Raw genomic sequence first — 72,089 nt, 5'->3', positions numbered from 1 at the left:
AAACCAACAATCCCCCAGCCCTTCCTCCGGAAAGCAGAATGTTATTCACAGGTGCTGAGTGCTTTCCTGCTTAGTGGCACAAAATGTGCTGAAGCCTCAGATCTCAACTTGGCTCCCTGTTCTGCCCCAGGTTTCATTTCTCCCTTTCCAATGAAGACTTACACCTTCCAGTTTCAGTTCCCTGCTTTTTTTCTCCTGATTTTATTCCCTTTTCTTCCAAATGCATTTCCAGATTTGAGATACCCATTGCAACATTTTAAAGCTTCCACCACTACTTCAAACTTTTTTATCTTGCCTGAAATCTGAAACACAACTATATTTTGCTAATGCTCACCCTTAAATCCACAATGCATCATAATTATATCTAGTTTATGTAGGAAAGTACAAAAATACTGCTCATAACTATTTTACAGTTAAGTATAAAGATACTGTTACAGAAAGATTTGTTTCTATATTACAAAACATCTGTAGGCAGAAATAATTCCCACTGAGTGTATAGAAGTAAGCACAGAAAACAACTAAATATAAAAAAGTACAAGTCCTCATATTTTTAAGCCATTTTTCCTGCAACTTAAAAACAGTGGATACCATTTGTGGGGTTTTTTTTCTTTTTCTTTTCTTATTTTTTCCATTCTAAAGCAGATAAATTATTTCAGCCCAGCAATAACAAACCAATCATTTCTGAAGACTGTGTGTTGCATTGGCATGAAGCTCTGAGCGAGAGTAAGAAAAGATTAGGTGGCTTAAGGTTAGGGAGGGATTAGATGGAATTTGGGCCTCTGGAACACAATCTCTGCAGTCTATCAAGAGAATTTACTGCCATCTTTGAAGATCAGCAGGCTGTAAACTGAAATAAACTAAGTTAATAGGCTAAGTTTCTGGCTGGAGAGCAAACACTCTGCAATGAGGGCAGGAGCTGTCACATAAGCAGTGGATAAACAGCACAAATTCTGAGGAATTGTCACTGGCATAGCTAATCATCACACATCCTATGACAGCCCCCTGCAATCAGATGCAGAGAATGACCAACCTATTCCTCTTGACTTTCGTGCTTCCCAGGGTGTTCTTAGATTCACAGATAAATCACACATCCATCTCAAATTAATGGTGCCAGTTCAAGCCTTTCCACACAAGATACTCAACCACCAGCAATGATCATTACCTGACATGAAACCAACAGTGAAGAGTTAAAAAATCTCACTGACCAAACAAAAGGTATCCAGTTCTCAGCTTTGACTGTAACACTGAGAGAAGCAGCAAAAGCATGATAACACAACAATTAGCAAAAAACATTACTTAACAACCAAGTCCAATCATAACCAGCAGTCTGTACACAAGCCAAAGCCTCAGCTACAGACAAGGTACACAAATGTCCCAGTTCAGTGTGTGGTTTCAAACAAGGGGCCCAGACACAGCTACCATGAGGGACAAATCCCTAGGAAAGGCATCCCTAGGGGAGGTGAGTCTTTTTTCTGCAGGTATCTTACAGCTCTGAAAGTTAATTAAATAAAAAATTATCTTCCAATTTTAATAGTATTACCTTTATCACAAAATAGCCTAGTCTTAAAAAGAAGTATTAAATTAGTTTATACTCATTGACCACTTGACTTGAAAACACATTTCTACTGCTTTTGGGATCTCTGCTTGGGTGCATAACAAAGCACAGCCTAGCCTAGCACACACCTGCAGAACTAAAACAGACATGTGGAACTTGTGTCAATGAAAGTTCTGTTAATGCAACTTAGCAAAAGAGACAATTGAGACAACATGTGCCAGGCATACCCAAAGAAAGAAAATCCAAACTATGGCTCTGAATTCCTGAACAGAATGTCTGCAGTCATCATTAAGTGGCCTCTGTATTTCTGAAGGAGAGAAGATGGAGACCACCACCTGCAAAAGTTCTTGATTTATAATGCACTACTGTTAACAGCTTTACACAAAGGAGATGTTTTCTATTTCAGACAAACATCACTTCCATATCCTCCTTTGGTCTGGAGCATTAGAGTGGTACACTCTTTTTATCAGAGTCTTTTACAAATTGATGGTAGTAACTCTGCCTGTAAATACTGAATTCCAGGAACTTATGACTGGCTATGTACTACCCTTTGCTAACCTGACCTTGAGGCAAATTTTCAAAGTCAAAAAAGGAAGAGAGTAATAACAAAAAAAAGTCATAATTTACATGTATGAACTGCTAGTTTACATTTAGATTTCAAAATGTTGCTCTTAGGACTCTTACACAAGAATTCTGTTTAAGAGATATGTTTCTGAAATACAATTAGTGTCTTAAATGCTACCACAAAGATTATTTTTTTTCCATTTTAGCTGATAACTGCTTAAGAGATTAAATAAATATTTCATACTTGTGGGCTGCTCAGCAATGGAAAAATTAGATATGTTTACAGTCACATGAAAATCTCACTTTCCCTGCAGCATCTTTGTGAGATTTCATAAGGGAATAATTTTTTGTATTTAGAGCCTTTAATTTTTGGTAAGAGAAGTCAATTTTTTCTAAAACTTATGAAAGCAGAAGCTTCAGTTCTGAAATGTGTCTGTGCAAGTGGAGAGAAGGGAAGGGAGATAAATTGTAAACTTCTGGTGAATTCCTGTCCTCTGAATTAAGAGAACAGAGAGAGTATTACTATACTTATTCTCTTCAAGCAAAGAGCAAAATAAAATGTAAACAAACAAGTGAGAAGGAAAAAGGGCAAACATGTTCCATGCACTTTTGCACAGAAGTAGAAGACTTGATCCTGAAAAGGCAAAGAGTACCCTACCTGCCATTAAAGAAAGATGAGAGGTGGACAGAGTAGAAACAGTGACCAGTCACAGCCCATTGCAGGACACTCACATCAAGCTTGTTTTGCTGCAGCTGTGACTCACTGCACTTCTTTAATAACTCCCTACATGCTTAAACTTGAATGACAAAAAAGGATTTCAAACAGCAGAGCATAAAAATTCATGCTAATATCTGAGTTTTTTTTTTTTATATCATCTACAGTTTTCTGTAACTATTTCTATTTCTAGATTTCATTTTTACAGTGATTCCACATCTTTTAAGTTTCGCACCTCTGAATGTCAAGCCTTCTGCTCCCCAGCTGTGGAAAAGCAGGTCCTTGCTCTGCTGGGCTGTGCTGCCAGGCAGCAGCAAGTTCCCATGCATCAGCTGCCTCCCACCCAAAACTCAACCCAGAGGCCACAGCAATGAGCACATTAGGTGCCCTGCACAGACACTGCAGAGTGTGTCTGCCCTTCCCTAGGCTCTGTAGAATGTGGTCACCACAGCAGAGCTAACAGGGGCAGGAAGGGCCTGTGGAGACGCCCAGAAGCTGGAGTTCCAAGCACTCACTGACACCTCCGAAGATGCAAAGTGAGTATTTCAAATTGATTTGACTGGTCCCATAGTTCTTGGGTTATTGAAAAGGAAAATATTAAATCAGTTTATCTCAGAGTTTGAAAGGTTAGGTCCAATAAGTAAAACAGAACACAGACAATGAATAGCAAAGCATATACAAGATACCAGAGATATTTTTTATAATAAATAGGTTTATCAACCTCTTTTATAATAGCCTCTGTCCTAAATCAAATTTAGACAAAGGAATGCAAATCAAAGAATATTCTTAATCAGTGTTTTAACTACAAGATTAATGATTCATTTAAAACAAATGTCTACTCTGATAAAAGAAAATCTCATTATTTTAAGAAGCTGCCTTAGTCGACTTGATTACTCCATCTAATAGGAATGTAAATTAAATAACAAAACATGAAACCCATTTATCTTATAACTTTTATATTAAAAATAATCTTGCTGTAAGCTGCTGCTGAGTAAACCAGTAATGAAACAGCTACACAATAGTTCCAGTTAAAAATCAGCAGCAGCTTGGTTTGCAGCACAAAAGATAACAAAAATACAGCTTGCATATCAATAGCATCTTTCAGTAAAATACACAAGTACTAAAATGCAGGCCAGGATTACAACACTGGATTAAAACCTTTCTAGTCATAAGAGACAGGCCAGTAGATTATTTAATGCAGAGACCATGTCATTCTCTCTCTGCATCACATCTAATGAACACCCTATTGCAAGGAGGTGCAGTGCTTTCCCAGGAACAGCAGCTTCTGCACACGTGAATGTGCTCATAGGACTGCTTTTGCCAATGTAGCTATTCTTTCAGAAGGAAAGGAAATTGCATTCTTAATGATGTTACCATTGCAGAAATTTCAGTTCAGCGCAAAGCAGGCTGGGGAGTCAATTGAAGGTCAAGCCAGTTAGAAGTCAAGTTCCTTGAAAGAACAGGGCTCTGAAGTTTAATTCTTTTCAGGGAGAAGTCTGCTGATAGGTCAATAGCTTGAGTTTTATAGCCGACAACATTCATGGAAAAAAAAATAACTTCCAAGGCCAAAATGGCTATGGGACACTGAACAACAAGATTGGAAAAAAAAAATAGCTCTACAAGTCACAATGTATTTAAGCTCACCATTTACCAACTATTTAAAAAATGCTACCTGCACTGGTAAGTGCAAGCAGGGTAACTGATACTTCACTGATAAGTAAAGCAGGGTAATGTACCTCTCAAAAGCTGCTGAAATACAAAACAAAATTACAATGTTTTACCAGAGAATATGGAAATCTTAAGAGCATATAAAAGTGGCTTGATGTTCTAATAGATCACAAAATGTCTTAAATTGGAAAGACGTTAAAGACCATCGAACACCAACTCCTTTGCCGTGGGCAGGGACATCTTTCAGTTGCAATTTACCAGTCGAACTACTAACACAGAATTAAAAACTAGGAGAAAGGAAAATAGCAAGTGGAATCTTCAGATTTCGGATTCATCCATACAGATTCTTTAACTGCTAAAAAAACTTAGAGCAATAAGGACGCAAGAATCAATTACAGGGTTATAATTATAATCTCAGTGATCTTCTCTGGAATATGCAAGCCCATGTGGGCACTTTCACATAGCCTCCACAGAAATTCTTCTTATCCCTATGGAAGGGAAAGACAGAAATGGAAAATCTTTGAAAGTAGTCTGAAAGTATTGAAAGTACTCATTGCATTCACTTGCTCCTCAGTAAGTGATAAGACTTAGAGCACTCTTGCAGATAAAGTTTAAAAATAAAAATTGGGAAGCAGAGTTGGAGTCAGTCCACAGCCAATTTTTACTTTCTCAACTGTCTTCCATATACGAATAAATTAGCAAGTCCTTTCAAAGTACTAATGAAAAAACCCTTGTTTCCTCCACTTTCATAATCACAGGAGATATATTAATAACTTTTCACTCCAACTGAGTAGAGCTCCCCATCTGCAGCTTCACAGTCCTTGATTGAATTCACAAGGTACTATTTGTGTATTCAGATCAGAAATCTGATTGCCATCTGTAGGCAATGATTAGTTAGTGATCAAATAAGGCGCAAAATATATTCAAGTATGTAAATCAACTCTTTGCCCAAATAGCAAAGGCTCAGTTATGCATGACCACCTGAAATGCGTCCTTTATGTTCCACAATTTGCACAGCTTTAGTCTTAGTTTTCCTCATCATCATCTCAGGGAATCAACTGCGCCACTATTACAAAGTTAGCACATTGATGTTGGACAAACGCTGCACTAGTTTTGTTGGAACCCAAGAACGACTGTAATTAGCACAATAAGACATTTCATTTGTTTTAGGTTTCTTATAAGTTAGTTTGCATGCAACAGTCTGGATAGAGACAGGACTGTGTTAAATTACATCCTTTTCACAGAGACAGAAAACCGCAGCAGAGAAACCAGGAAAGAAATGAATACTGAAGTCAACAATATTGCACCAGTTGTAGCCTCTACTTGATTTCTATACCGGATTCTACAAAATCAGGAAAAACTCACTGCTGAAACCACAGAATGGTTTAGCGATATGGGAAAATGTGTTTGTGGGAACCGAGAGGGACTAAGAACAGTCTAAAAGTCTCTTCTCTGCATTATGGCCTTTACATCACCAAGATGTCAACTTTTTTCCAGGTCTTTCTAAAAACATCTGACTTAGCCTCATTTTTGAGCGCACAAAATATCCACAAGCATGAGAAGTGACTGTGCATCAACAGAAGTCATGCATGGCAACCTCCTGCCAGGACTTAAGTGCAGTTAGCTCAGAAAGCATTCTAAGTCAAACCTATATACACCCTTGAACTTTCCTGCTTCTCCAAACCAAGCTAAATTCATTCTACCAGAAAGTGGATGTTCAAATAAAAACAAAACTTTATGCACAGAAACACAGCATTTGAGCTATTATTTTCTCCCTTCTCCTCCCCTTTGCTGCTAGTGCTAGTGTTGAAAGCCAGAAATTCCTCAGTAGGTTAGTTTTAGGAAAACATTGGTTAATCAATTTTTTCTTTTTTTTCTTTTTAACTTCCATCTGTTATTTTGAGAAATTCTATACAAATCAATGTAATATTAGATATAATCACAAAGGAAATTACCTGAAGGCAATTCAGAATGTGAAATGTATGTTTATAAAATACACTAATTAAACATTGACAACTAATATTGATTTTGATGTAAAAAGTGAAAAACAGCAAGGCTGAAAATGGTCTAAGTTCCTTAATGGTGGCACAGTCACAGAGCTCAAGACAATCAATCAATTTCTTATTTTTTTTTAAAGGTACATATAAGTTTGTACAGTTCCCTTCTTTCTAGTCTAACATATCTTAAGCAAAAAAGGAGTTTTAGGCAGACGTTATTTATAAGTTATATACCTTCCTATTTTTTCTCACTAATAATTTTACTACAGGGAGAGAAAGCAAAATATTGCTCTGAATAAATGCTGCCTTTGCTGGTGTACTGGGTCTGGCTGGGATGGAGCTAATCCTGTACAGCCCATATCATGGTGTATTTTGGACTTGTTATTAACACACACATGTTCTGACTTTCACAGCATCATGGTTTTCTTTTCACTACTCTGCCCAGCTCAACAAGAGGGCCAGAGGTGTGACAAGTTTGGAAAGGGATACAGTTGGGACAGCAGACCCAAACCAACCAAAGGGACCCTTCCTACAATATGCTGTTATGCTCTGCAATAAAAGCTCAGGGAAAGGAGGACGGCTGTTTTGGTTATGGCTTCCACTTTTCCAAGCAACCATTAAGCGTGCTGAGGCCTTGCTTTTCAGCAATTGGATGGACATTGGCCTGCCAACAACAAACAGTGAATATATTTCTGATTTGCTGTTCTGCCTGCACATGCAGCAGCTTTGCTGCTTCATCTCAGACCAGGGGTTGCCAGCCTCTGCTCTTCTAACTCTCTCCTCAGTCCCAGTGTGGGGTGAGTGGCTGGGTTGGTGCTTAGCTGCTGGCTAGTCAACCCATTACACCTGGGCACACCCAAAGACACTGTTCTCACCACTACACTCCCTGTGTTTCTTTTCACATTTGGGAATTCCGAATAAAGAAGACAGATTGTGACATTTCTATTACTTTTAATCTAACATATTCATTGCAGTTTAAAGGGCATGGATGAAGACACAATTTAGAATCTGCAAAAAAAAGATAAATATCTCTAAAAACCATGAAACATTGATAACGCCTACTCTCAGCTACCTAATGGCAACACTGTGAAGTCATCGTGCCCAACAACTGATTAAGATAGCTGATGAAAATTATCTAGTGCAGATAGTATGAATACCTTTGAGGCGTATAGTCCTTTATACAGTATGAAGCTTTTAGAATTTAACTGAATTATTAACAAACAACTGAGAAAAAATAAATTTAGAGAAGGGCAGAGTTACAAAACTGGGCCTAAGACTGTGAAGCTGTGATCTAAAGCTTCCTACATGTATTTGATAAATATTGTAGAAAATACTAAAATAAAAGTAAAATATATATAAACAAATTTTTTGCCATCCCTTCTTAAACCAGGGGTTATCTGTTAGTTACACAGACTCATAATTTGGCACAGAGGAAGCACCCAAGTACAAAATAGGCTCTGAGTTTCCATGCAAAAAATAAATAAAATGGGAGGGTGAAGTCACTAGAACAACACACACTTCATATATAACAATTCTACAGCTCTTCAAATAACTCAAATTGAAAAGTTTCCCTTTAATCAAAATTGCCTTCTCTTTTTCTGTCAAAACAAAAAGAACAAACAAAATAAAGTATCATCTTGGTTACAAATTGCTCATTACATCAGCTAATACAGGGATAACTTGTTCACTAACACAGGTTTAATTATTTTGCTAAGGCAAGTTAATGAATTTTTTCCCTTTCCACATTTAGTTTTCTTCATCTTTATTGGATCTCCCATGTACAAATGATGTGGATATGACTCTCATCTCTATCACAAATACCACTACCTTAAATTTTCCTCAGAAAATTATGTAAGCAAATAATTAGGTAAAAAACACCCATTCTCTGATTTTTACTGGCGTAAAATATAAGCAATACAGATGATCTAATCTCTACAGCCTTAAACAAAAAATTTAAATAATCCTGTTATTGTCAAAATTACATGGATTATTATTCAGATGAGCATTAAAGAGTATCACATTGGCTTTATATGCAAGAAATTCATTACTTTAAGATAGGAACTGGGTATTTTTTCGTTGAGACTGGGATCTTCACCAAAAGTGACACCAGCACAAAAGCTCTCCTTTTCTTTGAGAAGCAGCAGCAATCAGGAGGAAAAGCTTCAGATGGGCTCAAGCACATTATCAATTTACATGACAGTTTTCACCATCAGCCTATGTGTATTACACACCTCTTGGTGATTTAATTCACAGAAAGTGTGGTTTTCTTCTGTCCTTGGCAGTCTGAAAAGAACAAATAACCCACATATTTCAATTCAAACCCCATATTTAAATATACATAATGGAAAAAGCTTTAAAGATTTCAACAATGTTTTTAAGTGCTTTTAATACCTCTTTACCTAAAAATACCTCCCCAAAAAACCCAACAAAGCATTAAAAAATAGAACATCTTGTTTAATGGAAGACACTATCATAAGTTTTAGGGCAAAACATAGCAATAAAGTTCAATTGCTCTGTCATACTCCAGCATAAAATGTCAGCTTCAACACAAGGGCAAGTGAACCCACTGAGTTTCCGGTGAAAGCTGAAGAAGTTTGAAGACATTCACTGAGATATACAGCAGACCTCTCTAATACATCCATTGTTGGAAAGTCATTTTCTCTGTCAGCTATCTGGAGAGAAGCAGAGCTGTTGGCTCAAACAACAGTGACTGAACATTTTTTCAGTCTAGTGCACTCTGGTAAATAAAGGCTACATTCAACTGAGTCAGGAATGAGCTTCCACAATCAGTACCTCAGGTTGCTTTGAAATATCCCCTCAAGGCAAACCAAACCTTTTGCTGAATAGTATCTATAAGTGAAATTTTCTACCATTTCTGGCAGACTACAAAACAAGAATCAGAATAATACAGATTGAAAAGCTCTCATGAGATCAAATTTTCCTAGCTGAGGTTCTCTGCTCAAGTTCTGAATATCTTTGAAGGTGGAGATTGCGTAATCACTCTAAATCACTCTCAGATTTAACATCTGACCACCCTCAATGTAAAAGAGTTTTTCTACTATTAGACTGGATTTACATCATTGCAACTTCTCTCTGATGCCTCTTGGTCTGTCACTGTGCACCTACCAGAAGAGTTTGGCTTCATTTTCCCTGTGACTACCCACCAGACAGTTTAGGACAGCAAAGACCTCTTTCCTTCTTCATACTAAATAAACCCAGCCCTCTCAGCCTCTCCTTGTATAAGATCTGTTCCAGCATCCCAGTGGCTTTTCTCTGGACTCACTCCAGCGTATCTATGTATTTCTTGTACTAGGGAGCCCTGAGCTGAACACAGTATTTCAGATGCAGTCTCACAAGCACCAGAGGGAAATAATCGCTTCCCTCCACCTGCTCTCTATGCCCTTGCTTTAGTCTAGTATGCAGTTGGCCTTCTTTATTGAGAGAATACATCACTTTCACATGTTCAGCTTGCCTTCAGGGACACTGAAATTATTTTCTGCAGTTCCAAGTCTCCAGACTGATTGATTCCTGTAGATAGTAAACTCATCTTCATTGCTTATGTTGTTAAGAGCATCTGGGCTACAGTATCTCATACTTGAGCACTTCACACTGTCATAACTCTTGACAGCAAACCAGGCGAGCTCTGTTTATTGCTCTACTCTAGCATAGCATGTAAGCACAAAAGGCAAACGAAACCTTTTCATTAGCCAAGAAATAACTTGGATTTTCAACTAAGGCCAAAAGAGTGCTGGCAGAAAGCAAAGTTACTGTGTATCACCTCATAAATCCTGGACTCTGTTCACATTGATATGGAGCTAGGAAAAGGCTGCTATGAGTCATCTCTCAAATGCCGTAAGTTTACACCAACCTGAGTGTCCCCATAACATCCATTTACAGCCACAAAATAAGCATTATTGACTTCTGTTTATGAACATACAGTCATTTACTTCCTCTTCATTGTCCTGGTCCTTTGAGAAGTGATGTATAGAAAGTAGTATTTCTTAGTCTTCATTTGGCTCAGAAAAACAATCTCTGTCATGCCATTGGGTGTCTGACCGCTAAATTATGTAATTTATCCTGTGGAGGAGGGGATTGGAAGTAGTACTTCATTATGAGCAGACACCAAATCTCAGTCTCATTTTCTTTGCACTTTTCACCTCAATATAAAGATCAATGTTTCTGTAAGCAGAAGTTAGAATGATATACAACATCATACACTGAAAATTTTGCTTTGGGAAAATAAATTTAAGCCGCAAAGCATTTGATATTGTCATTTCCTGTTGTAGTTTACCAGGAGCAGAATGATATTACCAGCCCAGTATCAAAACTGAATGCCTAATTCTTTAGTCCTTTACAGCCTGTGTTCCTATACATCTATAAACAATGGGAGTAAAATGCTACCATTTTAGCAAGATATGTTTCCCACTTTTAGCACACTGAAATCTGCCAAATATCCCAAAGATATTTTGACAAGATCTTGATCTCTATTCCTTGCAGCCATTACACCTGAAATTGATTTTTACTGCTAAAAAACAAATTTCTGAGACCATAGTTGGGCTTCCATGAAGACTCAGTAAAATAATCCTAAGGCAGCACTGAGGAATAATTGCAACAATTAAGTATGGACACATCAGATATCAAAAAATAGTGGAATGGTCACACAGTGCTGACTCCTACTTCTTCCTCTTCTACTAATGCATTTAAAAAGGGGGAAAAAAGTTACTCTCTTTCTTGCCATCTTATATACAAGTATATGAGTTAATAAAAGTTATGCATTAGCTTTGATATGTCAGAGCCACAAATAGGACAGCAGAAAACTCCAGCACTGAATACTTTGAAATTTATTAAACACTCATGATAAAGGATTTGAGAAGACAAGAGATTCAGAAGAAAATTCAACCATGTGCACATGCAGAACTACAGAATATCCTGAGTTGGATGGGACCCAATAGGATCATCAACTCTGACTCCTGAATCCACTCATGATAACCTAGAAGTTCAACCTGATATCTAAGAGCAAATTCCTCTTTAACACCAACAGACTTGGATCCATGATCACTACCTGGAAGATCTTCTTCTACTGCTTGACTATTCCCTCAGTAAAGAACTTTTTCCTAATAGCCCATCTAAGCTTACCCTTTTACAGCTTCAAGTCATTTCCTCACCTATAGCTTTCATGATCAGACACACTGTTTTATAAATTATGTAACATCTACCTAATGTCAGCTGTTCCTATTTCAATATCTGCTTTAGCTAACAGGATTCTACATATTTCAAAGAAGTAAAATACTAATAGCCTCCATGGTTTTCTTGTTATTTTCATCTTTTGTTATTTTCTTAACTTGCTTATCTATTTCAGAACAATGTAAATATATGTTTCTATACCAACAGCAAGAAAAGTTAATGAGGTTATGGCAGTGGTTAAGGCACTCATTACTATGGTGTTGACTTAGTAAAAGGAATCCATTTTAATAACTGCAGCACTGTAAAGATAATGTAAAACATATTTTTTCTTTTGCAGACACTTGAGTACTGCCAGCCTGAGACAGTTGACTCAGGAATGCTATTCACAGCCTCATTAGAACAAGACTGAGTGAAACAGGAATACAGAAAGGGAAAACAGAGCAGCATGTGAGATGTAGTACCACAGCCTGTGGAGCCAGGAAAGTCTTTAGAGTCCTAACCCACACAGAACTCTGTGCATCAGCAGGGGGCACAGGGAATAGCAACAGCAGAGGTCACAGCTGATAGCTCCTGGGACATGGCAGACTAGGAGGCCACAAAGTTAGAGGTATCTCTGAAGTAATCATGCTTACCTGCACAAGGAAGTGAAACTGGAAATAATACCTTCTGGACATTCTTAGTCTGTACATCTTTGCAGGTGCAGCACTCTCTTTGAAATCCATACCTACTTCACAGGCAGGAAACTGTAGATGAAAATTTTGTGTTGCTGCTCTCAAGGTTTTTCTTCTTGAAATAGGTGTAATATGGACATAGGCTAGAAAAGAACAAGTCAATTTTAGTTAAATCTGAAGTTCAGATATGAAGCATGGCACAATAGAAGACACAACAGAAGAAACACTGTCACAAAGCTCACTTGCTGATCACAAGAACTGGATAAAATCAGCTTTTGAAGCATTGAGGGGAGAAAAGCTAACTGCACAGCTTCAAAATAAAATAAAAATCAAAACTTGGGTGTTTAGTATGTTTAGGGGTTTTTTTGTTGCTTTTTCTTTTTTTCTGATTGACCAATCAAAGCTTTCAAATCCAAGACATTTCCAGTATGTAAAAGGAGCATACAAGAAAGCTAGAGAGGGACTTTTTACATGGATATGTAGGGATAGGACAAGGAAGAATAGTGTTTAAACTGAAAAGAGGGTTGGTTTAGACTAAAAATAAGGCCAGAAGCCCTGACTGCTTCAGCTTTCTAGTTAGGCAGCTGTTTTTTCAGGAAAGCTAGCATGTCACAGCATAAGAATAACAAAACCCTTTTGTTGATGTTTTCACAGCAACACACTGTAACATCCTTTTTAATGGCTACATTCTTACACGGTGCTACAGATTATGATTGAAGAAAAATCAGCGGAAAATAAGAATTAGATACTATGTATAATATCACTAGTACCTGATATTAAGTAGTATTTGAGTGCAATTGATTTCTGTCACAACAGTTGCACAGAGATCTATTTCAACAGCACCTCTATCCTATACACAGTATTCTACAACACCAGAATACTATTTTCATCCCTACTGCCTGAGTAGGGCATACATCAGACCAGACAAAGTTTAAAATGGTAATATAGTATAAGATTGAGGTTTAAATTAACCCTGAAACAGTAAGAGCCTACACATGTCACTGTGGTACACTTTATTCAATATCTTCTATTGATGCATTCATTTTCTGCCTAACTTCCTGTTCTCTACAAAAAGGTCACTTGACTCTTGCTGTGAGATACACTTAAACATAGTTACCAGACAATCAGATCTCAAAACATTTGATCACCTCTATGCCTATTAATTTTGATGAACTTTATTGTGTTTTTATATTTCAGCTACAGATTTTAAAAAACATGCTCACATTTAGCATATTGCTCGCCTAAGCTGTACTGAGATATTTTTAAGCATTCATTCTTTTTCCCACAGGCTGACAGGGCTTGACAGATAAAAATATGATGCAACAAAAAGCCATATACCCTTGTAACTACTTTTACATCAAGCGGTTCTTCTGCTGTTAAAATAATGGGTACTCAGTAAAGATTGAGTATGACCCTCTCTATCTTGGTAAATGCAACCTGGAAATTGTAGGTCTTTACCACCACCACCCAGAATCTCTTGGGAAAAAAACCTGTCATCTGTTGAAAGACACTCTGAATAATATTTAACTAAAATACCTCCTTTTATAAATAACTGTGAAAAAGTATTGTAAAATACTGTTTAAAAACATTTCAATTGCTACATTTCATAAAGGCCTTTTTTTATAATTAATATACACTTTAAACTTACTGTACTTCAAGGTTATAACTTTAGACAATATAGTTATGGATATAAAGTAGGTTTATATTCTATAATAAAAAAATTATCATGTGTTTTTAAGACTGCACTGTATTAATTACATACATGCATACATTTCTTCTAATACTAGATTATCATTATCATCATAATCATCAAGTTCTCTGTAATTAGTTTACATTTTAGATTGGGAATGGACAACCATGAAGCCGTTATAAGCTGGCTGAAGGTGGTATGACAACATATCCACCATGCCTTCTCCTCTGTCTCTGGCTTTCCTGGAGGGCTTCTTTCCTTGCTCACAGCAGGAATACACCTGAATGTCTCCACAATACCCCAAAGACTATGCTGGTAACTGGGGCACCTCAGTTTTTCTTGTTAATGAGAATTAGCTGAGAGTTGATGAAATGTTCAAGACCTTTTGCAGAACCCTACTTTTGATCCTTCTGGTTTATAGTTAATTAATAGTAAACTCCACAGTAAACCATTAGTTGGATTTTGAGTTTAGAAAAGATGCAAGAGGCCTTAGGACTAGAAACTGGTCATAGAGGTTTTCCACAGGCTTTAAACCATTAAAGGACAAATTGAAAACAAAACAACAAAAAATAACTCTTTAACACAAGGAAATTTGTGCTTTAAATTCCTGACTATTGCTAAGTACCTGCAGCACAGAAAAGTAAAACAGTTTATACTATTTTCAAAGGTGGTAACCAAAATTCCATATATGGTTCCTTAAATATCTTTTATTCAGGTTAAAACTATTCAGCAAATGAATGTCTTTTGTCCATAACTCATTGACTCACATGCATTAATTGTTTGTCTTCCTGAAATAATAGCAGGTAAAAGTTAAACTTAAGTCTTGAACAGACATCAAAGAGTGAGGTGAAAATAATTCACTTACAAATAGCATTTATACCACTAGTACCAGTGAGGCTTCTTTGTTTATTGAAAGACTGTTAGAAAATGTATTAATAGCTTTTAATTTGATAGACTGTACTTGCCCAAAATAAATCTAAGCCATTTCTAGACCATCACAATTCATCAATTTAACTTATTACATGGGAAGAAATTCTTAATTGCCTCCAGACTAATTTATTTTAAATGAAAGTGAAAATAATTCATAAATTAATCATCCTTTTCAATTATTCTTTCCCAAAGCAGTGGGACCATTTATTTTCAAGATGTTATTTCCTACTCACACAACATAAGACTGTTCAAAACAGTCTGTAAAACTCACTGAGCACCCAATTTAGGGCTGCAATTTGGATAGTGACACAGCTGCTGCCCTGACATTTTCAGTCTTCAGAGTGGTTGCAAGAATCAAAGGGAAGTGGGAAAGGACTAAGTTGTGAAGTCAAAACTGGAGTCACCTCCGATGACTAATCAGTATTTAAGAGCTAAACTTGTATTCAAACCAGTTTATTTTCTGTACAATTACTGAACACTACTTCAATAATCTGGAGTTTGATACTTCAGTGAACCAAGTGCATTTGTAGGGATATTTCATTTGGCAAACCATGGAGAAAATTATTTAGAGTTTTATCATGTTATAACACTCTCTTCCTAGCCCCCAGAGGTGGTAACTCAATAACTGCAGGATAAGTCCAGAAAAAAAAGCAGTCAGCAGCTAAAATTCACTTGAGAGCTTTTCAATAAATTTAAGGAAGGCTAACCAGGCGTGCCAGAGGAGTGTGCAACTTACCAGTCACATATCAAGTTCTCATGGTGAAGCACTTCTTGCAATTCTAGTTAGGCATCTAAACTTTGGAAGAGAACTATGCTTGGATTTATAGCAGACAGAACAGCTGGTCTTTTTCTTCTTTCTTATTTTGATTCACAAGAGGTTGGAAAACAATCTTCATTTTCCAAGATGATTGGAATAAAGGGGTGATCAGAACAACACAGTCTGATGGGATAGCCTTCTACTTAACAAGGACAAGACAATGCAAACTTAGCTTTCAAATGAGATGTGACTGTCTCAAGTCTCGACTTTGTGATCCTTAAAATGGTCAACACCTTTATCAAAAAGAAAATCCAAACATCCAAATGAGCATCTCCATTTTTGTCTGCATGTCACCTGGTATCTCTTGAGCATGGGATGGCTGCATCAGCTTCTCACCAAGGACATGGGTGGCTGCCAAGTCTGCAGGCAGCCTGGCTGCTACAGGATATGACTGGGAATCTTGAAGGGGACACATCCTCACTGTGAAGGCAGAAGTCACTTTCTCTCCAATTATATTTGACTCCAACAAGAATGTATTTTTTAATGCTATAAAAGGGTAAATTCATCCCACACTAGTGGGTTTACTTCCTTTCCTGAAACACACTGAAAACAGTGGCCAGGCCAGGCCCACGTGGAAATCTCTGGTCATTTCCCTGGTGATGCTTTCCAGTAATGCTTCCCCACCCTTGCCCAGCTGGCTACCTGTGCTGCTCCCCATCTGCTGCATGACCCAGAGGATACCTTCGACTCTGAAAAATAACACTCAATTGAACAGAAGAATGAGAAATATTAAATTCCCTTTAATAAAGTTCAAACAAAGGAGCAAAATTAACCCATGTCTATTTAGATTCAAAACAAGGGATCTCTGAGTAGAGTTCTCCAAAAGTTATAAGACCAATCTTAGGGAAAAGTGTGCTCCCAGTGCTTGCTTCCCTGATAAGCACATTCTCTCTGCTTCATAGGTTGCCTACTGCATGGCAAAGATGAGTTCACAGGGTGCAACTAATGCAGGGTGGTTGCAGACTCCAAAGAAATATACTCTTTATATAAAAGAAAAAGTCCTGTGGCAATCCAAAATCAGCACTGTTAAAGGCAGCCTGCCCATGTAATTAGCAAGGGTAGACTGTAATATGGCAGGCCTGCTGGGGAAAATGAGTTCCTGAAAGCTCTGGAAGCTGGGCTTAGGTAAGCACCCCTTGCCACAGCATTTAGTGTCTGTTTTAATTGCACATATTTCCTTGGCTCCAAATTACAATAAATTGTTAAGGCAAATAACATCTCAGTTATTTAACTGTTAAGGCCAGCTAGTCTGTGCTTTAAACGGATGACATCTCAGGTAATGCATATTCTTCCCAAAACTGGACCACAAAGGTATATAATAAAAGTCTCCTAAGCACTCATTAGTGCTCATTTCCTTCTGCAGGCTACAAATGTGAAATGTAATTTTGTAGGTCTTTATACTCTCTTTGCATTCATTTTGGCTGGAAATGAATGGTGGTGTCAACTAAAAATATCCTCTCTTCTTAACATTGAAATGAAGTACATTGAGTTAAAAAACATTGTCCAAACATCTGCAGTTCTTCTCAGCTCAAATTATACATTATTTACTTTCACTAAGTTCTCAGTCATTTCAAAATACTTAAGCATGACTAACTTAATGGGAAAAGCTGTTTTGACCACAAAAAATACTAACCTCTTTGTATATTCATGGTCAACCAAAAGAAGCAGCACATCTGATGTTGACCCCAGGTAGACTGGTAGAGGTTTCCACAACTTCTTTAACCACCCCAAAGAGTTAAGTTCAAAAGAAGGATAACCATCTTAGCCTCAAAAAGAAAAAAAAAAGAAAAAAAAGAAAAAATAAAAAAAAATCTGTCTGTATAGAAACAAACATGGTAACCTGTCAATAAGGAGCACTGCTCTACTCAGAGCAACTGGCAACACACCCTGAACAACTAGAAGAGATAATTGTTCTCTTAGAGAAGCCAGAGCATGTACCAATCTCAGCCACACATCCACATCTGGCCACAAATATTATGTTTACATTCCCCAAAAATGACCACACAAAGACAAAAAAAACCCATAGTCTGACACAATGTTTCTCCAGCAGTATTAAAACCCAGTGACACACTGGTAACTCCACACAGACATCTTGGTGGGGCTGACAGGCTCAAAGAATAAACAGCTTCCACAGAGTTTTAGCATGAACATATGAATATATATCCTACATATATCTTTAATTCTTCAGACAAAATGTTCCCTCAAGAATTACCTCAATTTATTTAAATAATGTTTTTAAAAAAATATTACTGTAATGCTGTTAATTTTAAGTGAAACTTAAATGTAGGTGTTAAATTAGGTATTAAATTATTTTCATGTAATATTAAATATGTATTACTTTCCCTGAAATTCTACCGTGTTGTGTGTTCAAAGCCTTTGGATGCTGAGCTACCACTGTAATGAAACTTTTTGCAACAGTTCCTGACATCATCTATTTTTTTCAAAACAATTTAACTTAATCATCTGGGAAACTCTAAGTGCACTGCCATTTATGGTCTTACACAGGAGGCCAACTGTAGTGGTTTGTAAGAAGAAAACTAGAAGCTTTAATAGGATTTCTCCCTTCCCCCTGGAAAGCTGTAGACAAGTTCAAAGTCTGTAACTAAGACAAATATACAAGGCTCAGTTGTGCCCACCATAACATAAATTTCATATCACTATAGTGACACACTCACACAAAACTCCTTCTGGTTTACATCATCTAAAACTACCACTAGGACCACAGAATAGTGAAACTAAACTTTTGTTTTGTTTGTCATAAAAAAGCATCAGCTCACTTGAAAAGTCAACATTTATTTGAAATTATGTTAAAATACCAATTTAAGTCCAAAATTTACATAAAGTATAAACAACTACAAGCCCAGAATTTTCTTGACCATTGCTTTACATATGCATAAGAAATTATCCTATGACCCTCTAATTTCAAAATACGCTCAAATTCCAATTTAAAAGATGATTACATTAAGCCAAGCAAAAAGATAACTTTATGAATCCTGAAGCATTCTTCCTTTCTGCAAAAGAAAAGCATTTTTACCTTTGTCTCCAAACTTTTATTAGTGCAAGTATATACGACACAGTCCTACTGCACTATTTTCTTTCTAAAAAGAAGAATCGGTTCTTGCAACTGAACAAGAGGAGCTGTCCAAAATTTAACAAAGGCAAATGTGGGGTCCTGCATTTGGGATGGAACTACCCCACATTCCAGGACAGGCTGGGGGTGACCTGCTGGAAAGCAACTCGGCAGAAAGCAACTCAAGGACCTGGTGGACAATAACCTGTCCATGAACCAGCAGGACCCTTGTGGCCAGAAAGGCTGATGGTGTCCTTGGGTGCATCAAGAAGAGCATTCCAGCAGGATGAGGGAGCTGATCCTGCTCCTCTGCTCAGCCGTGGTAAGGCACATCTGGAGTGCTGTGTTCAGTCCTGGGCTCTTCAGGATAAGAGAGACATGGAGCACCTATAGTAGGTCTGGTGGAGGGCTATAAAAATGATGAGGGGTCTGGATCTCCCCTCTTATGAGAAAAGGAAGAGGGAACTGGGCCTGTTCAGACTTGAGAAGAGACAACTGACAATCATCAATCAATCTCTATCTGAAGGCAGGGTGACAGAAGGACAGAGCCAGGCTCTGCTCAGTGGTGCCAAGCAGCAGGACAAGATGCAGTGGGCAGAACCTGATGCGCAGGAAGCTCCACCTGAACATGAGTAAAAAACTTTACTGTGCAGGTGAGTGAGCACTTGTACAGATTGCCTGGAGAGGTCATGGAGTCTCCTTCCATGGAGATATTCAAAGTCACCTGGAAACAAACCTCAGTAAACATGGTCTAGGGGACCCTGCTTGAGCAGTGAGGCTGGACTAGATGACTGCCAGTGGCTCCTTCCAATCCCATCCATTCTGTGATTAAAATACCAGGATAATGACATGGCACCCCTCCACTGGCCATAGATGCAGACTGAAGATGACAACCATGGCAGGTTGTGTGCTTCCTATAGCAACAAAAGAGGTAAACAAGGGCATAGTCCTATACATCTTTCTCTAAATCTATTTTCCTGCATACTAATCCTCCCATTTTCAACATGCAGCTGGGTCCTAATACCCTCCTAGTGTGTCACAGCTGTAAGACTTCAGAAAAGCTCATCCTCTTTAGCAGCATGTATGGAAACAGTGGCAATATGGAGGTGCATTTCACACAAGCAGCAGCAGGGAAGGCAGGACTGTCACTCCTCTTGCATGAAAGCCTTTTAGACCAATGTCTAAAGGAACAAAACAACCTTCTAGCAAAACTTTATACAATAAAAAACTCAACCATTGATGTAAAACAGACCCTCTATTTCTGTGCACAGGTTAGTCATGGACACAGACCTCATGCCTGAGGTGCAAATTTGACATTAGTTTTACATTGTTGACCTTCCCACAAAGGGCATTGGAGCTCTATGGATAAAGAGCACTACAGGGACAAAGTATAATTCCGATAGTATTATAATCACAGCAGTAAGTCACAACTGATTCACATCAATGTGACTGTAAAATCCATTCTTTTAAGTTCCACAGTAAAATAAGAGAGGAACATATTGAATATGAAACAGAAAGAATATAAGATTGGGATGATTCAATAGCATTTTTGAGTTATAATCACCCATGGAGAAAGTCAGCAAGCAGATCCTCCAAAAAGGAGCACAAGAATCTGTGTAGGATAGAAATACCTTGATTCGTAAATGGTGCTTCTTTCTTTAATTTTGTTTCCTCTTTCAGATGAATTTTGAAAGCCCTCCTAATCTCTTGCTGGATTCTTCTAGCAACAAAGTCACTGATAAGGAATTCATGAAGGATATACAAACAAATTAACTTGAGTATTTACAGAAATCTGAAAAACAGACTCCGTAAAACAGCATTACTTCTACATATATGTCCTTTGTCCATATCCCATGGTCAAACAGTTTGGCGGAAGAAATCAGAACAACTACAATGAAAAAATGTTTATCAATACTTGTGCCCATAGGCCAAGCTTCACCAAATATCACCTGAAATTCCTCCTGAAAAGCTGACCAGTTAACCCTCTTTCTGTAGATAATTAAATTTTAAAAAGACTGAAAAAAAAACCCAAAAAGCCAACAAGAAAATAAGGCTTGAATGACCTGGATATGAGAAATTTTCTCAGCTGAGAATATTAAATGTGAATTTTTAGTGGCAAGTGTGACTGACAATGAAGGCAGAAAATCAGAGTATCAGCAAATCAGATTTCTCAGAGAAAAGCCAATTCTCAGATCCCTAAAACTGACAAAACTTTTTTATTTCATTCTCACTCAGAATAGGTGCTGTTCCTTTCTGCATTTTTTTTTTTTATTCACTGTTTGATTTTGAATTATTAGCTCCACTGTGAGCCTTTTTCATTCATAATTCATCCCTTACTGACAAGATTGAAGAAAAACCTCTTTAAAGGAGCTAGATACTTACTGGTGTTTAAGATATTTAGAGATTTATTTATCTGAGATACAGATAAGTCAGGTTTGAGAAGCAGATCCTACAGTTAGTTCATTATTTGGGAAGGAAGATAATTCCACCAGGAGAGATTTCATAGTCAGCACAGATGTTTGTCATGATCTACCTAAAACAGCCCCTGGCACAGTTTGGTTATTCCTGCAAACAAACCCAAGTGCTCCCATGTGTAAATTTCTTTGCCTCTCACGAATTTTAAAAAGTCCACCTCGAGGCTCAGAAAAGACAACTTCTGAACATTGGCTATATCAACACCACACATTTACCCTCACAGGAATAGATTTCATCCCAAGATTGCAATTCTCACTTGCTTTGCTTACATTTAATAATAGTTACCAGTGAAACTGTATTGGCAAACAACACCTCTGCAAGGTCTTAAAATAAGCAAATCCTCAGACATAATTTTTCCCCACAAGCCTTTTTAAGAAAGGGCACTTAGCTCCATCTGCTGGATTTAGACATTTTCTCTCTGAGGCTGAAGACCACACAATAGAAATGGATTTATTTTCCATTTGTTATACATCTTGTACACCTAAAACAGAAGTCCAAACTGCTGCTAAGGTAATACCTCCCAAAGTGCCAAAATGGCAGCACTCTTACCTGAAGGTTCACTAATACATCTCATTAATGTCCTTAGGAGCAACAACACCCATCCTTGGCATACCTGTCTCCAATTTAGAAGTAATTTCCTATATTTTTCCCCATTTGCTATGCTAATTATAAACACAGAGGTAGGGGACACTGAAGCTAGGCTGTCCAACCAGACTTAATTAACTATTTCAAACAGCTAAGCAAAAATCACTGGAGGAAAAAAAATAGTCTAACAAGTAAATATTAACATGAACTTTCAATCTGAACCTGTAATACTATAAAAACCCACCCACTAATAACACTGCTGTGTCATGAGAAATTTTAGAAATGGGTGTTTTGCAGCTGATGGGAAGCAAATTCTCTTAATAAAGGAATATTCTCATTTAAAGAAAACATCTTACAATGACTTTAGAGGTTCTTAAAGATATATTCCTCATTGCTTTTTCCCTTAGAATGCATTGTTTCAGCTTATCTAATACTAAATAGATAGAACAGGGATAGAGATGTGTAAAATTTCATTAAAAAGTATTTTTAAAAAAATATTTACAATTATAAAATTCTAAATCGGAGCTCCTCGGGGGGGGGGGGGGGAAGCATAAAAATATTTTCATCATCTGTCTGTGCTGACTAGTGTAACTAATATATGGCTGCTTACCTGAGTCAATGAACCAATAAGAATTGTATCAATGAAGCCTTTAAAAAACTCAACCAAACAGAAAACCCAAAACAACATACCCACCAAACACTTCTATAGCCTATTCATTTTATAGGCCTTATTCTGATAATATTTTTACAAGTGTATTTTCTTATTATTTTAATGAAGCACGGCTAAATTTATCTGAGTAATTCAAAGCAGAGCAGGGACTGCATGCCTGTAGACTGAGCTCTCTGTGTACTTTGGTGTATTTTGTTCATCTGAGCACAGGCACAAAATGGTTTTATGGCACAGTAGGTAGTTCAGTGGAAAAATAAAACCTTCTGAAACACTTTAGCTGTCAGTTGCCTACCTCTATTTGTTACACCTTCTTCCCCCTAAGCCAGTCATCAGAGGAGACACTGACTTTTCTTACAATCTCTCCTCCTGAACAAGATGAATTTAAATATCTGTTTAGTACACAGAGGGCAAATCCAGGGGAAACAAACTTTTTCCTCTTCCTATACAATACAGAATTTCTAATGCAAATCAATCCGAGATACATCTATTTTCCCAAAACAGGAGGGGATTTTTTTGCTTGTTTGTTTGGGGGTTATTTATTTTAATTAAAATAAAAATGAAAGCTGTGTGGTTTGCAACTACATTTCAGAAGTCCTTTGCTGCCCTCATGTGTTTCACGGGAAAAATAACCCTTGAAGTCTACATACAAAACAAAACGGCTTCTCCAATCAACATTACTTCTGTCTGAAAACCACATAGACTGTAAAAATAATAATCGAAAAATAGCTGAAAGTTTATTTCTTTGTTCTATTAAAGCTAGGCTGGCTGGTTTAAAGTTTAACGACTATATATTAAAAACAAGAAAAAGTATTCAGCTTGAGATAATCATAATCCTGGAACAACAGATTTCAAGGGCAACAGGCCAATTACGAGAAATTGATCATGTTAGATTGAAAATCTTAAATTTTTAATGAAAAGTATGTTTTTAAATAAAGTATAATTTCAGCATCTTTCTGTTGCTTACACTAACTGGCAAAGTAACTTCTTTCCTGTTCCATGAGACTGTACCACAGAGAATAAAACCATGTGACTGTTGCATTAAGGCTTCTGTTCCTCCCACCACCAGTACACCCAAAACTGTGGTGACCATAGCAAGCTGTCCTTTGTCACTCCTGCCGGACACTACACCCTGCACTTCTCAGGGGGGCCTCAGTGCTCTGTCACAGTCCGATGAAATTTGCCTCAGAATTTGGCTGCTGAGGTTCAAACCATACTTTAAAAGGCTTCACCATTCACTTCTTATGTCATCCTATTCAGTCCCTATGCTGATCCCAGACCTCAATCTGTCAATATGAGTTTGTAATAAATTGTAATAACATCTCCAACGCAATCCTGGGTTTACAGTGACAAACCGTATCAGAATAACCAATAAGATCTGCCCTGCTAACAAGCATACACTGGCTATAAGCCATAAATAGCCTTCCCTGTAACAAAACCAGTGGCATTTCAGCCAATCCCCCAAAAACCATTCCATGGGAGGAGGGCGAAGGCAAAGCTGGACCATGACCCCACAGGTTTGTTCCCCACGCTCAGCGCTACCAGGTGTGCTACTGGCACCGCAGCACAGGGCACCAATGCCTTCAAACTGTGTTAACAAGAGGGTGCAGAGAACTGAAACATACAGCACGTTTAAAACATACAAATATCCTATTTACAGGCACTGCGTAAAAATGCCTGCTGGTGGAAATTAACTAAGAGGGCTCTGTCACCTCGTAGCGGCCTAATATAGATTTAAACGCTGAACACTGACCTGCTTACTCAAGTATGACCATCATGACCAGTTTCTGAGGATAGTCACGGTTTCTCTCCGTGTGCTCTTGCAAGCACAGTCTCTCTCACAGGTTCGCAGGGCCAGCGGGCACCGCTGTGCAGCCCCGGGCAGCTCTGCTCTCCCCACCCGTGCCTTCCCCTGCTAAAGCCTGTAACCTGCCTTCCTTGCTGCTTCCCTCTCCTACTGGCAGCCCAGCTTGAAGGTACCAACTAACTTTCCTCTCGGAGAAGGGCTTGGAGGATTTTTTAACCTCGCAGACACTTGAATTCTCAGCACCCCTTCGCCCCTCCTTTGCAGCCCTGCTCGCCTGCTGCGAGCTTCCCGTTCGGAAAAACACCTCTGGGAGCACGGCTTTGCCCAGGCACCGCCGGGCGCTCTCAAACACAGCTCGGACAGAACCACATGCCCTAGAGGAAGAAACCTCAGGAGCTCGCCCAGCCCCGTGCGGCGCTGCGGGAGCTTCGGGGCCGGGCGGGCGCTCCTTGATGCCCCTCCCGGCCCGGCCCCGCCCGCCGGCCCCGAGGGAAGCGGCAGCGGGCGCAGCCTCGGCCGCGGAGGACAGAAAGCTTTCCCTTTCCCGCTCGGAATCTGAGGGGCCTCAGCTCCGCGGCGGGGGCTGCGTGCCCGCCCCGCCATGAGGCGCTGGCCCACGGCGGTGCTGGCCCTGCTCCTGTGCCTGCCGCGGCCCGGCAGTGCGGCCCTCCCGGCGCCCACAGACGCCCGGCCGCGGGAGCGGGGCGGCGGCGGCCGGGAGCAAGAAGAAGCGGCGGCTGTGCGGGTAGGTGTCCCGAACCGCGCTTCCCTCGCCATCCGTGCTGCGGGGCTGCTGCGGGAGAAGGAGGCGGGGGCAGGCGGAGCTCCCCTCCCGCAGCCCGGGGCCAGCCCCGCGGGTCGGCCACAGCGGCTGCCCAGAGACATGGAGAGGCGGGGAGGCCTCTAGGTCAGCACGCTGTTCTTTCGCTTCCTAAACACATGAAGTGGTGGGGTTAACTCGTATCTGAAGGCGTTTTTGCATATCTCTCAACCACAAGGTTTGTTGTGCTGTCAAAGAAGGACATCGGATGAGTTTCACATAACTTGTTCTCAGCGTGCCTGTTTTGTCTGTTTCGTGTCAATTTTTTGCATTTAAATGCTTTTTTGGTATCTGTTGGAGTTGAAATTAGTGTGATGGCTTTCCTGTTACTTCAGATACTGGATGAATTTGAAGTGAACAGCTCTTTTTATCTAATGTTTACTGTTGCTTACCTTTTCTTTTTCTGCTCCTTTTTCTGCAGGTTTTGTCCCTGCTGCTAACTTAATAATGCCCACAATTATTTATTTTTTTTATTCCTTTAGGAAAGCGCTAAAAGAATTAGATTATTGAATTCATTATCAAAAGATAATATGACTGCTGTCTATGGAATAAATCAGTTTTCTCACCTGTTTCCTGAAGAGTTTAAAGGTACATTTTCTGGTTTCTTCTAATGCCTTTTCTGTTATTTTTTTTATTCTTTCCCAGAACCTCGTGTCTTTCACATTTACAGATTCTTCCCGTGCTGATAGTCAGCTAATTTACAATGGCTGGTACCACACTGTAAGTACGTCTAGAGCATACAACAATCCCCTTCATGTTCTATAGTCTTATGAGGTTGAATTGCCCACAGCCTGAATATGTTTTAGTATTCAGGCAGTTCTGGTTTTTCTTCTTTCTTCTCACTGTGCTTTAAAGCTTTCTTCAGTTGCAACAGAAGAGAGGAAGATAAACAAGGTTCTTCCTTTTTGAAAAAGGAAGATACACAAACTTCTCCAGTAAGTTCATATTCCCTACCTCAGCACAAAATTGACTACAGTCCAAATAATGCTTGGAGGTCTATGGCTGCACAACAACAGCTATGGCTTTCTGGAGCAATATAGCATACTTAATTTTTTTTTCTAGAAAGTTTGTCTGATACCTTCCCTTCTTGCTGTTCAAGTCTGTTGTTATATATTCTATTCATCACAGAATTTAACATCTTGCTTTAATTTTAAATAATTACACAACATTTTTTAGTGAAAACCCAGCAACTTGAAGATGTTTCAGAACCTTTACTTTATTCTCCTATTATTTGTAGCCACTTGTATGTGGCTAAAACAAAGTATTTTTTATGTAAATAAAATGTTTTGAAAATGTTCAATTAAAATTTGCTTTATGGAGTATCTATGGTTATTGTTCAACTTCAGAAAATCACATTTTGTACCCACATGCTCTACATAGAGTATTTCTGTTCCTTTTGAAACAGTAGAAGGACTTATATTCATTCTGGAGCGTAATGATTATTTTAAAATACATGAATTTTCTATGGATTTTAAAATGAGATACAGTCTCGTGGTTGTAATTGTAGATCAAAGTTACCTCTGAATCCTAGTAAAGTTGTTCATGGGATTTGTTTCATTCATAGATTTATAGATGTTTGTGTTCTGTGTTTAGCTATTTACTTGAGAAGCATACCTCACAAACTTCCAAGATACAGAAAAGTGCCAAAGGGGAAGGAAAAACCCCTGCCAAAGAAGTTTGACTGGAGGGACAAGAAAGTCATTGCAGAAGTGAGAAATCAGCAGACTGTAAGTCCTGGTGTTTTCCTTTCCTGGTTCTCAGCAGGTAGGCTGTAGAGCACAGGGAAGGTTTTTTAGGGAGCAGCTCTGCCTGAAGGCTCCTTGGAGCACTGGCACAAGAGTGGCCAGTTGAACATGAACATGCATGAAGTCATGTAGCATTTTATGCAAAGCAGTATTAGATTTAAAAGAGCGAGGTGTAGAAGTTGTGGATTGAGAAACTGTAATATATTTTTTGATCTGTTTAACTGAATCTCTAAACATTTTGCACCATGTGTGTTATGTATTTTTCTGAAGGAACCACGGTAAGTTCAACTTGACCTTATCCCACCTGGAGAGGTGTAGGTTCTTTCCTGTTGTTTTTCTCCCATGACTGAATCCCCTTGGCTGGTCAACACCCACATCTTTACCAGTGAATTCTTCAGGTTCTAGAAAGTCTAGGAAACCTTACTAATGTGGTTAAAAACTAATTTTACCCTGAGGCCACTTTTTTTTTTTTTTTTTTTTTTTTTGGAAAATATATATCTCACAGTAAAAAGCATCCTTAGACCTATTGTCAAGAGCAAAAATTCATCAGGAAGGAGTCCTTAAAATAAGACACCTGTAACACATTTCTAGCATTCAGAGAGCAATATAGGGGGAAAAATAGTTCAGCATTTTAAATGGATCATAACATTTCTTCATTATTGCCTTAAAAACAGAGTTCAAGGATGATGTATTAAATGAAAAACATTGGAAGACTCTTTTGCCTCTTTTTTCACCTCAGGCTTCAAAAACTGACTTAGCTTTCTCTGCCATTTCCCTTTTCTCTCTATCAGTGTGGAGGCTGCTGGGCTTTCAGTGTTGTAGGTGGCATAGAGTCTGCCTATGCAATTAAAAGAAACATCCTGGAAGAGCTCAGTGTGCAGCAAGTTATTGACTGCTCATACAACAACTACGGCTGCAACGGGGGATCCATCGTTAGTGCTTTGAGCTGGCTGAACCAGGTTTGAAACTTTCTAAAACTCCAAAATTACTTTATCAGCTTCTCTGTTAGCATTCTTATTTATTGGAAAAAGTGATGGGGAAGGTGAAATGTTTTTTTAATCATGTGTGTGTGCATCTGTGCATGCACATATGTGCCTGTGTATATCTATGTATGCTTATTCATTTTGTTTGGAACCAAGAGTGAATTAGTTCAAGCAGAATTGAAATTTGATTGGAACTTTATGGTCCATAGATATTCTTGTGAGTGTAACAAATCAGTCCACAGGGGGCTGAAAATAATGTTCCTGGATTCATCTGCAGGTATACGGTACCAGGGTAGACAGAGCCACCTATGCATATGGCATTTTGTGGATTTAAAGCACCCACATCCAGGGAAAAGGAAGGATCTTGACATTTTCTCTTTTCAAATTTCAGTAGTTTCTGTTGCAAGCACTTATGTACAAGTGTGTGTGGAAAAACCTCAGAATAAAATGAACTGCATTTACCTTTGTTTCCCTTGCAGCCCAAAACATTGAAAATGCATTCAAAGTTTCTACTTCTAGTTGTTCCTAACACATTTCATTTCATTAAAAATTCAAAATGTGTGTTAATAACTTAGATAAACAGAAACATTTTAATATCTTTGAAATAAAAAGTACTCTCTCAAATTGCATTACAAAAATATTAAAGAATTCTTTAGATTTTTGAATTAAAAAAAAAACCCAGAATTTAAGAAAGTGTAATTCTACCCCTGAAGAGTAATATACCCATGGCTAATAACAGTCTAGATAACTTGTTTAAGTTTGAATATCAAGAACAACAGAGGATACTCACCTTTATTCCTCTGAAGTAAAATTCCCTCTTGCTTGGCAACAGAAGAACCACAAATTAATTAGGCTGAAGAAGTCACTGTCATAAACATACTGTACTGAAGAAGACATTAAAATATAAAAGGCTGATGCATACATTAAGTACTAGCATGAGAATTACATGCTAAAAACAGAATTGGACTTTACTGTATTTTATATAACTTTTTGGGATACTTGTGCTTCTTGAACTGTCCCAAGGAGAGCATAATTTTGTGTGTGGAAGGCATTTGAAGAGAATTACTAGTTCATGAATGAACCAAATATCTGTGTCTTGAAATTGACAGGATTGCTTATGAGGATACTTTAAACCTGAGATGCCTTTTAAATGTTTCTTGTTTAAAGACTTCTGATTCTCTTCTTAAGCTCAGTGAACAAGGAAACTAGAGATAGTAAATACTTACTTCACAATGTGACATTCTTACTTGTAATCTTGCCCAGTGCACACTGAATATTGATTGGGTTATGTGGTCATTCCCTGTATGTTTTGAGCTGCATAGTAGTAAAGTCAAATGCATTAAATTCTTACTCAATTACCTTCTTACAGACAAAAGTAAAACTCGTGAGAGATTCAGAATACACTTTCAAAGCTCAGACAGGACTATGCCATTATTTTGAGCGCTCAGATTTTGGAGTTTCAATAACAGGATTTGCTGCATATGACTTCAGGTAGCTATTATTCATTCTTTCCTTTTGCTGTACTTTTCCTTCTGTGTTCAGCAGTCATGGGGTAAGGTGGAGTGAATATGCATTGACCAGGCAAAGGTTGTGAGGCTGATAGCATAGTTCTGCAGCTGTGTGCTGGAGAAGGATTAATGCAGAAAAATCTTTGGGAGTTAAGGGTTGCCACAATGAATCCACTCAACACTGCCATCACTAAGCCTGTTAAAATGAGAAAGCTTGTGTCTTGAAACTAGGTCTTCTAAATTGGCTGTAAACTGGAACATAGAGTCAGTTACAGTTTTTAATATATGAACATTACACTGCTTTTGTCAGAAAGAGTAAATCCTACCAAAAGTAACTGGAATTTATTGAAAAAATTAGGACGCATTCAATTACTTCACTATTCACACATTATGTATCTACCCACATCCTCTCTCCTCCATTACTTTAGAAAGAGCGTTGTCAACTGAACTCTGTAAAAATTCAGCTTTTTAGGTTTGTCCGTGAAGAAACTTCATTTCTAATTTTTATCAGTACAGTACAGCTACTGAATAAAGACAAGTATTATTCTGACTAGGAACTGTGTTACTTCTAGATATAAGTAACTAAAATAAATCATATCTTCGCCAGTCCTTATTTGCCAAATTTAGTTAATGAACATACCATGCAGTGATGAAAATTTCTTGCTCCAGTATATTAGATAAATAAAGCTGTATGAGGATGCTAATGATAAATGTCTGATAATGGAAATGTCCTGTGTTTTGATATGTTTGAGACACATACTTTAGGGTGTTATTATATTAAGAGGTACTTCTGTAGGTTTAAAAAACAGTAGGAAGTTCTAATACAGACTAATGGTTTGTTCAAAGCTGGATTTGATGTACAAAAAGTATGTGGAGCTAGAAACCTGCTGCTTTTCTATAGCATTATGTGTTTGGATCTACACTAGTACCATAGTTTGTGTGTCTTATATTTGTATCACTGTGTTGTATATTAAGTACATAATTACTGATGTATGTTACGGGATATGTAGAACTTGGAGGACAGAGTTTAATTATTTGATTTTTAAACTGTTCCTAACAAGTAGATTATAATCACTCTAATCACTTCAGTGTGCTAACTTAACTTGGTATTTTTACTTCTTTTGCAGTGGTCAAGAAGAGGAAATGATGAGGATGCTTGTCAGTTGGGGCCCTTTGGCAGTGACAGTTGATGCCGTGAGCTGGCAGGATTATCTCGGTGGAATCATACAATATCACTGCTCCAGTGGAAGAGCAAACCATGCTGTTCTTATCACTGGTTTTGACAGAACAGGTGCGTTTCCACCAGCTGAACTTCAGCACAGTAGGCTTCTTTTACTTGCAACTTGCCTTTTAGGGGACAAGTGATTAAAACCCAGAACTCAGGTTTGGCACCACATCAGTTCTGGAAGTTCTGTGAAGATCACATCATCTTCACATCAGCCAGAAGTAAAACTCTTTTTGTCATTACTTCTTCAGTTCTGTGGGACTTCATCCTTGTGAAGTCAAGACCATGGCTCTGTCTTTATTCTAGAAGAGCCCAAATCCAGTCTTCCCATGCCAGAATATTAGCTCTGTTATCCATGTGAACAACAGTAGGTTTCACTGGCCTGTATCATCAATCCATCAGAAACTGTGGGTACTGAAATGCTAATTAAATCTGTGGAATGTTAGGAGGCTAAAACTTCCCAAGTCTCATGTTGTCTCTTGTTCATGAAATGTCTCTTCCAGGTAGCATCCCTTACTGGATTGTACAGAACTCTTGGGGACCGACATGGGGAATAGATGGCTACGTTCGTGTAAAGATAGGCAGCAATGTCTGTGGTAAGTCTGGCAAAAAGTAAGTGGTAAAGGCCATGGGCTGGGATATGTTTCTCAATGGCTATAACAAATTAATATAATAATAATAATAATATAATATATATAATAACATTATAAAGATATAATGAGATCCTCAAAGAGGCAGTGAAATCATTGCTGTGCTTTAAAGGAGGTTAAACGAGTCTAGATGGAAAATGAATGAAGTGGTTGCTAGCTCAACCGAGCCACGTTGAATGATTGAAAAGCACCATGTAAAGGCAAATCTGTATAACACAAAACAAATAATCGAAGTATTGTTGTCCCTTACCATGCAGAGGTAATGGCATTGTAAAATACCCAGCCATGTGTGATAGTTCTAGGTGGGTGCCATTGCTGTACTCCCTGTAGGTAAAACAGTTGCTGTCCTTGTCTGATGGGGTGCCATTATCTCTGGGCTCAGTTTAGCAAACAAATATGGAAAGCAAATCTACCTGGGAATTGTGTTCCCTGCTCTTGTGGCTTTTCTTGAAGGACAGAGATTCATCCTTTTAGTGTTAGTTCGACCTCCTGCCTTATTGTTGTTTGCACAGTTTTTTTCCTTTGTGTTTGAGGGATTTCTGTAGAATTAAATACCCAGTTTCTGCTGGATATGGAGGTAAGGCAAGTCAGGCTCCCATTTATCATCAGATTGCTGAACCAAATTGGTGGGATATTTCCACTAGATAGGAAGTGTTGTGTATCTGTTATAATTTTGTGTGTTAAGAGTATAACCCCCTGGGTTTCCCTTCCCCCTGGGTTTCACTGCAGCTCTCAGTCATTGCACGAGGTGTTAGATTACCTAAGTCTTCTGCACATTAAGAACAGACAATATTCAGTTTGCCTGCACTTAGTAAAGATCCAAGCAATGTGTCCAATCATAGGTTTCTCATGTTACTGTATCTTTGTTCTTACTGTTGTTGTTGTATAAACAGTTTGGAAAGAGAAATTTAGAAGTAGTGATAAAGCAAGTCAATTATAGAGATGGCAGAGAGAACAGAAGAGTTATTTTCAAAACCTATTCTTTCAAAAAGCAAGGATCTTTCACATTTTTGGTAGTGTATCACGCAAGAACAATCCAGCAAAGGACAGTAGTTGCTCATTTTCCCACAGAGATGTTGTCTTCTGATTTAGAGGTGCTCTGAGACCACCAGGAAATAAAATTTTGAACATAAAAGCAGAGGAAGGAGGAGATCAGGTTTCAACTATACACAGTGCCAGGCGAGGAAGAAATAAAAGGGTTGCAGATTATTCCCTGGTTTCCTACAGTCATGGCATGGAGGGGAGAGGGCATTACATGAATACGAAGTCTGGGAAGTCTCCAGTATTTATTAAAACCAAATTTTACTTGACAAATTTTTCCTTTCTAGGTATAGCAGATACAGTTTCAGCAGTATTTGTTTGACATTTCCCTGGGCCTCTACAACTGGTCAAAGACCACAAGTATCATGAGGACAGACACTGTATATGAAGATGAAATTCAAAACACCAATTTCAAATATCAGAGATGGCTGTAAGGGCAATTCCTGCAACTCCTGGCTGAAGTTTTTTAAAATGGTTTTATTTGGAATTTGTGTTGAATGCCAAATTTCTCATGGAGCAAGAAGACTCAACTGCAGAGTCCACAGATAGAAGTTACAAAGATGGACTGAAGCCATGTAAGCTTTATCCAGGTATTGAATACTACTCCACGGAAAAATCGTAAAAGGCAAAAAAATTATGAAAAATTAGAAGAAATTTGGATCAAAAAATCAATAGTATAAGAGTATATTTGAAATTCTTTGAATATAAGAATCATGAGTAACAGTTTAGAAAGAATTACAGAATATATCCAATAGAGTGAGTGTTAAATTTTCCTCCTTAATTGAGTTCAGAGGTGGGACTTGCTGGTAGTAAAAAGGTGTTCCAGCTTTGCTGAGCTGTGAAACTGCAACTGTGGCCAAATGTAACTATAACTCACAATAAAACATGTAATTCTAAAATGCTGTGAATTTTTCACCTGGAATGCTTTACCTGTGTCTTCTAAGAAGGCCTACTATGAAAAGTATTGAACCAATTCTGTAATTTTTGCATTCAATTACTGTACCATGTTTTTAGATTAGTTTTTTATAACCTCTCTATGACCAATGCAATGAATATTTATAATTGTTTATTGTTAAATGTTGCTGGTTTAGTCCTTCTAATTGTTAATATTTTAAATTAAAGGAAGATCAAGTATGATGTTTCTTTACTTCAGGTTTTTACTACTTAATTTACTTGGCTGAAAACTTCAGTTCTAAAAAATGTGAAGTCTTCTGTACTCTGAGTGTTGTGTAGTCTGGTCTTCCCTGAGTGGCTTACAAACCTAACAGCACACTTCCATAACTGGAAAACAAAGGCCCTAGTGGGCATGGATAAGAGTAATGTAGTCATAGCAATATGAAACACAGATGTGCCTCAAGTATTTTTGAGGTGCTACTGCCAGGAATAAGTACCTGAAGTGCTGTGGTAGAGAACTTACCAGAAATTCCAGCCTACAGTGCTTGTGTCTTTCCAAAGGAAGCACTTAAAAAGACAAAAGTCAATTTAATGAGAAGATGACACTCTTTTATTGATATTCTATAGCCAAAGTTGCCTTTTATTGTATACCAATCTGAATAAAAATCACTTTAAATGCCTGTCATACTCTTGTTTGAACTTTATAGTTTGCTTCAGAAGACTTGACAAAAGATGAGCTTTAATACTGCTTTATTTGAAATGAAAAGTAAGTACTTATAGCTGCTGTTTTTAACAGTATTTCTACATAAGGGATTTACATTCACATGTAAAGAGAAAGCAACACGATTCTTGATGCATTATAAGTTCAGGATGGTTTGGTTGCTATAGATTCAGGACTTACTTTTTTTGATCTATCTTTTGAAATTTTTAACCCAAAATTCCTTTTGAAATTGCACTAGAGCTCAGAAACAAATAATCTTCTGAAGGTGATGAGACTGATTATATCCTCAACTAGGCATAAATTAGTAACAGCCATTAGGCAAACAAGAAAATACAAAAATATGTACAAATAAGTCATCATCATAATAACTGTGTGTAATTTTCTCCCCTTCCCTAGGTGTAGGCTTTAAGAAGCCAACTAAGAGTTAAATTGGTCATGGGTTGAATTGGGGGTATCATTTTACTCTTAACATTGGCTAACTCAATACAGATTTATTTTTTCTACAGGCAATTAATTTCTTCCGCAAGGTAATTGTACTATTCACAAAGCTGACATACATAAATACATATTTACACACCCACACTCCTTGTGAGAATGGCTGGGAGCACCACTCAAGGTGAAAGTCAGGAAGTTCTTTACAGCAACCAGCCTAGAAAGGCAGGCTAGTCAGAGTCATCACTGCTGAAGTAGGAGCTGTCACAGTATTCTGCTGTGTAAAGGAATTTGTGAATGCTTGGGTTCATCTTTGGTATCCAGTGTCTTGGCACTAGAAATGTTGAAAGATTGAACAAATCCACAAACACCTTGTACCTGTCACTGAAAAAGACAATTGGAACAATAATTCCATCAGCATAGAAGGCCATAATTCCTAAATCCTCAGTAATCATTCTGTCTTGTGCAAATAATAAGAGTCCTTTCACAAACCCTCCTGCATATTGCAGAGCAAGAATCCTGTCCTAACTTTCTAGGGTACAGCAGATCAGGCTTAATGGGGATCTATAGTAACATCTTTCTTCTGAAAATGCAGAGTCCATAGAGTGTGATTTCTAATACAATTTGTCTAGGAATAATAATGCTAACCTGACACTAAGGAAGAGTGGGAGAGCATTCTAAAAAAGACATGAACCTCTCAAATCCTCAGCATCAGCCTAAGCATCTGCTTTCTACTCTACCCTCTGTTCACTGGCTGTGATAGTAGTTGCTCACAGCACTACAGGGTCGTTCACAGCTCTTTGAGAACTGACCTCCCAGAAGATCCTCTTTTAAGGAGGTTGTGCAATTAGAGGTCATGCCAGGGAATAAAGAAGCTCAGTTAATAACACAGTAGCTGGGGCTCACTTCCAGCCTGTGCTTGGGCTAGCTGGCAGGCAAACTGAACAATGCAGGGTTGATATTATTGCTATCACTGTAACGTCTGGACCCCTCGACTGGGAATTACAGATGGCACTTTCTGTGAGTGAACAAAAGGAGTTCTTTTTGCCCTAGAAGGCTTGGAATTTATGTGTCATTGATAAATAAATGTGCAACAACCAAGGGGAGATGCCAGAGTCCCAGAAGTCAGTATCCCTTTGGCCTCCAGTGAGCCATCTGAAATACGTCTCCCAGCATTAGAGTATTTATGAACTGCATTCTAGAAGGTAACAGGGGAAACACATCATTTCTACCTCACTGTTGAGCGCAAGTAGTGGTAGCCTGATGAGCCTCCAGTGCCAGCCTTGCTGCCAATCATTCTGTGCACCAAACAGACATGGTTATCTAAATGATACAACGGGAGAAAATGGCACATATTCAGTATTTAGATATAACTAACGAGTCACACTTACTAAAGGTCTTTATCTTTAGGGATACAGAACTATTGGATCTCCAGCAATGCAGGAGTTAATTCTGCTATTCTTCAGTCAATTAATACAAACTTATTGTTAATTCAGAATGAACACACTAATGATTACACATTACTATGCTCTGTTAATACAGAATTATACATTCACTCATGTATGTCTAGATAGGGAAGGAGGCAGAAAGTTTGTGCATATTTGTGTGACATTAGGACTTTTTGGGATAAAATGAATAATAGATACCTGTCCCTTAAATAAGATAGTGCACTTAAAGCAGGTCATTGAAGTGGTAGCTATGTCTGTGTCTCTAATGATCACAGAAGCAGCTCTTTATCTTTCTTCTTGGCTGAAGTACAAACAAAAATGTCATTCCTAAAGCATGAACTCCAAAGCTCAGTTCTAAGACTGGGTGGAACTCAGAACAATTTATTTGCATCTATGAGAGGGAGTGTTACAGTCCAAAATGTCAAACTTACATCTCCACTTAGTCATGAGCACATCAAGATCCATAAGGGAGGTAAGAAGCTGAAAGGGAACCTGGAAACGAGGCTCCTCCCTTGGAAAATGAAAGAGATGACAGTGAGACCTCTCATAAACGGTATTTTTCAAATATTGCATTTCACCAGTGCTTAGTGACTTAAAGTATACTTTTCCTAAACTGGTACTGAAATATCAGTAGTTATTTTAACAAATGCTTCTGCTATGTAAGTCTTGATCTGCCGCTTTATTTCTGAACTTGGAAAAGGACTCCAGATCTTTCTAGGACAGGCAGAACAAGGCATTTATTAGTTACAATCTGAGAAGCAGCATCTGGTCAAGCAAGGACCAGCTGCCCATAGGGGATGTGGAACCTCGATCCTTGAAGATACTCAGAACTCAGCTGGACATGACGTTGAGGAGCCTGGTGTGACCATCGAGCTGTATCTGAGTGATCAGGGTTCCTGTGGAGGGCTGAAGTAGATTGCTTCCCACAGCCCATTCCAGCCTGAACCTGCTGCTGTTCTTAACCTTCACCTGTCCTCCTGCCTCAAAGACACATCTTACAACATTACCTGTAGAAGTAGATCATCAAGGCCCCCTTCAGTGCTTTGTAGGACAGCCGTCTCTCTCCTGCAAAACAGAGGTGTCCTTAGTTTGTTGCTCATTCTCCTGCAACTTTAATACTATAACAAACATTTATAAATAACATGTATAAAACATACAAAGTGCATATTGACATACAGTAATATAATCTACCTTTACTGAGCAGATGTTCATGGCGTTTTTCATCAAATAATGAAAGCAATACATCTCTCTGTTTTTGAAATTCAGACAATAAGTCATCTTTCTCCTCTGATTCTGCTTTGGCCTTTGGTATTTAAAACAAAGACACATTTTAGAATTCAACAGGGAAAATTAAGCACTTGTATGATTCATCATGCAACTTTTATTTAAATAAACACTCTGAAATTTGCATCTTAGATGTAAGAACTGTATTTCAAATACGATATATGAGTCACTGTCCTTTGAAAAGTACAATTACCAATAATAGGTACAATTAAATAGATTCCAACACAACTCAGATAAATGAATATTTAAACAAACTGGCAATTTATCACATTTTTTTGTCTAGAGGTCTTAAACAATTTAATAGTAATTTTTTTGAAGACTGATTTATTTGTTTTCAAGGCAAAAAGATTGCATCCTTGCTGAACTGTGGGCAAGAAAACTGTAAATAAAAGACTTTAGATAAGTTAGAAAGTCATGAACAGATATTCTCAGGAAGTTGATAAATTCTTATTATTTTTTTCATTAAAAATGAAAAAATTAAATATTATTTAAAGCTGCAGGTTTTACAGTAGTCAGGGATTTTCTGGTGCTTATCTGCCAGTGCAATTCAAATGATCACAGCAGCAAATTGCCATATACTGTTAAACAGAAATGGGCTGTTAATAGTGATGTTCCATATCCACAGCTCAGGGGCTCAAACCTCATATTTACTCTAGACTGTAGATGCAAGTACTAACTAAAGCTGAAGTTGTAGTTTCAGTAAAATCAACTTCAGCCCTTCCATGGATACTAATCCATCCTTTTTGCAATCCAAATAACCCATGTATCTCATGCTTCAAATTGTCTTAGATGTCAAATTTTTAAAAAATATTCCTATTTCCTGAAGGATTTGCAATTTTTTCTGTTTCTTGCAGACAAAGACTGATAAAGATTAAGTGAAGGGAGTGAGAAACTTTGAGTAAGCCAAAACTTAAATTTATGTCAGAATATCATTTTGCCAGATGTCTTTGCTTATAGGTAGTTCAAGAGTACACTATATACCTGTATCAAGGCAAATTCCTCTTCTAGGCCTTTTAAAACATTCTCTTCAAATTGTCCCCAGAAATCAAATTCTTCTGCATCAAGTCCTGGAGTTCTTTCCAGCCATGCCTTTAATAATAGTAATAGTAGTAGTAGTAATAATAATAATAATAATAATTTCAAACAATAACAATGCAACTGCATTATCCTGGAATTGCAAGTTGCATTTCTGGTTTAGTATCCTGTGGAAGTGCTCATTGCTAAATTCAGCATGACCATGTGGATGATTTACACCTGCATAATGGTGCCATACCAGCCCTCTCAGGTTCCAGATTGCATAGCCAGTGTTGGAACACAGAAGCTGTCTTGTTCTAAGGATATCTTTAAAACAAACTACAGAAAAAGAAATCTTATTCCACATATTAATAAACAGGATAATAGTAATGATAAATCTCAGAAGGAAGACATAGAGCCATCTATAGTTTTTAACCTCTCTAATAGCCATCACTAAAGTGGGACCATTTTTAAAGTTTTCCTCCCAAAAGGGCTTATAGTCATGAGAAACAATGCACATGAGACAGTGCATTTACATTCTTAGCTCACACTTCCACAATGCAATTTAGCATTTTCAGACAAAAGGGAGATGCTGTGAAAAATCCCTTGGTTTACCAACGACTAATTCCCTTTCATGCCAAACTTGTCAAGACTCCAAAACACAATTGACAGAAAATTTGCCAACATGCTTGTTTCTCTTAAGGTAGGAGAATTTGCCACTGACACTAATGAAGGACATTCCTGGGAGATGGGGGAAATGAAGCAAGATCCAGGACAGACACTGTTACCTCCACAAGTTGCAGTAGTGTTGGTTCTTGCTCTGATTGAAGCAGTAGCTCATGATCCTGTCCCTTGAAGTTATCACGGTAATGCCTTCTGTTATAAGGGACTCTCAGACTTTGGGGAACACCAATCTTGTTCTCTAGCAAGCGAAACTGCAGGCTCTGAAAACCTGAGGCAGGGCTTAGGTGGTATCTTTGGGAACAAAAATGCAGGATGTTATTTTACAATGGTGGCTTTCTCTTGTTCTCAAAAAATCCCCCATATTTCACATCTGAAGAATATCAAATAGCTATCTGAGGACCTTTTTATATGACTGCATTTCGGAAAAGGAAAAATACCAAGCAATTTTAATGCAACTATATTGTACCTATAACATAATCTCATTTTCTACTTCTATATTGTTCGTGCATACACAGGTAGTACAAACCTAAGTGTGTGAATTTGTGCTTTAAAACAGCAGCTTTGTGCATTTGATGTACAGGAGGAAATGTTAGTAAGTATAATTTCCTTTCCAAACAGACTAAGCAGCTGCACCCCAAAAAGCTGTTACAAAAATTTTCACAGCAATAATGTGCCAATGAATGCATTTTAAATAGTCTTGATATACAGCACAATTTCTATATATTATTACATATAATGGTCCATACATGCAATATATATATGTGCAATATTACATATTGCCTTATTCTATAGAGTAGAATAATGCTCAGAAAAACTTCCAGTGGGCTTTTTGGGGGGAATCAGTAATAGGAATCTTAAGAGTTAATTCATCTGACCATGCCGTAAAACTATTACCAATAAAAGTAACCTGAAATCCCGCATTGCTAGATAATTGTAATGCATTTTGAATTTCGAGTACCAGATTTGACAGACACATCACTGATTTAATCTTATGTTTCCTTATCAAATGACAGAAAAGCTGAAGTAAGTATGGATCAAAATGGGTGATTAGCCCATGGATTTCCCCTGCTGTAGTGTAATGCTAGATTCAAACAAGTGAAGAAAAATTGTGGTTTCCCACTCTTTTTAATAGGGAACATTAAAAGATAGAAGGGAAAGGGTACCAAAATACAGAGGTGGATGGGATTCTGGATGGCACTGAGGTCACAAAGCAGACAGATATGCACAAGTGACACAAGCAGGAGAAGAGCAGGGAAGGAAGCCAGTGGATGAAAGTGTAACACATGGTAGTGTGGTGCAAGGACCTAGATGTAGTGAAGGAAGAGAAAGAAATGCCATGGGAGAGGTGAGACAAGCCAATGGATCCCAGAGAAAGCCTGAGCAGAAGGCAGAAGAGGTACCCACCATCCAGCACAGCAATACACTGAGCTGCTGCTGGACAGAAGAAGTTATTGGGGGAAAAGGGCAAGGGACAGCAATGCTTCCTTCAGCCCCTTAAAGCCTCCAGCACTGCACACTCAAGGCAACACCCTGCAAACCAGGACAGCTGAAATACCCGTTTGATAATGTAGAGAGAGTGCATTGTCTCTCCCCTAAGCACTTCTATGATTTGCCATAGAACAAGGCTTCAATCTGCAGGGCAGGTTTCAACTAAATTGCTAACAGACCCATGAGCTATTTCTGCTGTTTCAGCTGTTTTAACTTTTGACCCTGAGACCAGTCAGCAGCACCCTACACAAAAGTGTCAACAATTCACTTGTACTTCTTCACAGAACATGCTGGACTCACAGTCAGGGTCAATTTCATAACTGACCCTTGCATTTTAATGTCATGTTTGCCTCTCCAAGGTGAGCTCTCAGCTTGCTGACAGACACCAGCACACATGCAAAATTCACAGTCAGTCCTAAGGATGGGAATTACCAGCTCATGGATTGCTGAAGAGGAATACAAAGTCTTTACCTGAAATCAAAGAAGTCCAATGCAGTCATAGTTTCCAAAACTGAGAACTGTTCCACAAGTAATTTCAGAATCAGTGAAATTCTGTTCATTCGAGTAATAACCTTCAGCATGTTCCTCTCATCTCTTACCTGTAGGAAAAGTAAAGATCATAACCAGAATGGTGTTTTCTCTAGATCCTACCTAGTTATATCATGCCTTTTCACTGTTGTATATCACTTTAGTTCCCAAGTCCTTCCCATGTGAAATCCATAGAGGTAGAATCTCATATGCAATAGAGCACTCTGATTTTAACTTAAAACTGAAACTCTAATTTTCAAAGATAGAAATCTGTTTTTTTTCTGACCAATGTTACATGACAGGTAGGTCTATCATACAGGGTTTTTTTCTTTTCTATTTTTTTGACTAAAATAAAAGTCAAAGAAATTAAATTCTACAGCAAAATAATTTATAATTTCCAATAATTACCATATCATTGTAACTTAATATTATATAATATGAAAATTAGATATTTTCTGGACTGATTACTTCTAGAATAATTTCTTTTATTGTGCTATTCTACAAGCCAAAGTTATGGAAATTACTTAAAAGCTGAGAAGGTAAATAATCTAACAGCTACATCAGGAGAGCACATCTAAAACATGTTCATCAGAAATGTGCATTAGCAAGCAAAGAAGAGAAAAGACTACATCTGGTGGGAAATAGAAAATATTAAATGGAGAATAGAAAAGTTCTTTTTTTTTTTTTTGCTAAATTAAACTCTTTGCCTGTAGAGGAGTCTGCTAAAATTCCTTTCAGTCTCAATGGGATTAAACTTCTCTCTAAAATCTGGGCATGCAACCTGGAAATATCAAACTACAAAAAATGGCAGATGATAATAATTTCCCTAATTTCTTGGCTCTGTACTTGACCTTAATATTGACATTTCAAATTCTGATTACAATTAAGACTTCATTTTTTACCAAAAAAAAGATAAAAAATTTCTTCTTAAGAACTTACTGTGGTCAGTTATAATTTGATAAAATATTAAACTAAAAAGCCAATGAAATTAGGAATATAGTGGACAACAGAGAACATTTTCACTGGACCTTATGAAAAGAAGGTTTCTTCTTTCAATTTGGTCTAATTTCAAATTTTCTTCATAGACATATGCTAATGATGTACTCAAGGTATTTCTCAAACTGCATGCAGTCAGATTTTAGTATCAATTCAAGAGTTTTCCATTCTTACTTCCTGTTATAACATAACGAATGTGAAGAGTTGCTTATATTTGTAATTTTCAGAAATTCTCACACAGTATTTCACTGCTTTGGATTCATGCTTCTCTGTTGGATTTACTATTACACAATCACAAAAGTGAGTTCTCACAGCAGAAATTAGATGGAAGAAGATAGTATATCAACTTCAGAAACTGAACAAAGGCAGAAATTACTTTTCAACATAAAAATACCTGTGAGCCTTCTGCTTTTCAGTTTTGCCTCTGAGCCTGCTTTTTCTGCAGTAGAATATTTCTAGCCTAAGTTTCTGTAGTTACCCAGCACTAGCAGGAGACTATGAGCACCTTTTGGCCAATGAAATTTGCCTTGGAAGGTGATCTACACAAAAAAACATACTTCAGGAGGAAATAAGATTTGGCTGATCAAAAATCTGTACTATCAGGACATAAGAGCCACTCAGCCAAATTTTATTTGGTTTTTGATGCTGTTTCTAAAAAGAGCACATGTTGCTTTAATAAACCAAAGTATATCAGACTAAGAGGCAGGAAGCAAGATAAAATCAGGGCTGAATTTTTTCAAAATTAGTAGTTGTTCTTAACTTACGTGACCATTTTGAAAGATGACTCGCACAGAGTCCATTTCCCACAAAATCTGCTTAAACCAAAGTTCATATGCTACAAAAAGAAAGAAACTGTTAGCATCAACTTCAAGGTTACTTTGTTCTTCTTAGCAGCAAGAAAGAAAAATTCTTACATGTTTGTTTGAAATGCATGGCCTACATTGACACTGCCAGTGCACAAGAAGGTGCTGACATGTGCACTTATTACCTGTTACAGTATTCTGTCCTTTACCTAAAGTATGAGGCAAAATAATCTAGAATCGAGAATACTGACAGAGTATTTTAAAATATGTTTTGCACATCAGATATTTGATCTACAGATTGTTCATTACAAAAAGAGGAAAGAGAAAATCCAGACCTGATACTTCAATAACATATAACTCCACACCTGCTTACATTCTATGTGTTTTCTGTCAATAATAGAAAATATCATCAGGCCAGGGTCTGAAAAACAGGCAGATATGGACATTGGGGAGTGCCTAACTGGTGAGCTGATTTCTAAAAGGATTCTAAATGGTTAAAACTGAAGTTTCAGAGGAGGCACAAGGCAACACACAAAATTTGCCAAAATAACCTGCATAGCAGCCTGTTGCTTGGACAACACCAACATTTTCACCACCTTAATTTCTCTAGGAATACAACCATCCATATCTTGGTTTACCAGATCCAAAGGTTATACTTATGGTTTCACAAAGCATAGTGTTGATTATTGGCTTACAGTTTATATATGAATATATGCACACATAACATATAAGAGCTATTGCTGTGCTAGTGTCTAAAATGAAAACAAATAGTGTACTGCATGTGTCAACACCAAATAACTCCCTGTGGCAAAAATGTTGGTCAACCACCACTGCACTCCTCCACTTACCTTGATGTGTCACAATGAAAAGATGCTCATCGTGGATTTTTTTCCCTTTCTTCTCACTCTCAAGTTCTTGAGCATTCAATATTTTGTTCAGCTTAAAAATAAAGGTAAGAGCTGTTCTGTAAAGCTCTCAATTTTACTATTAGTAATGGCAGTCTAACTGTTTACAGCTAATTTTTAACATGAATATTTTTTTAAAATGCACATATAGACCTCACACTCCAGGTTATAAGAGAAGTTTGACTCAATTGTCTCAGGTATGACTTTTACTTTTTAATTAGAAAAAAATCTTGCCTCAAATAGAACATTTACTTACCTCAAGTAATAAAGTTTTGAAAATTAGTTTAAGGGTAATTTCAATTATATATATGCCTATATATAGTAAAAAAAAAAAAACTAATAGAGAAAACAAAATATCCAGCATGTTGTCCAGATTTTAGGAACTATTTCTATTTGTTTTATATTATACTATCTCTTTAAACCATTGTGTCACATGAAAACAGAGTTCCTATAGTAAAATTCTGAGTAATCTTCTGAGTAATCAAACAACATCAGCATAAGAGCTCTGATTTGAGGCAGTAATAATAATTTCAGTTCTGAAATGAATAAATTATTTTCCTATTCAAATTTACAATCTAATAATAGCTGTTTTCAAATAAATCCTTGCAAGATTTCTAACATTAGATCAACAAATCAGTTCACAAGCATAGAGTAATTCCCCTCACTTTGGTTCATACTGTCAAAAAAAAAATTAATTCTTTTATTACATATGGCATTTTATTTTTACTTATTTCTTAATTACTTCTAGGTTTTGGCAGTTTTTGTTGTTTTATATGTTCCCCCAGTCATCATCCTACCCCTTAAATTTCTGAAATATATTTTTCCAGCCATATATTTTTCTGGACTTTCAAGGACATTGTACAGAGCCTTCTGGCATGCAGAAATTGCTGAGTGATTATTATCAAATAATTGGCCAAAGAAAGCTTTTTGTGGTGAGTCACTTTACAGTTTAGGTTTACCAACATGGATAATTCCCTACCAACCCCCCTAAAATATCTGTCTTCCTTGCAGTTTGAGAAGCCTTTCCACAGTCCACCCTGAGGTGCCAGGTGAGACGGGCACCTGCGCCTGTAACACCTGGAGACCTGTCTCAGTCACTGCCTGACTGCAGGGAGAAGTGTCACTCCCAGGTCACTCAAGCTGTAAGAGCAACCAGGACAGCAAACATGGAATCCTGAAACTTACTTGTAGGTATTCTCCATAGATAAGCCCACCTTTGCTGGCTTTATTTATTCCTTCTTGAGATTTGTCGTCATTGTCATCTTCCAAAGATAGCTTGTTAAAATTAAATCTAAGAAGAAAATAAAGTAAATATATAAACTATTTAATTAAAGAATTATTAATATACCTGCTTTTTTACTAATAGATGCATCTACAATTCAAACAGTGCCTTATTTTGATAAACAGAACCACTAAAGCAGGCTTCTGATAAAAACTGAAATTCCTCTTGTCACAGTAGCAGCTGGTAGCATCACATTTAGTTCATCAAATAACAAGTACTCAGACGAGCCCTTGTATGATCTCTATTTATTTAGCGATAGCTACAGCTGTCTATTTGTTGATAACAAGTAAATCCTGTCTGAGATTTCATATTTTACACTAACATTTTATCATTTAATTGAATTTATAAAGCAAAACACAGAGAAGAAGGACTCACAGGTAATTCTTCCCCGCAAAGGGGCACTGGCTCATGATTTCCAGATCCAAACTCGCTGAGCTGCACAGTGGGGAAAATACCCTGTTAGTGTTCCCAAACCTGCTGCAGCTCCCTTATATGTAGCCTTATCTCACTGCCAAGGCCAGCCCCCAAATTCCCCTCCTTAGCCCTCAGCCCATCCCCACTATTCAATAATTTCAGAAACTATCACAGCACAAAGGTCAGGAAGTTCATGTGTTGTTGGCTCTCCAGGACTGTTTTTCTCTGCCAGTTAAAAAATGAACGGATGACATGCTTTTTTTTTTGCCTTATGGCACAAACTTTTTGTGGTTTTTACTGCAAGGTTTCCACCAGTTGTTTCTTTGGATGGAGGTGTAAGGTGTAGTGTGTAAGGTGTAAGTCAATGAGAGGTCCATGTGTGATAAAAAGGCAATATTAATAAATGCAGGAATTGTTAAAGTAGGTTTTTAACCTGAAGCCTTTTTTATCAGGATACTATTAAGTCTAAAAAATCAGACACATGGAAAGAGAGAAGGGGGGCAGGGCAGGGAAGTGGAAAAACACATTTTTATGGCAGACTAAATAGTGCTTATTCAAAGAGATTTCAAGTAATATATATGATTTCAAAAAATGTACACAGATTAAGTAAAGAACAAAAAGCATCATGAACCTCTCATGCTGGTTTTCTGAGTATTTAATTCAGAATAATTTCTTAATTTTATCTCTTTGCACAAAAGTTTCACTCTCATTTATTGACAAATGTTACTCAATTCTATCTGGTCATCAGCTTAACACACAATGAAGTAACATGTAACTAGCATACACTTCTTTTCTGCCTGCCAGCCCTTTCTGAAAAAAAAGTTAATGCTCAGTTTCACTGCAAACAAAACTACGGGACCTTTGTGACCTTGGATCATTTGCTCTCTGCAAGACTTTTTCTGCTTAGTGGTGTCTGTGTGGTGGTTTCAGCTGTTCCAGTCACTTAAGAGTAGTTTGCACATAAAAAAATGCAGATGTAGGATGTGGGTGATAGGATGGATACCCTGTTCAGCCAGATGTCATCTGTCAGGCTTTACATAAATCACCTTAAAATTCAGTTGAGCCACAAGAAATGCAGGACTTCACTGAAGGAAACCACCAAGCAAGGCCAAGGAAGTTCTTCCTTCATGATACAAAACCTGACAGAAGAAAATAATCCTCTCCTCTCACACACACCTACACATGTGCTCAGTGATGTAGGCAACTAGAGATGAAAGTGAAGATATCTGAAATTAAATGTTGAAAGCCACTTTTCACATATTTGCACTCGAACAGTTTGATTTACAAATGTGGAAATCTTGCACATCCACAGATCTCAAAAGAAAAGGAAGGTTTATCTTGTCATTCCTGTATATCTTCACCTGAAACATCCAGACTGAGCCTGCATAATGAAATCAAGCTGTTATCTTGTCTCATGACACAAGGAAAGAATGTGAAAGTAGTAAAAATAAGGACAGTTGAAAGATATTGAACGTTTAACCTCACAAAATATGTTAATGTGTGTTTTCTTGTGCAGTTTTATTTTCTTCTGTAGAATACAGAGAACAATAAACTTCCAGTGCAATGATCTCAGACTGGCAACCTTTACATAGCCTACCCAGTGGGCAAAGGACTTTGAAGTATCAGAGCCCTTTTACACTGTGTACCTAACAAAACATTAACTCCCTATTTGGGAAGTAATAGTACCATTAATTCACTCAGGGTTAGCAAACTCACTTGAAATCTAGCTCGGGATACTGTCTAAGCAACAACTATACAAACTCCCCTTCTGATTCACCAACGGACAGGCCTCAGTCAAACAAATAAATCAGCCAGACAAGAGCAATTCAGAAAGTTTTTTCCAGTGTTTTCAGCATTTCAAACTTCTCCTTTAAGGACCTCATAGCTGATTGGTCCTAAAGCTGTAAACTGACCAATTCCTGAAAAACTGGGTAATATTATGGGTAATATTTGCATCCATTTCAGATGAATACTTGCATTCATTTAATAAAATTTAATTTCACACTAGCTGAATTCAGCTCTCTAACCATTGCAACTACAATGGACCTCAAAGCCTCCAAGATCAGTGGAAAAAGATGTCTCAAGGACCTGAAAACCCCTGAAATAAAACAGACCATTCTTTCCTCTTACTGGCTGCCTTCATCTGATCTCAGTAAGGCTTCAAAGTGTGTAATGAACTTAGTAGTAAAATAATTTAAGTGCCTTCTATGACCTGATTCTGAAACTGTCTGTTGGCAGTGTAGAAGACAGCACAGCTCACAAGAGCCCTCCGGTTTGGATCAGCTCAGAGCCTTGAACTCTGGCATGGCTGCAGACACCCTTTGACATAAATGTACTTCTGACATGCTGCTCAAATTTGGGGCTGATTTTTATTTGAGTGTCCTTTATATCCTGACAGAGATTTATAGCCACTTTGTCATCTCTCCCTACTAGCATAACCATAAACAAGTCTTGATGAAAAAAGCTCTCCAATGTGAATGTATCTGAAAGCAAAACATAACCTTAATTTTAAATGATGGTATTGTTTTTTTCACAAAATGTACCTTCATTTCCCTTTTTCATGTTGAACACTCAGAACCACCAAGATCTAACCACACACATAACTTGCTGTTCGTGCTGCAGATGACTGAGGAAGGCTGTGAAAACCAAGAGCGCCTTTGAGCTTTTATTTAGTTATTTATTTACTTTTAATGCATGAAAGTCAAATAAAAAGCCTTCTTTTCATCACAAAGGACCCTAACCTTCAGCAGACAGTGAGAATGTTCTGTTTTGTGACTGGGCTGAATACAAGACAAACAGTTACATAGAGCAGGGGGAAAAAAAAAAACCAACCAAAACCCACAGCTTCCTAGAACTGCTCTTTGTGGCCTTCAAATGAACTGTCATGACTTTCATGACCAAGCATGGGAATTGTTAAGCACCCTTCTTAATTCACCCTTGCCCCCTCCCCATTTACCTCCCCTTCCCCAGGTGGATGTAGGGTGGCTGGGCTGGCAGCAGTGGGGTTACAGAGCAGACTGAACTTACCTGGACTGAGAAAAGTGATTCATAAGGGAAAAAAGGGAGCCTCTCTCCAGCCTGGCCAAGGGAGGTTCAGTGTAAGGCAGAGGTGGCCTGCAGCATGATTTATGGATACCGCCAGAAAAAAGAGTTTGCATGTTCTCACTGTGGGGCTCTCTGTCTGAAACATTATGGTCTGGTGAGGACAGGTAAGAAAGACTGACCTTCTGTGTACTGTCATGAATCAAAACAATGTATGAATTGTAAGTGGCCAGTTCACCCAAGCCAAATCTCAAGATTTCCTATATGAAATCACTTATGGAGAGGAAAAAGTACACACACAGGTGGTTTGGACAGTGTCACCCATTCTACTGCTCAAACTGTCATTCTGATTACAAAATCATCACAAATCAATTTGTTTGTCTGGCATTTGCTAACCTGAAGAAAGAGCTCAGAGAACTTCTGACTGCAAACAAATGACGCTTGAAGCTTCCCAACACTTGTCCAACAATTGCAGACTAGGAGCTACCCAGCACACATGGCTACCTATGTGACAATGCCTGCAGTGAGTCAAAGATCCAAGTAGGTCATGCCATGTTGAAAAGTTTCAAAGAGAAAGTAAAAGATTTCTTGGGAAGAGCTATTAGAACAAAAGAAACAAACATTAAAAAACAAAACAAAGCCCCATCAACAGAAAAAAAACCTCCAAAACAAACAAACAAATAAACCCCAACAAACTTAAAAAAGCAAGCTGACAGTGCAATAATTTCCCCAGAATATTCATGTAAGTTTCCCATTTCGATAGCCCCGGACTTCCTAAGTGTCCTTGCATTTATTGACCTTTTTGTGGATTCTGTGATTCCACAGCCTGAAGCAATGAGTTCCATAACTGAAATACATATCATGTGAAGGAGTATTTCCCTGTGCAAGTTTCAAACTGCCTGCCAAGTAATCAAGTAATTTTCACTTCTGTTTGGTACTAATTCATGGCTAATGAGAAAGAGGTGCACTATACCTTTGTAGTCCCAGTCACCCTGTTCTGCATTTGTCCAGATTCTGCTGTGACCTTTGTGAGAGGAAGTACCGAAAAGGAAAATATCTTTTCTACCTATAGATGTTGCATTTTTAATCTCATAAAATTATAGTGATGAAATTATTTTGATAACAAACACACAACTATAATAGGGAAATGCCGTACAGCAGCTACTGTTTTAGCTGACAAAGTGCAACTCAAATTGTAGAGGTGAAGTCCCCAGTGTCCTAAGCCAGAACCTCAATGTGCTGGCTATTCTGCCAGCACTGAACAAAAATTACTTCCAGTTTAATAACATAACAAGAAATAACTGAATAAAGACACATAAAAGGATGGTGAAGTGCAGAAGATAAACTTGGAACCAAAATGTGTCCTCTGCTGAAGTGAGTGTTTTGTGATTTTCCAAACTGGACTTGCTAGCTAACTTGAAATTAACAGTTGGTTTTAAGAAAACTAAAATTTAGTGACTGCAGGCTAAAACAAACAAGCTTAAAGTTGATGCAATATTAATAATCCAATCAGACATTTGTACCTGGGGGAGGAACAGAGATCAAGGTCTTGCAAACTACAAACAAAGAGATGAGATAGTGCTGGAAAGATTACTTTTTTTCTTTTTAAATACTGCATTTCTTCAAATTCTTAAACACAAAGAACTATGTCATCACTTTCCAGCATACTTTTCATTTCCTTTTATGTTTCATACATCCCAGCACAACCTTCCCCCCACTGTCTCTCACTTGTGGCTCAGCAGAATGCAGCAGTATTTCTTTCACATGCTGACAATTTTTGACTGATAATTATTCCCCAAGTATGGAGAAAATGTTTTTCACTTCTGTTGCCCAAAACCCTTGCTTTCATCAGTGTAAAAGGATCAATGCCAACCAGAACTGTAAACTTAGGAGAAACAACATATCTTGAACACATTCCACAGCGTTGTCCCAAGGCAAACATATCCTCCATTAATGCCTTGCAGCCACACATTTCAGGGTGCAATTCTTTAGTAAAGGCTGTTTTTCCCCTCCTGAACACGCCAATCCTGGTTATCTGTCAGGTCCAGTGAAGCACAAACCTGGAACCAAAAGCTACTCCCATGCCTCCACGTGGCTCAGTTCGTGCTGCTGTTTACTCCACAGTACAGCTGTCCGGCAAGTGCAAAGGGCTGGTTTAGGATAAACATTGATAAAAATTAGCTCATCTCATCCTATTCAGCATTATCATTAACAGCTGGGGTGATGGAACAGGTTGTGCACTTAAACTGACAAATGAGAGCAGCCTGGAAAGTCTAATAGCATGCCAGCAGGTAGGAGCTAGAATTCAAAATTGCCTTAATGCAAATTAATTAATAATTTAAAATTAATAATGTGTAGCTTCTGTGATGCAAAGAGCAGCACTTTTGAACTTCAGCTGTGACAACCAAACTTGCAAATAAGAAATTCTTTAGAGAAAATCTTACACTGGAATTTTTAAATAGCAGCTTTCTACATGGCACAGAATCCCACACTTCTATCCAGCATCAGAAAGATTGTAGCAGTTGTATTATGTCCTGGGCACCATTCTTCAAAACAGATGAAGACAATATGGAAAGGGTTCAGAAGAGGACAGCAAGAACAACGAATGCTTCATGTAGAAAATATGGCCCCTTAAGAAAGATGGAAAGAATTGACCTGTATAACTAAGAGAAGATTGTGGGTGGAAAAGTGAGAAATACCTTCCTTTCAAAAGGAAGAGCAACAAACAACTTCCAATACAACACAGGATGGGAAAAGGAGTAACCAGTTTAAATTATGTCAAGATAACACAGACATAAGAAAACAAAAAAAAAAAGAAAATTCTAGTAAAAAACAATGATGGGACTTCATAATTTCTCCAGTCATAGCTGATTCCTCGTCAATGTAGAGAGAGACTCAGTGAGTCCTCAAATTTTCCTTGATCACCTCCTGCTGCAGCCACTTCTGCCCCCCATTGTTGAATCTACTTTCAGTACATGCTCAAACAAAGGAGCAAGACAGGTGCTTGCATATACAGTGACTTAGCAGTATTCCATGAAATGGCAATGACAATACATTATAACAGTCCAGGTGGTGATCACTTCATTGTTTTTTCCCCTTTTTTGCCTTTTTTGCTAATATTTTTGTATGAATTGAGTAAAAGTATTTGTAGTCTGCCATATTAGCAAACACATTACCTCTGTCTTAAAAGTAGATAATATTTGATACGCTTCTATTAAAAGAGAAAGCTAAGCAAAACATCAGAAGCATTAATGTCAAGAAAGCACTTATACAGGGTCATAAAATGTAACAGGCATTGGGAATAAACACTTTTAACACTATTCTAAAAAATACAATATTGTCCAATGAAAGCTAAATATACACCAAATACATACTTGTGTATGCATGTATTTTATCTCAGCAACTGATTAGAATTCTCAGAAGACATTTTGCTGCAACTAGGCTATAAAGAATTAACTTTATCAGAAACACGTTATCTATTTGTCTCAGGAAATAGCTATGTAATTACGCTGGCTGCAGCATTATTTTTTAATTTAGCACCATAAGAACTGAACAGCACTTAAGACTGACTTCAAATAATAATTTGAGTGAAAAATTTGCATTATGTGTGAACACAATAAATGGTGACCACCTCTGTCAACAGGTGGTTTTACTAACCTTTACTGCATTAAGTATTAGAGAATGTGTGGTTTAAATAACCAGATAAATATACTAGGAGTGAGTGGACAGAGCAAGCTCCCTGTGACTAGTTTACAACCTGGAACCTGTTTGTCCAAGCCATTTGGGAAGGATCAACAAACATAAGATGGTTGGTCTTTACCCCTTAGTGTTTGCTTCAGAATTAATATAAAACAACCATAAAATAAAGAAATTTTTCAAAATCAATTTCTTATGTAAAACACAAGGGGACCACATAAGCCTTGTTCATTTAAAGTATTGCATAAGCATAACAACTCTTTGTAAGGCAGCAACACAATCTAACAAACCAAAAAAATAAGTTGAATCATTTGTGGTATAGAGAGCCAAGTAATTTACAGTTTGTACTTCAGAATTCTATGTACATGAAAATATATAAAGATTGACATAATTTGTTTTATGAACTCAAGCAGCTTGGGCAAGAGGTGTTGTCTGGGTTCTGTGAATTACAGTGGTTTGTATTAATAGGAGTCAATGGATCTGCAGCACTCGGAAACTGCTCAGCGGGGCATCACTTGGCCTCGCATTACAAACAGATCTTAAAAACTGCTCAACACAAGTGCTGTGCAAAGCTTGCCCCAGCAGAGAGTCCCACCAGTGAGGCAACAGTGACAAATCTGGGAATTCCAAAAAGTACAGAATCTTGTCAGCTAGGAATAATTAAATGGAGTTCAGTGCTTTTCCTTGTTGCCAGAAAATACACAGCCAGAAAATAGCAACCAACCAGTGAGGCACCAAGGAGTCAAGCTGATACACCTGGTAACCCAAGAACTCTGTAGGTAACCAACAGGACAATTACTAACAGAGGGAAAGAAACAAAGCGATCAGAAACAGACTGTGAGGGAGATTTTTTCTTATTTTTTCCTAAAGCATTAATCAAGTACATCCCAGGTTTGAATCTTCTAGTATTTTTATTTGCTTTTATTAGATGTTCAGTTCTTGAAATAAACTTCAAACAAAAAAGCAGCCTCTGTACTTTTCCATAAGGCCTTGATGGAATGACTGACCCTGCATGTATATTCATCCTTGCCTACAGGGTTAGTTCTTAGGAATAATACCTCATTTTTGCTGAAAGGTCCACAGGAACAAGAAATCTGGAGCTTGCTATGAAGACAGCTATTCAAAGTGTGGATGAACTGCACCCTGTTCCTGGGGGGAACCTGGTGAGAGAAATTTACTGCTCTCCAGACCAGGAACGGGCTCCTTATTTACTTCAAGAGAAGCTATTCAGTTCTGAATAGCACAGTATATTAGCAAAGATAATTGGCCTTTCTAAAACAAAAAGAAAATATATGAAATAAATTTGTAAGGTAATGCAATACACAAGTGCACTTGTATTACTATTAGCATAATAAGTAATGGAAATGTATATAAATGTGTACATCTGATCCTGTAATCAAAATTATCTTCTCCTTCACATTGCAGACTGTGTTAATAAAAGGCAAAACATAGCAACCCTGGCAGGTAAATTACCCAGTCCCACGTGTCGAGAATCACCTCCCATTTAGTGTTGTATAAAAGCCATTACCTAGCAGTGATCAGAGTGGTAAGGCAGCTTGTTATCCATGCCTTCCTTGCTGAAATAAGCACGGCCTCATGGACCAGCTCAGGAGAGTCATCCAATCGGATGCCAAAGGTACGTGACTAGGCATATTAGAGTACTTAAACAAGAGCTTTTCTATTTGTCATCTTGTCCAAAAGTAGCAATAATGTACTTTCTCAAGATAAAACAAAGAAGGGAGAGCTCAAAAAAGCTTCTAGAAAAAAAAAATTGGTATGCTTAAGAAATTTTAAAAGTCTTTAGCTTTTGGTCCTCTGTGTATTTAGAAAAAAGCTAATACAGTTTTTACTAGGCAATTGTTACATAGCATTTTCTAAAGAAATCTGGAAGTAGGGTAAGGATTCTTTAAGGCATTCAGATAGTAGTGCTAATGAAAGCAGTATTATTAGATAATCCTACACATTAAAAGCAAAACTATTAATGTTTTTCTTAGGTGAAACATAATTTCTACTTACTACTGTTTACTGTACTAGCTATGCACAAGACCTGCTGTACTACTTAGTTACATGTTTTCTTAGATTCAAAGTTACACCTCTGCTGACTAAGGTAAGTAGTGTTTTATGATGGCACTGGACTTTTATGATGGACATTGTCATGCCTAGCACATCACTTATAGGGGAAATAAACACTCACAGCACTATCCTTGGAGAAAACGTTCTGACTTGCCTGTGATCTCTTGTTGGAGTCCACAGGCAACAGGTGCAGACACGTTAGGAATGTACTTCTCCCTCTGCTCTTTTTTTTCTTTTTCTGCCCACATGCTAGTGAGAGAGAATCCTACAGCAAAACCAGAAATCTTCCCCATTGCAGCACAATGCACAAAACTACACATGGCTGAACAGACTTGTAGTGGGCTCCAGTAGCCACTAGACCAAGGAGAGAAACTTCTGAACAGTTTTGTAGCGGAAAACTGTCTGATGATAAAATGAGGTCATAGTAAATTACATAACATTGATCAAAGTTCTCACACAGCCCTTAAGAGAACGACATAAATTAAATTCTTTCCCTTCAGAAACATTTTGAAATCCAGAACCATCTGGGATTTCATTATCACAGTCCAGAGACTGTGGACCAAAGAAACGCCCCAGAGTACTGATGTGGTCACAGTGTGGCTCATGCGGCTCTGGTGGATGACTCTTACATCCCTTTGTTCCTTTGCCCAGCTGTAACAGCCTCGAGTGAGTCAATCTTAAAAAGGCTATATTCTCTTCCTACCACACATGCAAACTATTAAACCTAATTTTTGGTTAAAAACAGAAGGGAAGCATTTAATTGCTACTAAACAGCAATACTTATAAATAAGTATTAAGTTTAAGCAATACTTAAATAATACATTTTTAGATATTAATAACTGTCTCACAAACTTTCTTTGATTTACTGTTCTTATGGACTTAATGCCAAAATAAAGGAGTGCATAGCAATCCATAAAGGAAGCACTTTGCAAAAAGAGTGATCCAGTTATGACAAGTACAAAAAAGGTCTCATGAAATTTCCCTTATTTGGGTATTTTGGGAGAGAAAATGATGTTTAAATCCATGTCCAAAAGATCATTCAACATTAAGCATAAGAAAGTTGCTGCAGTTCCAGGTATTAAATACTTTCATTATTGTTGTAGCCCTTAAACTTAGATTTTAAAATTGTTCAGTTTGGTTTATTTTAACATCAGTTTATAGAAAACATGGCACAAATGAAAACTAAACCCATCCCATTTCAAAGTTATGAATCAGACAAGTATGAACCTATAAAAATGAGTTAAATTATTAGATATTCTTTTTAACCTGCAACCTTCCAAGTCTTATCCCAAAAATTTTAATAGTGAGTGAAATTCCCTTTCATATCATTCCGTATCATTAATTTTTAACCTTATTTGTCAGAGCATGTGTGAAGGACCAGTCCTTTATTGGGTTGTTACTGTAAAAACAAGATATTTAACTTTTCATGTAGGCTCACAGCAACCTAAGGTTTTAGATCCCTGATGTATGTAAAAATTCAAACTTTCCCCCAGAAATGGAACTACTCTTTTAAATTAAAGTGCTTAAACGTTTTTGGGCTTGAAACACTTCAAGACATAGTTTGTACTCAGGGCAGCACTGAACTCATCTCTTAGCACACAACTTCCATCCTCAGAAGCAAGTTCATTACTTAAAGAGAGAATTTACAATTAAAGGGAAAATTTACATCTGCTTTTGATTATCAGAATAATATGGATTCCTTTTTTAAGTGATGGTTAAATGCTACTTTTTTTTTTTTCTTTTAATTTTAACTTCATTCCATATTCAGGAATACTGGAAAAGATACGATTGTGTTTAATAAAGAAACTGCTGCCAGATTTGGAAGACAGAAGGAAATATCATGAGGAGTTTGCCTCATCCACGTCATTTCATGGTGTGCATAACATTGTCCACACGCAGAGCAAGGCTCGCAGAGCGCTGTGGCTGCTGATAGTCGCAGGCTGCCTTGCCATTGTTATTTGGCAGATCTGCAGCCGCTTCATCTACTACTTCAGCTGGCCAACCACAACTACAGTGGTGGTTCAGTACGTGGAAAACATCAAATTCCCCGCTGTGACCTTCTGCAACTTGAACAGGTAAAAATTAGATTTGCTGTTTGCTCTTGCATCACAACCATCTTTATCTGAAAGCAGACAGGTCCCACAGTTTGTTTGGACAAATCACATAAACCAAGGAAAATATGGCTATGGGAGGGGCATGTCTTCCATACCACCGCATGATATTCTTAAATGAAGATGAAAATATGAGAATCAAGAATGGGAGGTTGATTTTATAATCTTCCTCTTCCTTCAGACGACATGATTTTTAAGTTTCACAACCAAAGTTGGAATAGGAAAACTCATCTGGGTGTTAGTGTTCTATGTACAGAGTGTTGTTTTTCAGTGTAACTAATGGACAGCCATCAGCCACATCCAAGTTAAAAATAAAAGACAAGATTAGCAAGTGATTTTAAATATAAATCTCATGCAAAGGTAAAAGTCCTAGGTAAAACAGATACTCTTTTTTCAGAGGCGCTCAGCCTTTACAACTCCAGCTGATGTCTGGGGTTTTTGCAGGAGAAAAGCATTTGGGTTGCTTGGAAATCATGTATCTAAGCAAGAACTGCACTAGAGATTTCTACATTTGAAGACAGTGGCCAACGTTCAGTGCAGCCACTTCAAAAATAATTTAATAAAATGGAGGCCTGATTTTCAGAGCGAATACATAAATTAGGAACACTTTTAGAACCACAGAAAGTTTATCCACATTTTTTCCCCTCAAAAAATAGTAAGTTTTCTTATTTTCTACCTTTTCCTGGCAGAATCAGCCAGAAGTCCAAGCCTCAAAGACGTGGATTGTTCTGCCTCCCCATGCCACCTTCCCATTACCTGCATAAAGCTTCCCTGCATTATCCCACACAATGTGCACTGCAGGCAGAAGTCCCTCTGGTTGCAGGGAGCTGGCTGTTATAAACGTGCCTCGCTTCTTATAATGATAGCAGCAGCACACTGTAGGGAGTCAGCTACTGAGCATGGCATTTTTCCATCTAAGTAACAGTTTGGTGCCATATCCATCTGCCAGTCACGCTGTGCTTATCCTCCCCTCATGGTTTTATTAACTGGGGTTTCTTCATTAGCAGGACAAAGAGGCACAGCACTCCCTCCCTCTGTCTTCATTTTTTGACTCAAATTTGGTTGTGAAGAGCTGATCCTACCAATCTTGCTTAAACTGGGGCATTAAGATCTATTACACAAATATGTTACATTAATACATTTTTAAAAAATGTATTTTAATACTTTTTAATACATTTAAATACATTTTAAAAATGTCAATTCTAAATAATATGGCATTCTAGTTTCATTTGTGCTTATTCTCTCCTCAAGCTTATAACTCCAGTAAAGTCTTACTTTACTTCAGTAAAGAACTTCAATGTTGTAGATAAGGAAAGCACCACCAAAGTCTCATCATGTTTTTGAGACTTTTCAAGTGGATTCAAGGAGTAAAAATTACCTTTGATTTAAAACACCATGCCATCAGCTCATGGGAAGATACACTGTCTACAGTGAGGTGTAGTGCCTTAGTAAAGCAGGTACATGAGACTACTGCAGATGTGCTTAGAATTCAATTTTCCAAATTAAGAAAGACAGCTTTTTTTTTTTGAAAGGGACAGCTCCTCTCAGCTAGTTTCCCACATCTAAACACAATTGTTCAGCTTGTCATCGGCTCTACAAATTTGGTTGTTGGCTTATGTGAATGGTTCAGCTACTCAAGGGATTTGGTTTTTAATGTTTAATAAACAACCACACAATAGAAATGTTTCCTATATGACTGACCAGAATAACCATGGGAAGGCGTCTATTTTCTGTTTCCAGATATGGAAGATACATTCCTAGAGATAGAGACCATATTGTTTATTTGTGCTGTAGAGATCAAACTGCAACCTGGAGGGCAAGAATCACTTATAGTTTGTGAGCAGAGAGCAAATTGTGTCACAGTTTTGTCAAGAGCAACCTTGAGATCAGTCCTATAACTACAGAATATCAAGCAATTTTTTCTCCTTCTCACTGACAGGTTTCAAGCTCATGCAGTGAGCAACATGAAAGTAATTTTTTTAATTTGGAACATTGTATCTTCAATTCTCCAAAAATTTGCTGTGGAAGATAAATATTCCCAGGAGTTAAATGATTTCCTTTTTGGGAACCAGAACTTCAGCATCAAAGACTTTACAAGGAAAAATGGGTTTTATCTGAACAGCAGCACATTGCTAGAATGTGATTTTTTTGGAAAGCCATGTTACCCACAGGTAAATATATTTATTTTATTAAAACAGTAGCATGGAGAAGAAGGGGATATATTCCTATTCTTGAGACAGTTAGTTTTGCCAGCTGCTCCCCTATGTTCCTTTACAGTCAGACAATAGAGAACAACAGTCCTGCTCTAAATTACCCTGAGGGTCTCAGTTCTCCCACTGACTACAGAGGCAGCCTGCTGGACTCTCTGAGCTGTGAGATGGGATTTCAGTTTAAATTGCTCTCTGCCTAATGCCACTTCGGCACAGACAGCAGCCTTTGAAAGCTGTCATACCTCCAGGATGTATCTAACAACCCTTTCCAAGAGTGACCTATAATGAAGGACAGATGGATAGAAGTTTTTTGCATGATGTGATTCTGTAGCTTTGCTCTTGAGGTCAAGAATACAGACAGCCAGAGTAACTGGCTATATGCAGAGTCCACAGGAATTTTAAATACTGAAATTAAAGTAGCCCATCTTCTGGAATTTGGGACAACAGCCAAAAAATAAGGTGATGACATTTTTATTTCAATTCTTCTGTAAAAAAATTCCCTTAATTAAACTTAAACAGAAAATGTGAACAAAGAAGTCAGGTCTATGTCCTTTCAGTTTAATTTAACCTTTAGATATGCTATAGTTTCTAAAATTAGGCATCATTAGAGACTTCTCTTAACTGGAAGACAATAGTGCTAAGAACTAAAACTAAAGCTTAATGAGTTACAACCATAATAAATTATGAGGTGGTTTTGGGAAAAAATGCAAATATTGTACTTTCATATGTAACATGACATTTAGTTTTGAAAAAGCCTTCACTAAGCAGATAATGGAAAAAAGTTTAAAAGTTATTTTTTAATATATAATTTCTAGATAATGTAACAGGTATAGAAATAACACAGGACCTCATTAAGTTATTCTGAGCAACTCATAAGTATTAATAAACAATGTGAACTTTTTTCTTTAAATTTCATTTCCTATAGAAAGGGCTGAAATACTTTTGAATATTTCACCAATTATGACTTTTCTGATTGTAATATTGAGCACTTTGGAGGAAAAAATAAAACAAAATAACCCAACAACCCCAGAAGTCCCTCTCTTGCATTGGAATTAACTAAGTAAACTGCAAGTGTTCTTTCTTTCATTTCACTCTTCCCTATTTTCCTTTATTGAAGGATTTTGAACAGGTTTTCACTGAATATGGAAACTGCTTTACTTTTAATCACAATGATCTTTCAGCAAGAAGAGTGAGTTTGTCTGGAAGAGGCTTACATTTGCTTTTTGATGTCCAGCAGGTACAACTATCCTAAGGATTATAAGCAATGAATCATGTACTAACTTATAAATTATTGGAGGGGTTTTTTTTTGTTTGGTTTGGGATTTTTGTTTGATTGAGTTTACACAGACCTCCAGAATTTCATGCACTAAATGCAAAATCAAGACTATTTCCAAGTGAGAGGGTGTTTTAAAGGAAAGACCCAAGTAAAGATTTTAAAAGACAGAACTACTATTGACTCCGTCCCCAACTAAGGGGAAGAAGGTCGTGAGCGAGCATATACGTGCACTGTTCACCCACAATTGAAACACGTCACCAGAAAAGCAATTTAATTTTCTACAAGCTGTTCATTTTAATAAAAGGCCCAGTAGGGAAGGTCAGCTGGTGCCAGTTTCTAAGTAGCACCAAATTTTAGTTACAGCAGCTGCAGCAGCACAATGACAGCCAGGACCTGGTCTTTGCACTGTAAATTGTTTCTGACATTAGAACTGCCTTTGACCAACAAAAAGCAGAAAACAGGGAATATTACCTTGTGAGAACAGGGAAGAAAGCTACCAGACTGAAAAATAACTTAGAAGCTGGCTTTTGTTCTCTAGGAATTATGAGTCAGGAGTGAAAGGTCCTGAAGAGAATAATGGAAAGTTTGCTGAAATGTGATGGGTAGAGGCAAGTGAAAGAAATAAATCTCCAAGTTATGTGTAAATGCTCATCTATGACTTCTTGTATTTAAAATTAGGGGATGCCAAAAAGAATAAAAAGGTTAAAAGTTCATAGCAACTGGAAGGAAACCCACAGATGTAATGAACAAAGGAAATTCAAGTCAGTTTGTTTCTATACTTTCCTGTAAATTGTTAAAATCGTTACTAAATAGCACAGTACCAAAATAAATATAGCTAAAGGTTCAGATGGTAAGCAAAGCCAATTCTTTTTGTATCAGGACAAATTCACCGACGAGCCTGCTCTTGGTTACACTGATGCTGGAATAACTTTTGTTATCCATTCACCCCAAGAGCTTCCACGTTTTGATGGTTTAGGTTTACTGACACCAGTGGGGATGCACGCACAGGTCGCAATCCGTCAGCTGAAGGTGAGGTCTTTGCCCATGAACTGGGAGTAGTGTTTTTTACTCTCTCTAATTCTCTTCTGAAGCACTGACAGTGAATTAGACATTTTGGAATGTAAAATATTTATTATGCCTCAGTGACTGCAAAAAATAACATTTCCTCCAGACACAAACGAAATTACTGCTGTTTGGGGGAGGATATCACTGTTTTTCCTAATTTGTCCCTATCAAAGCCAGCCCTTCTATCCTGTAACTTTACAGCCTCATTGACAGATAATGCTAAAAGGACACCACAGAATTTCCCTATAAACACATGCTGCTACCATTAAGGGGGTCTCACATTCCTAGCAGAATCGAAGCAGAGCAGAGTACCACTTTGCACTAAGCTGTCTGATCAGGCCCTGCTTTTGCTGTGAGAGAAGGGAGATGAATTTTTAATCCCAAGAGCATGAACTGTAATTGCCTCTAATTGAATCACAATGTTACAGCTTATGTCTTCAACAGGCTTCCTGCAGCATTTTGAAATGTGAAAAAGCAATACCTACGTTTAAAAAAAGACCCCAAAAAATGATATCTTTTGTTATTATTACCCTACAGTCAATTATCCAAGAATACCCATGGGGAGAGTGCAAGCCTGATATAAAGCTTCAGTACCACAAGATTTATAGTACTAACGGATGTTTGCTGGAATGCAAAGCCCGGTACATACAGGACTGGTGTGGCTGTTTGCCATTCATTCTTCCAGGTATTTCTCAGGAGTATCATCATACCACACACTGATCATCTTCTTGGAAGACACCACATGTTACTGAATAGCCAAGGAGATAGAGCACATTATCTGAGGGAAATCTCCAGCTGAGATTAATTAAAATTCCAATGAATCAAGCAAGATATTTGGTCAAGCCTAGACCTAGCATCTGGGTCATTGTCTGTTCTTAGGATACAGTCCAAAAAATAGAAAGAAACAATTATGCCTCAGGAGCGTGAGACAGATCTGTAGTCTTCAACCTGACTTCCTAAGGAGCTGGGGCTAAATCCATAAGAAGGCTTATATTTTCCACACATAATCCAGACAACTTTGCAGGCAGGTGTTCAGCAACCACAGCAGAAGAGCTTGCTTGAAGACAGAATCTGAGGACTCCTACATGAGCCATAGAAAGAGTCTGGCAGCAGCAAAGGCTCTACAAAAGCCAAAAAGCTGTATGGAGCCTTCCAACCAGCCTCAAGTGTGGAGCACCATGTGCATGCTGTAATACTCCCCTAAAGTATCCAGGCTTCTTAATCACTCTAAAAGTGTAAAGCAGTAACAGTTCTTTACACTCTCACACCTTTTCAGCTTTAAATGTAACGACAATACTGTCACCTAAAGCAAGAGTTGGAGCCCAAATCTCTGTTCTGGCACCTCTTTTTTCACAGATGGTGGGCAAGAAAGCCACTAGATCACAAGCAAAGCCACAAGAAAGCCTGCACTTTCTGACTCATTGTATTTTTTAAATATGCTCAAGCAAGGCAGAATGCTCTTAGTATAGTAGACCCATTACTGTGTAATCTCTAGCCTGCTTGTTCGAGAACCCCTGGGAAAGGAGGTCAGCAGTCTTCTGAAAACTGTCTTGGAAAAGGGGCTGCCAAGGCAATTAAGGATCTCCCATGCCTGGGGTGACAGCTTAATGCAAGGACAGTTAGATAAAGGAGAGCAATGCCTCCTGGAACTGTGTGGTAAACTGCCACACAACATCTCCATGTGAGGGAAAAAAAAATTAAAATGGGGTGAAACTGAGGCCATCTGAAATCTGAAAATTTTGCTCTAGTTCAGCATACTATCTTACTACCTAGGTCTCCAAAAAACTGCATGAAGTTCAGAATTCCTGCAGAAACACATGGAATGTGATCACATATCAAATCTACCTTACTTCTGGGTTTTTTTTTCATTTCCACTAGGAAAAGCAGAAATTCCTGTCTTTAGCAAGCTAACACAAAGAGTGAGCCACAAGCTTAAAGACAGGTCAGGCTGGTACACATAATGAAGGTGTTTGCTCCAACAGCAGCCTTCTGGCTTGGTCTGTTGTCTTCACCCTGTACCCCTCCTGATGTTGGCAACTGCACTGTGCCAAACTGAATTGATTTCTCAGTTGTGTAATCATTAATGTGAAGTGGTGAGCGGGCTTTGATGACATTACATTTCAGTTTAGTGCAAATAGAGCTAAGGGTTAGATGGTTAATTGGGGCTCCTAAACATTTTTATTTATTTTTAGGAAATGGAACAGAATGTGACTTGCTGAAATTTTACAAATGTGTTTATCCAGCCGTCTGTAAGTAATAACTTCATATTCATGCTTTCTAAGCAATTCCAAATAGTAGAAAATATCTATCAATTAAACCAAAATAATGAAACTGCTCTGACATGGAGTGCATCCAAGTTCATTTAATATTCTGAAAACAGAGACCAGACAGAGCGTGATATATATATGTCCATTAAAAAACAGACCACACCAAAAATACTCAAAAATAACTGTATGTGCGTGTATATATATATATATATATATATATATATATATATTAAAGAACTAATAGAAGATTTCATTTTAGCAATCAGAAATTGTTTTAAATGGAAGAGCATCCAGCTAATCTGTTTTCAATCAACAAGCCTCTAGCTAGAATTTTCACACCTTCATGGCATCCTTCTAGATCCAATGTTGTATTCTTTGTGCAAGAAGAGTGAGCAGCACAGCAATAGCAGGTTTGTTAACTGGTAAAAACATAAATCACTGGACTTCAAGGTTTTACCTTTTTAAAGTAAATTACAAATTTTGAAAGCACTTCAAATGCAATTCTTTTCCATAAACAAATCATCTGCACACAGTGGGTATGAAATTTGTAACTCACCGTAATAGACTGGAAAAATACTTAAAATGGTAATCTGAGAAGTAACCTTTAATGGACTTCAGAAAACTTTCTTTTTTAATTGCTTTGGTTTCTATTGTGTAATGTGAGTCTCTCTGAGTGATTAGTAGACTCAGAATTTGGTGTGGAGACTGTTTTAATAAGGTGCATGCAACATTCAGGCCAGATCTACTGCTGTGAACATTTACTTTTTTTTTCCCTGTAGCTGTTTTGAAGTGGATTCCACTAAGTTCACACTCTTATATTACCATGATCTTTAAAAGCCTGCCATGAGGGAAGATGTATATTATTTTAATAAATATTCAGTAACTGAATTTCAAAGAAACCACAGAGCAATAAGCAAAAATGACTCCACATTCCTCTGAAGGATAGACAGGATTCAGAATTAGATCCCAGAAGATTTGTAGATATGTGGTCCCCAGCACATCATTTAGGGGCTGATTCTCCTTTGATAGTGTAGGAGAGGTAAGACATCTGATAACACTTATCCAGTATTTGCAGGACCTACTAAGAGCATTATTTTAGGAGCTCTAAAGGCTGCCTCTCCAGAATAAAATTGCAAACCCCAGCATCTCTGGAGAGTATTTTAAATCATCACCTAACAGGTTATCTCCTCCTCTGTGCTTTGCAGAAGTGGGAAGCCCACCAGCAGAGCAAACAGACACAACCTCTGCCACCCCACAAACAGGACAAATAGAGCATCATATGCAGGAGATTACAGTACTCATCTCACAGTGATGGCTTATGATTTAGGAAACATTTATGCCTCACAGTTTTTCATCCACATTGTTTTTCTCTACCTTTCCCAGATCTCTGTAATTATTATTTTCTGTAATTCTTTCTGTAATTCCTTGTTAGACGAATGGTTCCCCACTTTCATGAGCAGCCAGACCTGCAGAATGTTATGACTTCTCTTATTTGAAGAGACACAGCTTTCCCTAAGCCTTCTTAGCTGTCTTGAGCCCAATTATGAAATGGCAAGCAGGGTTTCAGGTAAAGTGAACTTAGCTTACCAAGATTTTTATAATTATCAGATGATAACAAACTACTATTGGAACTGCTGTTTCTGTGCACTGAAATGAGCTGGGAAGGCACTAAAGCATGAAGATCAAGGGTACACACCTAAGTATTTAATTAGAAAGCTAGCAAATAACATAGCAAGTCTACTGTTGTCTTTTTGTTTAACTGTGGATGTGAAATAATAAGCACATTAAAGCTCCAATGAAAGCAGAAGGACTTAGAGGTGCTGTATTTCTTTGGAAAAAGTGAGAAAAATATCTCAACCCTTGCTTTTGTGCACCAGTTTCCCAAATGACAGTTGCAAATACTTATTTGATCCTTCAAAACTGATAAGTATCCACTTTTCTTGGGATAATTAATACAGACATTTATCAAAGACAGTTAAAAGTAATTTACTTAAGTTTTTAAACTGTGTGCTTTTTTAGAAATATTATATAAATTATTTATTCTGAAATTTCAGATGATATAGAGATAAAAGGATTATGTACAGCAGGAACACACAATTCTACTTGTCCTGTCCCATGTGAAGAAACAGATTATCCTACCACTGTCACCTATTCAAACCTTGGAGGAGAAAAAACCATAAAATATTTTTCTACTAAACTGAAGAGAAGCCCAGAATACATCAGGTAATCTTGCTTAACACTTTGTCCAACAAAGAAATTATTCACATAGATACATATATATATATATGTATATAAGACACTCAGATACACCTAAGACTGAATAACAAAGAATAGATAACGCAATTACAAAATAGTATTCTCAATTACCTTCTCTGTCGCTAATCTCTTATAAGAAAGTTTTTTGATCACTGTTTCAATTAGGAATAAAAAAAAAGCAAGGTTATCAAATCTATTCACAATAGATTCAGTAGAAAAGATAAATCTTTACAATTCCACAAATTAAGGCAATGAACACAAACAGATGCTATATAAACTTTTTCTCCTATTCCCAAAAGAAGATTTGTAAGTACTGAACACTGGGTTTTATTGTAGCAGCAATGCCGCAGATTTAATATTTTCTACTGTTAGTAGAATTCCTTAACATCATTTACATTAAAAAAGTTATTTAGAAGATCTTAGGTTCCTCATTAATTCTCACGAGGTAGCAGAAGAGTGAAACAGGATGGTTGTGTGTGATTGAAAGCGTTACAAAGATAAAGGAGGTAGTTCTCCACCCAACAGAAGATACTTGTAGCATAAAAACATCTGAGCAGTACTGACTATATCTTTTATACAGGAAAAGGTGACAGGGCTTACATTATGCATAGAGCTGTGTTGCTCAGTATGCTGTACTATACTGTACTATACTGACCTAACCTGCATACTTTTAATTCAGAGATGACACGTGTCCTTATGCTTTAATAGATCACACATGCCTTACTGTTATGGTATAACAAACTGATGCCAGACTTCCTCGCAAACACAAGCATTATATATCAAAAAACTGAATTCTTTCCAGATTTTTTTCTGCTAGAAAGATATGATAGAGTTGTCAAAGGAAATTCAACACAGTTTCATACACTGAATTATCTCTTACTCATAGCCAGAGATATCAGCAGTACAAATGAGTATTAAGGATGGCACTGCATGAACTCATAGTATATACAATATCAAAGTATGTTTATAAACAACTATAGAAAATTTGGTTCATGAAATATCTATGAGTTGTTTATTATCTCAGTGACTTTGGTTTTCTCACTTTTGAAGCCATCAGTCTGCAAATGTTTGCATAACTTTATACATGCACAGGAACTACACAAATCATATAATGGTTGGGTTAGATGGGACCTGTGATGGTCAACTAGTCCAACTCCCCTGCAATGAGCAGGGACATCATCATCATCCACATCAGGTTGCTCAGAGCCCAGTCCAAGCTGACCTTGAATGTTTCCAGGCATGGGTCATTCGCCACCTCTCAAGGCAACCTGCTCCAGTGTTTCACCACCCTTGCTGTAAAAAATGCCTTACTTATACCTAGCCGCAATCTACCCTCTCTTAGTTTACAACCATTACCTCTTGTTCTTTATCTACGGGCCCTATTAAAATGTCTGTTCCAAATGAGCATTATGCAAATTAAACCTGTTGTTATATGCAAACTATATTAATCCCTTGAGGACATTTTATCTTTGTTGATTATTTTATTGTCTGTAAACATTATGCGCAACTCAGTAATTATTCAATTAAGCAAGGGAACATACAGGACATTCTCCTGTTACCAGGCCTTAACCAATAGGAATCCTGCCAACACATTAATGAGTACACATTTCAAACTATAAAACATAGAGATGTATTTATTTCTGAAGATGTATGGAGGAGAAAGTTAAATATTTATTGGATAGTTCTGCTAGCAAATCCATTACAAGGGCAGGAGCCTTACTAACAGAATCTAGAATAAGATTATTTTTATACATTGGTGCTACTTGAGTTTTAGAATTAGCACCCAAAGAGATAGAAGGGATGATTTTGTATAGAAAATACTCAATTTTCATTAATATTGTTAATTAATCATTGTCACTGTCAAACAAAAAAAACCTGCAGCTGTTAACACTTATGAAGAATCATAGAATGGTTAGAGGTGGAAGGGACCTTAATGATCATGTGGTTCCAATCCCTGTGGGCAGGGGTACCACCCTCTACATCAGGTTACTCAAAGCCCCATGCTACCTGGCCTTGAACACTGCCAGGGATGGGGCATCCACAACTTCTCTGGACAACCTGTTCCAGTGCCTCACCATCCTCTCACAGTAAAAAGACTTTTTCCCAGTATCTAATCTGAACCTACCCTGTTTCAGTTGAAAGCCATTTCCCCTTGTCCTATCCCTATATGTCCTTGTAAAAAGTCACTTTCCACGTTTTTGTAGGCCCCCTTTAGGTGCTGGAAGGCTGCTAGAAATTCTCTCCAGAGGCTTCTCTACTCCAGGCTGAAGAGCCATAAGTCTCTCAGCCTGTCCTCATAGGTGAGGTGCTCCAGCCCTCTGATCATCTTCATAGTCTCCTCTGGACTCTCTCTACATCCTTTTTATGATGGGAGCCCCAGAGCTGGACAAAACACTCCAGGTGTTCTGTTCTGCCCCTTGAGTTGTTCCACTCTTGTGGGCCTTCCCCCAAATTTACGGTCACTTTTCCTTCGATGCAGTCCGGGCAGACTCTGAGGGTTGCAGATGCACGTTACTGGTTTGTGTTGAGCTTCTCCTCAGTGAACACCCCAAGTCCCTCCATTTAGGGCTGCTCTCGTTCTAGTCTCTGTTCAACCTGTTTTTGTGCTTGCCCTGACCCAGGTTCAGTACTTAGCACCTGTTTTGGTTGGACTACCTGAGGTTTGCACAGGCTCACCTCTCAAGCCTGTCCAGGTCCCTCTGGAAGGCATCCCTTCCCTCCAGCATGCCAGTCACACCACACAGCTTGGTGTCATCGACAAACTTGCTGAAGGAGCCCTCAGTGCCACTGTCCATGCCACTAAAATAGATGTTAAACAGTGCTGGTCAAAATACTCTACATGGACACTGAGCTACTGACATTATGTGTGCAATCAGTTTTTGTGTCCGTTTTCTTCCAAACACATTATTTTTATATGCAATTTAAGACATAGGCAGAGCCTTTCTGTAGACAAGATACCATAAAGAGAAGCTCTTTACTCAATCATCACACAGGTCTTGCTCCAACTGAGATTTAGCTACTTCCACTTTTGCAGCAGACAAGAATCTAATTAGGTAAGTGACGCTACTAGCAGGAGGTAGAATTGAACATCCAAGTTTAGGACAAGCACTGCTCTGCACCAACAGGCCAATTGAAATAAGCACAATTAAATATGCAGTTGCACATAATCAAGAGTGGTAGGCCACACTTTGCTTGACATTTCCACTCAAGTTTCTCTCAGTGACCCTCAAAAAGTACGAGTCTATCCCACAGCACAGAAATAGAGCTACTTTTTCAACATAGAAGGAAGATCTATTCCTGCTAAACTGCTGCTGTTATTAGGACTTTGGGCCTTGTCCTTCTGTCATGTTATGATTTTGATAATGCTGGTTTAATATTTCATTAAAGGACACCATCCCCCTCCCTGAACTCAGACCATGCTGACAGATGTTAGTAAAAATGAACAGCACTCCTGACTGTCTATCAACTCTGTGTATTTGTCATTAGGCAGAACCTTGTGCGTATTGAGATTAAATATCATGATCTGAGCTACAAAATAACACAGCAGCAGAAGGCCTTGACTATCTCTGAGTTGCTTGGTAAGTGAATGCTTAATATTTATTATTGATTAATAATTAATCTAAAAATAGTATTTTTTTAAGAACACCAGACAACAAAATACCCCCATTTTTTTAATTCTCTCACCTCCTGAATAAAAAAGTGTGGGCTTCTGAACAAGAAGCCATAATTTTTATACTGTAATAGTAATAATCCATCTGTCTCATTGTCATTTTTGATACTGTCTCCTGTCATTCCATTAAAGAACCTGAGGTATGGACAACAGCTGAGAGTAAGAAGAATTAAGTTTGGCACTAGCTTATGGTTCTATCACAATCTTGGGGATTTGGAGAGGAGAGAGAACATGGGGATAAGAAGCAAGGGAACAGCTAAAAAGGCATAGAAGTAATAAATATTTTAAGCATCTGTTTCATAGTAGGATGCCTTGGGTTGTATTTGCTTTAGTTAGAATTTTCAAACACATTAGTCTTCTTCAGTAAACCTTCTTAAGAATATTAATTCTGTTTTCTTAAAGTGATGGATTATGTATATTGAATTTATTTAACACTTGAGCCTGGCAGGCTTTTGTTTGCTTGCTAGACTAAACCAGATGCTTCGGATGACATATGTTTATTTCCTTCTATTACAGCTGATGTAGGTGGCCAGCTTGGATTGTTTTGTGGTGCCAGTATGATTACAATCATAGAACTGCTAGAGTATATATTTACTAACTTCTGTTGGATGTGCATCTTTCTTCTTTTGAAAGCTCCTGAAATGCCTCAATGGAACAATCCATCCCACAACCAACCAACACATAAGGAAAAAAAGAGAGGAATACAGGAATGTTAGTGGCTTGCAGAAGTCTGGAACTAACTGGTTTTCCAAATTCCCTTTCTTTTTAAGATACAAAGAAGATAGTAATATTTTACATTGCTCCCTTCTTTGCACTCCGTATCCTCCCTTCTTTCCCTCAAAACTATTTAACTGTACTAAGTAACTTTAAATAGTCCATTTCACAAAGTCTCACTTTCCTTCTCATATAAAGGAAAAATGTAATCTTTAACTTTTATTTTAATAAATTAACTTTATTTTTAAAATAGCATAGCAAGTGATGCTGATATATGATACAATTTAGCATTCCTGACCCAGTTTTTATCTTCTGTGTTTTGAGTGATGACAAGTATCAATGCCAAATTATCTCACAGAAATTTCTCGACTACCATAAATATGGAGCATTGCTATTCTTAAAGTGCAGGTTCCTTATTAACAACTCTTCTAGTAGGTTATCATTTCAACATATTCCAGTGAAGAATATGGTAGCTTCACCTAGAACAATTAGGAATATGACTAACAGCAATAGAATTTTCAGTACTATCTGTCTGAAATACATAAAATCTCATCAGTCTGACAGCTACTATAGAAAATCACAGGGCATCCAAGTGGATGGCAAGTGGGCAAACATGGGTCAAGTTCAATGTTTAATGCCATGAAAGATGAAAGTAAAGGCTGAAGGTTTCATCTTAGTCTTACTAAATATAAGTCAGTGTAAGAATTTTGTGGCTTTGGTGCTGACTCAGGCTTCCTGAACATTTATTTCTTTAAAAGTGTTCAGAAAAGTTGCTGTGATTTCCTGCATCTGTTTGGGCCTAGAGCAGTAATGGTTTAGTCTTATGGTTTTTTCAGACAGCAGTGATTAAATAAAGCAGTAAGTGTATTTACTGAAGAGCCAAGTCCTTAATGCCAGATATAAAGTAATGAAAATGCTACCATTTGGCCATCATTGGCAACAGCTTCCCTTCAACACAAGCCCTAGGATCTGCAATTCAGGAAACACAGGAAATCTTTTTGCTTCCTAGAAAGAGATGCTTCGATTTTTGTCCTCTAACCTTAAACATAACTCAACATATTTTTCTCAATTCTTTTTCATTGGTCACTACACTTCTGCTGGGTCTTTTCCCCCTCACTATTACCAAGCACAGGCACATTTGGCTCAGCAGTCCTATAAAAAGGTCATTCTAACCTCACTGTCCAAGGCATGTATTAAACACAGAGGAAGAATGGAAAGAACAGAGCAAACACACGCAGTATTTCTCTAAAGACCTCTCCCAGCTTCAAACAGTTTCTAACTGTGGAATTCTTAAGCCAAGAGAAATTATAGGTTTGGAAGTTGGAACCAGGTTTTATCTGACTTCTGGATAAAAAGAAAAGCAGGGTAAAGTTTAAACATAGCAATCTAGCACACCTTGTATTTCAGAGATCAAAGTGTTTTGTAGCTATCAATCACAATGATTTGTTTTGTTTGCTTCTACTAATAAGGGCTAAATTAGAACTAAGACCATTAGTATTGTAAGGACTAAACAAAACCAAACTGGTATTGTTTCAGTCCAAAGGTTCAAGTGAAATGAAGCACAGAGCATGCTAAAAAATTAGCCAAAAAAAGCAACAGTCCTCAGAAAGAGAAGGTACTGCAATCGTTGCTTTGTTTAATAACACTAAAATGACTTTTGCTTACTCCACTGACTTTGGACAAGGACAGCCGAAATCATGGCTTGGTTACAGATTCTTTTAACATACGTGGCAGAAGGAGCTCTAAAGAAAGCACAAAGACTTGTTTTGCCCAAGGTCAAGTGACAGACTCAGATTTTTTTTTTTCAGCAATGGTTTGTGATAAGATTATATAAAGCAATTGATTCCCCAGCACAGCTAAATTTAGCAAGTGTGCTGTGCAGCAGAGCAGAAGTAAGGGTGCTTTTGTATTCTGACGTTTGACTACTCCTCTATTATTGCAATAGAATTTTAAAAAGTGTTAAAGAAATGTCTGGCTTTTCTGGATGGGTGACAATGTCTTACCTACAAGGACAGCAAAAGCAAGTATTTTAACAGTTTGAACAGATCACCTTCTGTTCAAGTTTGCTAGTTTATCATTATCTTGCTGCTTATTTATTCAGTTTTCCTTTTCACAAGTGTACATCTATGCTCCAAGTAAACATACTGGCAAGTTTTTCCCATAGCAATTAATTCTAAAATGGCAGTCCTAACAATGAAATTAGTTTACATGATTCGGAAAGCCCCCTTAGGCTCCTCCCAAGTCCTTGTCTGATGTGCAAAAAGAGATGCAAAATAAAATTTTGTAAAAAAAAAATTAAAACTATATTTTTAAATGCATTCTGCAGAGGTCATTAAACTTTATTTAATGCTGTAAGAATCTCACACTCTTGCATACGTTTTCTGAAGAACAGAGAGAGGCAATTTAGTTACATGAATAACTACCTGTGTTTGGGAGCTCTGGACTTCTT

The 72,089-nt window shown here is 37.7% G+C and overlaps 3 protein-coding genes across 4 annotated transcripts; 2 read left to right on the top strand and 1 right to left on the bottom strand.

The window, feature by feature from the left end:
* Positions 1-24,855: 24,855 nt before the first annotated feature.
* Positions 24,856-33,946, top strand: CTSO (cathepsin O). Of its 2 annotated transcripts, none has more exons than XM_058838170.1 (8): positions 24,856-25,140; positions 25,698-25,803; positions 26,809-26,942; positions 27,752-27,919; positions 29,313-29,434; positions 30,579-30,742; positions 31,180-31,272; positions 32,655-33,946. In XM_058838170.1, the coding sequence occupies exons 1-8, from the start codon at positions 24,997-24,999 to the stop codon at positions 32,687-32,689; spliced, it is 966 nt and encodes a 321-aa protein (XP_058694153.1). In that variant the 5' UTR covers positions 24,856-24,996; the 3' UTR covers positions 32,690-33,946. The 2 variants fall into 2 exon arrangements, with proteins under 2 accessions (XP_058694153.1, XP_058694154.1); XM_058838171.1 differs by lacking the exon at positions 24,856-25,140 and adding an exon at positions 25,240-25,393.
* Positions 33,849-45,376, bottom strand: TDO2 (tryptophan 2,3-dioxygenase). The gene is made up of 12 exons (XM_058838169.1): positions 45,222-45,376; positions 44,750-44,855; positions 43,508-43,598; positions 42,621-42,691; positions 40,804-40,931; positions 38,949-39,135; positions 38,128-38,235; positions 37,054-37,165; positions 36,870-36,927; positions 36,294-36,373; positions 35,647-35,737; positions 33,849-34,798 (listed from the first exon to the last, which is right to left on the bottom strand). The coding sequence occupies exons 1-12, from the start codon at positions 45,254-45,256 to the stop codon at positions 34,645-34,647; spliced, it is 1,221 nt and encodes a 406-aa protein (XP_058694152.1). The 5' UTR covers positions 45,257-45,376; the 3' UTR covers positions 33,849-34,644.
* Positions 45,377-53,594: 8,218 nt separating this feature from the next.
* ASIC5 (acid sensing ion channel subunit family member 5) lies at positions 53,595-69,908 on the top strand. The gene is made up of 10 exons (XM_058839158.1): positions 53,595-53,634; positions 55,840-56,146; positions 58,122-58,353; positions 59,510-59,629; positions 60,548-60,697; positions 61,271-61,418; positions 62,926-62,982; positions 65,055-65,223; positions 68,743-68,834; positions 69,443-69,908. The coding sequence occupies exons 1-10, from the start codon at positions 53,595-53,597 to the stop codon at positions 69,640-69,642; spliced, it is 1,515 nt and encodes a 504-aa protein (XP_058695141.1). The 3' UTR covers positions 69,643-69,908.
* The last annotated feature ends 2,181 nt before the right edge of the window (positions 69,909-72,089 follow it).

Source organism: Poecile atricapillus, chromosome 4 (genome assembly GCF_030490865.1).
Source record: "Poecile atricapillus isolate bPoeAtr1 chromosome 4, bPoeAtr1.hap1, whole genome shotgun sequence".
Classification (NCBI taxonomy): domain Eukaryota; kingdom Metazoa; phylum Chordata; class Aves; order Passeriformes; family Paridae; genus Poecile; species Poecile atricapillus.
This window is presented reverse-complemented; position numbering and strand designations above follow the sequence as displayed.

Coding starts and splice junctions, on each gene's coding strand:
- TDO2 (XM_058838169.1), bottom strand. CDS start 45,256: ATGAGCCAGTGCCCCTTTGCGGGGAAGAATTACCT. Junction 36,928..37,053: donor TGAACATCTGCTCAGTAAAG/GTAGATTATATT, acceptor TCTGTTTTGCAG/GAGAGAGACGGCTGTCCTAC. Junction 36,374..36,869: donor TTGATGATCTACTTCTACAG/GTAATGTTGTAA, acceptor TCATTTTCCAAG/GGAGGAGCCTCGTTTCCAGG.
- CTSO (XM_058838170.1), top strand. CDS start 24,997: ATGAGGCGCTGGCCCACGGCGGTGCTGGCCCTGCTCCTGTGCCTGCCG. Junction 25,141..25,697: donor AAGAAGCGGCGGCTGTGCGG/GTAGGTGTCCCG, acceptor TTATTCCTTTAG/GAAAGCGCTAAAAGAATTAG. Junction 25,804..26,808: donor GTTTCCTGAAGAGTTTAAAG/GTACATTTTCTG, acceptor TTCTGTGTTTAG/CTATTTACTTGAGAAGCATA.
- ASIC5 (XM_058839158.1), top strand. CDS start 53,595: ATGGACCAGCTCAGGAGAGTCATCCAATCGGATGCCAAAG. Junction 62,983..65,054: donor ATGTGTTTATCCAGCCGTCT/GTAAGTAATAAC, acceptor CTGAAATTTCAG/ATGATATAGAGATAAAAGGA. Junction 68,835..69,442: donor GACTATCTCTGAGTTGCTTG/GTAAGTGAATGC, acceptor CTTCTATTACAG/CTGATGTAGGTGGCCAGCTT.